The following is a 72,089-nucleotide window of genomic DNA, read 5'->3' as shown; positions in this document are numbered from 1 at the left end:
GAAAGAGTAAACTGTATGAATTGTATTTCAGACTTAATGAAATGGATCCTCACAATTACAAAGCTTTCACACACACACACACACACACACACACATATATATATATAGCTTAAAGCTTCCCTCTTACACTTCTAACAGACTACTAACTTCTTAATTAACAACTTAACAACTTTAGTATGACATGGTAGCTTCACTAACTAACCAATGTTGAGCTATCATTTATTGATACTCAACATCCCCCCTCATTCTCAACTGGATTTCTCAGTTTGAAATTGTATGAGTGCTTGAGAAATGCAGGACTATGAAGTCCTTCTTATCCATATACTCATAGTCTTGCTGCCCTCATCAACTAATCCTCCATGGCTGCAAGCATTGAAAATACTCAAGAACGGTACAATTTCATACTCGTTGATCATCTTTCCAAAGAAGTTCAGCCCCTCAATGACAGCTCGGTATTGGTTAGTTAGTGAGGTTGTCATGTCATTCTAAAGCTGTTAGGTTGTTAAGAAATTAGTTAGTCTATTAGAAGTGTAAGAAGGAAACTTTAAGCTACATATATATGTGTGTATAAAAGCTCTGTAATTGTGAGAATCCGTTTCATTAAGTCTAAAATGCAACTCATACAATTTACTCTCTCTCTCTCTCTCTCTCTCAATTGTTTCTCTCTAGCTAGTTCTTCATTTTCCTCCATTCCTTATTGTTCTTTGATTCTTTCTTAATGTAGTTAATAATCTTCACTTCTTGATCTCGTACGTATTGCAAGTCCTTTCAAATTTGAAACTTTTCTTCTGCATTAGTTTGCTGGTGTGTGTGTGATTTAGTGAACTTGTATCTCATATAAATGCATGTGTCATATATGTGTGATAGGTAAGTTTTATAAGCATTCAAGAAGGTTTCAGTAGTATGTTCATATATTAAACTTTCGAGGCATGCATATATCACTCTAAGCACAACATGATTAATAATCTTGGAATACTATCGAATCTTTGTCTTTTGTAAACAAATCAGAAGTAGTTTGCTCTAACTCAACACCAAATAACATGGTCTCCATTGCCACTAAAATCTTCTTGTGTATGATCTGAGTTAACCGGATGTACTTTTGCTTGTTAATTACTACGTACTTATAATTGCAGAATTGAGATTAGCCAAGTTGGAGTTTAATGGAGATTGGAAGCAGCACTAAATATCTGAATTTCGTGATATTTTTAATTTGTACATTCTGTTTTATTTTGTTTCTTGTTTAGGCTAAATTTAATATTTTTGTAGGATCTTTTATAAATTAGGTATCTTAAATTTGTATTTATTTTAGATTTGGTTGTAATTATATTTCTTTTCAGCCAAGGAGTCTTGGTGCCCAAGTTTTCTCTCGCTACAAATATGGGTTCTTGTAATCGTTTTAAGAGGGTTGATGATTTAATAAAATTAAAAGAGATTTCTTTTATAGAACTTGCGGGTATCAACGAATTTATGGATGCCCTCATTTTGGCATTCTTTTTGTGAGAATCAACAAAATCGAGGAAGGTTGTGCTCGTTTCGATCTAATATTGTTTTGCTTACGCACTGCATCAAATAGAGCATTGTGCTGCCCCCTCAACACTCAAGTTCGAATCTCTTTCTTTGTGGTTTAGTTTAAATTTAGTGTTACTTTTATAAATGAAAATGGCTTACCAGAAACTGGTAGGTTAAGTTCATGTCATGATTATTACAAATGATGCATTGGGATATTTCATCTAGCTATCTGTTCCAAAAAGATCAAAACCTATGATCTTAAGCATAGCATGCTAACTACATAGCAAAGAATAATCAAGTGTCGATTTCTGATTAGACGAACTATTGTACAAAAAATCCATGACAACTATTTAGCTGACTATAAATCTACTTCATCCAATGAAAGTATCTCCCATGGGACAAACTCAGCAGACCATTGTAGTCGTTACCGTATGAGAAGAAATCCAGCCAATTCATCAAAATCAAATGTAGTGGGGACAAGTTTGATTATAGCTATGGGACCCCAATGCATGATAAAGAAAGGTTTTGATAAGGATTGTTGAATAATTACAGCAAGAAAAAAAGGATAATGTGACATGAAAAAGTGGGAGATTAGCCAGAGGGAGTTTAGTCCAACTAGGGTTTAATTACATGGCCGGAAAACATATCGAAGAGGGAATAGGATATTTGCCAACTAGATTAGGCTTTTTCGCTTTTGGGCTGTTGGTGGCTAAAAGTTGTCTCATCGGTATATGGGAGTGAGTTGTCACCCTAAAAAGCTTAACCGTGAAAATTAAGAAAGTTGGAGGTTTTGATTTAGTGTTTAGTAAAGGAGTATCTTTTTATTGGCAAAAGTCTCTTTGTTTTGAATCATAAAGTCCCATCAAATATGGACAATTAGTGCCTTTGAGAGTTTGAGAGAAATTTGTGAGAGAAGCAATTGAGAAGAAACTGAGAACTTGTTCATGATGTATGGAGGGCTTTGGTGGCTTTGCCAATGGGTTTCACGGAGTTTTTAATTTAGTTTCAATTATGTTCGTTTACTAACAAATCTCAATATTAAATAGGGTCTGTTTGATAACGTTTTGTATTTGAACACTAACTATACTAGCTCTTTGTACCATCTTAGTTGACTACTTAATGTACCATCTTTCTAATAGAAGTAAGGTGGTCCACATGTTAAAGAGATGACATACGATATAGTTCGTTGAGAGAGGAACAAATGCAAACCTATGCATGCCGCCGTAACCTACTAATCATCATCCCATATACAAATACTGCCATTCTCCTATGGGCCTGGCTGTGTTCAGTACTTTCTGCTGAGTCCCTAAAATCACCCTGCAGGGGTACTACACTCAAGCCCGACCCATCGTTGTTACCTGGCTTAACGCCAGTATGTATAGTTTAGATTAGCCAATGTTTTGTTGGCCAGAAAACTGAAAAAGAGCGAGAAATCTAGGATGATTTATGAAATGGCTTAACCCGTGACAAGAAGCAACTGATTTTCTGCATAAATAGTTTCAATAGATCCCAAATGGCTACTCGACCAAAATAAAAACCTTACATAAGTACTAGTTGTTAAGATTTTAGACGGGGCGTTGATACTAATAGATCAAGTACTGATATTATCTTCAACTTAACCACTTACTATTCTAGTAGGTGTGAGGTTTCTTCAACTTAACCTTACGAAATGATGTAATCCAAATGGGTACACTATTGCTTAAACTCGAAGCGTTCGAGAGAGGCATAATTAGTATACCGAATAAACGCTACACGGCCAAGACACACAAGATTTCAAGTTAGGTTGGCCAACCTTTTTCATATTAGATATTAATGATATATATGCTTATAGCAACAGCTTCTAAGTAAGAATCCGGCGTTGTTTCTGTAAAAAAGAAGGATACTAGTTATATATTTCATTGTTTTCTTCATTTTCTGTTGCAGAATACGAGGTTTCTATACGATAAATGGTTGGTACCTACCCTAATCTTATACCGTCCCAGTTTTGCTATTTGGAACGGGACCAATTTGCTAAGAAGGGAAGCTATTATATTAATATTATCTCCTTGAAGAAGCCCTAATTCTTTGTCTACGGCGGTGTCTCTTTCAGAGTGTTCATGGTCTTTGGTTCGTGGGGAGCAGAACCCACAATTTCCTCTCCAACCACAAACTCAGCACGTTTAGATCTTTGATTAGGAATTTAGGATAACATAAAATTTGGTTCACTACTGTTCTATTGATTTTGAGGCACTGTGTATGACCAGCTATGAAGGAGACATGTCTTAGGTCAATTTGGTAATGAAAATACTAGGACTTGGGCTTGTACGGATAGACAAGGCAAACAATATTATATAGGGTGATTCTGTATTAAATAATTAAAAAAATATAATATTAATAATATATTAACAACATATCCTTATGATAATCATGAATAGATCAATCATGTTAATATTGTGATATATAAATGCATCTAAAATAAACAAAATTTTTCACTACACTTGACACCCCTTTCTCACACTTTTTATATTTTAGAATAGGTCAATATAAATTCAGATATTACATTGCAACTTTTGTTATGCAAATCTTATATTTTTGTATGGGCCCAAAATAATATTATTGGGCCAAGCGTAGGTTTATGTTCAGCCCAAAGCTTTTCTAAATGTACTATGGGTTGCCTAGTGGTCATAAGCCGCTTAGTTAGGGCGGTCGAGTCCTATTGCAATAAGGAGTGATTTGGATACGAGCGGATGGGTCGAAGCCCTAGTGTGATAAGGAGTTTCAATGGAGTAAAGGTGCTGAGATTTGAGGAGTGAAGGTGGCCGGATAAAGAGTTTGGTTCAAAGTCCTAGTAAGAGTAGGATTGGCCGAGCCCTGGTTGGACTAGGATGAAGAATCCTAATCCAAGTATAGTTCTGATTCGGCCAAAATGAGATTGGCTGCTACAAATAAGAGGGGGTGCGTCATTCGAAAGCCTTCCAATTCAACATAGAAATTACCCTGCATAAACCTTTCAAACATTTTGAGATTTTTTTTATTTTCTTTTTCCGCCGACATACCTTCAGTTTGGATAAACAACACTATGAAGGCAACCGGTAACATCTTCAGTTTGGATAAATAGCACTGTTGCCGTAGAATCAGCCGTTCCCGGAGCACCTTCAGTTTGGATAAACAGCACTGCGTCGAGGCTGATTGGTTATCTATCCAAGTCTCGGTCGAGAAGGATTTTTGAATCTTTATTGGCAGAGGTCATCTCATTAGCCATCTCGGCAAAGTGAGGTGTTACAGGTTACTACATTCGGCACATTGAAAGCTGAATTTGATATTGAACTTCGCAGAACTAGCAGCCTTATCTTCAAGTTCTAGAACCCGAAGGCCAAGACGTGTTCCTTCCTCGGCTGTAGTCGCAAGATCAAGAAGTCAACAACATGCCTAACGCCACATCAACATATTTTACTCCCCGACCGAACTCGGCAGACTAGTTGGCATGCCTCGTACACAATCGAATGACGTAGTTAGCTTATTAATTACTCGGCCTGCGCGCCACGTAGGCTTGGTAGTTTTTAGGGTCAACATTTTGGCACGCCCAGTGGGACCCAGTGCTAAAACTTCGAAGTTCATGACCATTGAGACATGGTCAGTAAAAAAAAAAACAGTTATGGGAAAGTCAATGACCGACCTGCCAGTTCAGGGCCCTGGATAAGATTTGTCACAAGCACAAAATCCCCTTATTACTGTGACACTTGAAGCTGCAAGTGCGAAAATGAAGTTTGTCTCGGCTGCTAGCCTCGCAACACAGAAATTCCTAACAAAACCACAGGCATTTTAATCGAAGGGATAATGGAAGACTGCGATGAAGATGGTAGGGAAGGCTCTTATCCCCCGACTAGGTCGTTTCTTCAAAGACAACTTGATGAGCAATCTCGGCAGGTCGAGCAGTTGGTCAGCCAAAAAATGAACAGGTTGCTCGAGGTAATACGAATTAATGGTGATACACACACTAGATTGCTTGAACTATTAGTCAGTAAAGCCTTCGAAGATGGACAAGCCAATCAACCTCGACAACTTCCATTTAAGAGTAATCCACTACAAGCCGAGACAGAATCTGCTCGGCTCCAACCGATGGACTTGGAAAAAAGAGAAGGATCAAATGGTAGATCAGACAGATCCGACCAGGAACGGAAACAATACCCGTCAATATGATCGAGGTCCAAAAGATGATCGATTCGGCCTTAAAAAGGGGCCGAAGTTCCCAAAATTCATTCATCTATACCAGGCTTATGTGGAGAAGTTTGAATATCCTAAAGGCTTCAAGATCCCAGATTTTAGCCTTTTTGCTGGAGAATCAATCTTGTCTTCGTTAGAACATGTAGCTCGGTTCACTGCGCAATGCGGAGATGTTAATAGCGACTTCCATAAACTGCGACTATTCAACTTCTCGCTAACAGGTTTAGCATTTGCTTGGTACATCAACCTCTGGCCTAATTTCGTCCAAATTTGGGAGAAACTGGTCGAAAAGTTCCATGAACAATTCTATCGCTCGAGGATGGAAATGTCAGTTTCATCACTAGCTAGGATGGCTCAAACATCGGACGAGTCATCAATGGAATACTTAACAAGGTTCAAGTCGGCTAGAAATTGGTGCCGAGTACCTCTCCTTGAAGTTGAATTCATCAGAATCGCTCTAAACAGCCTGGATGTGGAATATAAAAAGAAATTCTTGGGGGCAAACTTCCGAGATATGTAGGAACTGGCCCAGCACGTCGAGCAATATGATTATTTGCTCCGAGAGGAAAAAAATCTCAAAGTCCCTATCCCGGGGAACGATATACAAGAATCCCAAGGTTAGTTATGCATCCGCCGAAGACGACGATTTCCAATACGCTAGTATGGACGCTGTCGAGATAGTAATAGATAAACCATACGTTTGCAAGGCATTAACTTAAATTAATTCCAAGGATGCCAAAACCCGCTTGGCCTTTGAAGAGACGATTAAAACATCGAAAGTATACACTTTTGACATCACCAAGGCTGATGCAATTTTTGACCAGTTGTTGTTGGCAAAGATCATTAAACTTCGGCTAGGACATAACATTCCTAAGGCCGAAGAGTTGAAAGGCAAAACGTATTGCAAGTACCATAACTCGAACAAGCATACCACTAACAATTTCATCGTGTTCCGTGATGCCATTCAAAACTGGATTGATAAAGGCAAGCTAAATTTTCCTGAAAAATAGATGACTATCGACGTTAATCCCTTTCCCTCGACGATAGTTAGCATGGTGTATGCTCATCTGGCCAAGAGCAAAAGGAAATGGAAGGCTGAGTTCATCCTAGTACAACATGTCCTAAAGCAAATCTTTCAGCCGTGACTCAAGATTGATTTGTTTTCAAATGAACCGCCTACGGAGTTTTCGGAACCGGTCATAGTCGAATCTATGTCAGACTCCAGTGCAGAATAAGCTATGGACCAATGGTTTTGTATGGCCGTTGTAAAACACGCGTCATCCTAGCCAAACCTATGGAGAAAACACTTCAGGCTCCAACACCTTGGCAACCGTCCACGCCCGTAGTGGCACCTCCAAAGGAACTCGGTGCTGGCCAACGCCAGAAGGTGTTTGAAAGGTTCGGTCCTCAGGTACGAATGAACGGCCCAATCTCAGCCATACGGCGTCTTGACTTTCTGACAGCCCCCTTGCCGATTCTCAACCGAAGTACAGCTCAGCATAAAAGATGAACTAGTTCAACTTTTAAAAGCCAGGTTTATTCAGACTGCTCAATACATCGAGTGGCTGGCCAATATCGTCCCGGTGCTAAAGAAAAATGGCGCCCTACGCATCTATATTGATTTCTGTAATTTGAATTTGGTAACTCCCAAAGATGAATACCCGATCCCAATCTTAGATTTGTTAATTAATGCTACAACCAATCATGAAATGTTGTTCTTCATGGACAACCTTGCTGTCTTACAACCATATTTTTATTGCCGAAGCCGATGTTCACAAAATCGCTTTTTGTTGCCCTGGGGCACTCGGCATGTACGAATAGGTCATCATGTTGTTCGGCCTCAAGAACGTCGTTGCCACATACCAACGAGCTATAAATACCATATTCCATGATTTGATCGGTATGGTCATAAAAAGTATATATTGACGATGTAGTAGTGAAATTGAAGAGCCACCGAACGCATCTGGATGATCTTCGGCAAACGTTCCTTCATACGCGCCAGCATAATCTCAAAATGAACCCGGCCAAGTGCACATTCGGTGTATTGGTCGGTAACTTCTTAGGTTTTCTTATGCACCATCGTGCATCGAAGTGGACGAAAATAAAGCTCGCGCGATCATTAGCACTCCACCTCTAACGACCAAGAAGCAACTCTAGTCTTTACTCAGGAAGATAAATTTTCTCCGCCGTTTCATAGCTAATTCGGAGGGTAAAATGAAAACGTTTTCTACGCTTTTGAAACTTAAGAACTCAGATAGGTTTGAGTAGCGAGAAGAACATTAGGCGGCTTTCACGTAACTCAAGGTCTCCCTTATAACGCCACCGGTACTCGTACCACCTCGAGGCGGTAGGCCTCTTAAGATATACATTTCGGCGACCGACGAGTCCATCGGTTGCCTCCTCGCACAAGACAAGGATGTTGGACGTGAACAAGCTATCTTTTATCTTAGCCAGAATCTAAATTCGCCTGAGATCAATTATTCACCCGTCAAGAAACTTTGCTTGGCTTTGTTTTTTGCCGCATCAGAACTTCGACATTACATGCTCTAATCAACGACGCAGGTCATCGCCCAGACATATGTTATTCGTTACATGCTTACTCGACCCATAGTAAAAGGCTGAATTGGGAAATGGACAATGGCATTATCAGAGTTCAGTTTGCAATACGTGCCCCAAAAAGCCGTCAAATGACAAGCTCTAACCTATTTTTGGCCTAGCACCCCTCTCCATATGGTTTCGGGGGCAACGAAGTCGACATCGGACTGGTCGAAACACGAGACAACTACTGGACGATGCACTTTGATGGTTCTAGCACCTCGGCCTTGGCTGGTGTTGGCATCATCATTCAATCTCTCGACCACTACCGTTGGTATTTCTCTCTCAAGCTAAACTTCAGTTGTGCGAATAATCAGGCCGAGTATGAAGCTCTTATCATCGGTTTTCACGTCATTCACGACTTAAGAACAGCCTGTGTCCTCATCCTTGGTGATTCCGAACTTGTGATTAACCAACTAAACGACATTTTTGGTTGCATGAGTTGTACTTTGGCGCCTTATCACATGGTTGCCACCTATTTGGCCGAGTCATTTGAGGGAATTACATTTGAGCATATTCCACGTGTTCGAAACACTGATGCAGAAGAACTCGCTCAAATAGCATCTGGAGCACAACTCTTGGGGGGCGAGCTAGGTTGGTCAATACCTATAGGATGACAATTTTACCCAGCCTTGGTTAGTAAGAAAGTTCTCCAGCGTAATCATGTGATACGTACACGAGTGATGTTCTTACCATCGTTGTTAGAACGAGGAGATCCTGTAGAAGTATATGCTGTTTAGACGTTGCCAGACGATTAGAGAAGGTCGATTATACGATATCTCGATAACCCCAGCGACAAACACGATCGGAGGACAATAGTTCATGCCACAAACTACATGTCATACCAGAATGAGTTATATCAAAAGGGTGATGATGGTTTTTTGTTATTATACCTCAGCTTACAGGAGATTGCCCAAGCAATCGCCGAAGTACACGAAGGGATTTGTGGAGCTCACCAATCCGGCCGTAAGTTGCGTTAGATGCTACGTTGACACGGCTATTTCTGGCTGAGTATATTGAAGGATTGCATCGAATACGCATGAAGATGCATACAATGTCAGATTCATGGACCTATACAGATAGTCTCGGCCGAATTACTCCATTCGATTACCAAACCATGGCCGTTCAGAGGATGGGCAATGAATGTAATCGACAAAATCACGCCATCTTCTGGAGCAGCAAAACACACGTGGATACTAAGTGGGTTGAAGCAAAATCATACGTCGAATTAACGACCAAAGAAGTTTGCAATTTTGTAGAAGAAAATATTGTGACCAGATTCGGTGTGCCAAAAACGATCATAACTGACAATGGCACGATCTTTACAGCCGACAGCTTTAAGGAGTATACGGCGAATCTAAATATTCAACTCGAGCAGTCTACACCGTATTACCCACAGGTGAATGGGTAGGCCAAAGCAAGTAATAAGGTTTTGATCGGTATTCTTGAAAACATGGTAAGAGAGAGACCTGGTATGTGGCATTTGAAGCTAAATGAAGTATTATGGGCCTACCGAACTTCACTCAAATCAGCTATTGGAACGACTCCATACGCATTAACCTATGGACACGGCGTTATGTTACCGGTCGAGCTAAGTATAAACTCGTTGCGAGTGATCAAACAAAGTAGTTTGTTCAGAGCCGAATACAGTCAAGCCATGAGACAAGAGTTGGAAGACTTGGAAGAAATTCAACTTGACGCTTATAACTTATTAATGGCACTGAAGAAGATTGCCGAACAAGCTTATAATCAACGAGTTAGAAAAAAAACGTTCAACGAAGCAGAGCTGGTTTGGCAAACCGTGATACCCGTAGGAATTAAAGACCCTAGGTTCGAAAAATGGTCGCCAAATTGGGAAGGACCGTTCGTCATTCACAAAGTTCTCGGCAAGGGGGCATACCACCTTAAAGATCAAACCGGCTTAATTCATAAGCTATCAATCAATGAGAAATTTTTAAAGAAATATTATCCAATCACATGGGAGATGCGGGAATGAAGGTTCATTTCATTAATTCTACAAAAATGGTGTACAAAAGAGCTGATTAACTACCTTACGACTAAAATAATCCTAAGTAAAAGAAGGGAGGAAAGCTTCAAGGGTGGCTTTCAATTCTAACCACCTTACTTTGCATGTTGTAACCTCAGCTTGCCGATTCCTCATGTCTATCTTCAGCTGCTCGACCCGTTTCGCACCAGCCGCGTATTCGATCAAAAGAGTTTTGCTCGACTCGAAACCCTTTACAAGCTCAGAAGCAACTACCGACCTTTGATTTTAGAGTTAGGCAATCTGCTGGTCAAGGTCGGCCAATTCTTCTTTCTTTACCTTTATCACCTCGACTTCTGGATGAAGAGTTTCTTGAGCGGCCATTGCTGCCTTGAGGTCGTCCTCGGCCCGAAGGGCTTTCGCAAAGATATTGAAATAATCTCGAGTACGTTCTAGGAGATAAGATAAATGAACGACATTCTCGTTGCTCAGAAGGCCGCCAGATGCGAGCTCATTTCGACATTCTCCCACATAATCAAGCCCCTTGCATTCCAAGACCTTCAAGGCCGAGAAAGATAGAAGTTCTTACAGCTTAGCGAAAGCATTGGATTTGTGCGCAGAAGTCATAAGCTCGGCCGAGGTGGTCGAAGACCCAGCCGTCCCAGAAGCGTTGTAGAGAAGGGCGTCGAGCTCGACCTCCCATGAAGGCTGCACATAAAGACATGATTCAGAATGAGTTAAGTTATAAGGAAGTGGCCAGGAGAAGGTTATCTATAAAGGTTATCTATGTTTGATGGCCACTGAGGTGGCCAAGAGATATAGATAACGCCCCTCGACGAGTAGAATTTTTGGTGAAAAGAGAAAGTGGGCACCTGACATTTAATATTTTCCCAGTTTAGGATTCTAAGACAGAAGATTGACCAAATGAAAACAATAAGGTTACTTACGAAGGCCGAAGTAGCTTCTTAGGGGAAGAATGCCAATGTCTTGATCCTGCGGGTGAATCGGTGTTTTCGTCGTCGCTTCGGATTCAACATGAAGCATTTTTTCCACTATTAACTGCAGGAAGATCGACCTGGTCAGCTGCCTCGGCCACAGGGGGAGGATTAGTGGAAGGAGGTTTAGTTGGTCGAGGACGACTCGCCAGCGGAATCCCGTCACTTTCGTCATCCTAAAATAAAAAGTTGTTTAGTACTTTTGAATGTAATGAGAGAATAGAGTTACCAACAACATAATCGCTGATTGTTTTGGGTTTTTTGAGAGATTTTTCCCAACCGAATGGGTCACCTCTTCCAAGATAGGTGCAACAATCAGCCCCGGAGCTGCAGGCTATTCTAACAACAGAGCAGCAACTAGTTCAACCACGACTCCAGGGACAGGTCGAATTTGAAGTGTTTGGCCAGCTGGAGTTGGCCATTTTTCCATCAAAGCTTGGATGATGGGAATAGGATGAGAAACATCATGAGTGATCACTCCCGTGGTCTGGCTAAAGATAACATGAATCTTTCATTCTCCCTTCTTCGCCAATTTCTTGACGCGTTTTGGGGGTCAAGGAGCTTTACCTGCCGTCTCGGCTTCCTAGTGAGGCCATTTGCTTGGTGGGGTTTACGCGACAGTTTTAGTCTTCTTAGAAGAGGGGACCGATTTTTTCCTGGCCGCAGCCACGACAATCACGTCTGCCCATTTCAGCACTTGACCGCCTGAGAAAGCTAAATCAAGTCATCAAAGTTAAGTAAGTGTTTGAAGAATGAAGGTAGACAAACATGTACATTAGGTTGTCTCTTTGGATTGTGGGGCTGGAGTTGTTTTGGAACGGTTGCCAAAGATTTTGTTGATGACATCTTCGACCGGAGCGCCAAAGAAGTCCCAAGTGTATTCTTCCCACCAGTCGCTAAAGGTATCAGTGCCGAGAGATACAGGAACAGTTGGTCGAAGGTGGAATTTTTTGCACCTCTCCTGAAATTCTTTCTCGGTATCTCGACATTCCCTCTCCGAATAACCAAAGAGGCATCATCAGCTTAGGAATGAGTGGGAAGTAAGTAGAGGCATTAGGCAACCTTGAAAGTAGCCGAGTTGTCGAGCAGTGAAGTGATGATGATAGACCTCCCAGCTTGCTCATGAGCGTCGCAGCTGAGGGAAAGGTCGCGTGTTAACACGAACGACCCCTAATTTCGACAAAGATCAGCATCTTCAGCTTTATTCCATGCTGATGTTGAAAGCCTGATTGAGGAGGGGTACTCTTGACGACGACATATTAAAAATTCATCGTCAGAAATGACGTCTAAGCTGAATAAGTATTTAAAGACTCATTCGGCCCGGTAAAGAGGCACCGGTCGAGAACCCAACTGAAGGCCGAGTGCTTCAGTGGGTTGGAAGCTGAGGATCTCTGGCCGAAGAGTGGTGAAATAAACCTGAAACCAGAATTGGAAAACCTAGAGAGGTCTATTCTGGTGTGGGTCAATTATGTTGGCGGTCGCTTTGGCTAGGCAACACAGTAGGTTGGCAAGGACAGCTGAACTAAAGGTCAGGATGTGACTATTAGCCAGGGCTTTAGCCACTGACATGTTTTCGACCAAGCATTTATTCGACTTGGTACAACAAATAAACTTGTTGTACCAGTAAAATAGGAAGGTTTCATGCTTTCTGTAGGCTCGATTCCCATCAGCCAGTAAAATGGAGAATGATGGTGTTGTAGTTGAAGAAGTTTTTGTGCAACTTCTGAACTTCTTCTTTTGAAGGCTCTTAACCTTTTTTGCTCAGCGATTCAACGGCCCGTTCGTCGAATATTGCCTTAAGGTCGAGGTTGGACGAGCACCCAAAGAAGACGGCGTCAATTAGGAAGCTTGAAGGAGAAGTCCCAAGGATAACTGAGACGTCAAGTATAGTGGAACCAATAGGGCCAAAAAGAAGAATCATAGTGTTGGTGGCCAAACACCAGAAGCTCAGGGCTACCATAAGGAGTTATCTGTCCATGGTTGAGAGTCTAATGGCATCATAAATGTCGAGAGTCTTCCATTCCTAACCGAAGAATTTTTCCATCCATTCGACCCAAGTCACGTTGGTCAAAGGCCAAGCTCTATAGGGTTTTGTTAGGGCCCATTTCGACCAATCAAATCCTTGCAGCACAAGGGTCAGGCAATGAGCCTTGAAGAGAGCGGTGATGGACGATGGCACTGCGTCCTTGAATAGTGGCCCTAAGATTTGATGAGTAGCGCTCAAATCACCCTCGAAGCGTAGTGTCTTGATGATGCTCCAGTCAATGAAGTCCTTGCATTTGTTGCATTCATCAAAGAGCTTAGAGATAAAGGGAGCCATTGATGAAGACTTGAGTTTTTGGGTTTGAGGGAAGGATTTCTAGGATGAGAGTTTCTGGGTTTTCTGGGATTTTGAAGGCAAAATGGCGAGAGGATTTTAAGAGTTTTGGAAGTGTAAAGTGTGAATGGAAAAGATTCAGGTATTTGTAGGCATCTTGCAATGAAGGTCAAGCGTTTGATTTTCAAACTTTGGGGCATAATCGACTGGGAAAGTCACTAATCATCATGGATATTTAGAGAATCCAGGTGAAAGGATTGAAGTTTTCGTGGTTTGAGGACACGCGATTGTGTGTTGCTGCGGATTTAATGCAGATGAGATGTTTCAGCTGGCATATGTTTTCGAGGGTCATTATTAAGGGCTACTAGGTTAACTAAAGGATTGACACGTGGCGCGGGCAGGAGAATTTAGATCGTGCGATCGTGCTTCATAAATGCACTTGATAGATGAAATATTTGAGGCTTTTCATTATCCTTTAATTACCTTTTAGGGTTTGATTTCACTTTTTCAAGGTTGAAATTCAACTAAGGAGTTCTAGGCCGAAGACCTCAGAAGCAAGGGGGCAATATTTGGGACCAAAATAATACTATTGGGGCGAACGTAGGTTTATGTTTGGCCCAAAGCTTTTCCAAACGTATTATGGGCTATCTAGTGGTCATAAGCCGTTTAGTTAGGGCGGTCAAGTCCTATTGCAATAAGAAGTGATTTGGATAAGAGCGTCGAAGTTCTAGTACGATAAGGAGTCTCAATGGAGTGAGGGCATTGAGATTTGAGGAATGAAGGTGGCCGAATAAAGAGTTTGGTTCAAAGTCCTATTAAGAGTAGGATTGGCCGAGCCTTGGTTGAACTAGGATGAAGAATCCTAATTCGAGTATAGTTCTGATTCGGCCAAGATGATATTGGCTGCTATAAATAGAAGGCGGTGCATCATTCGAAAGCCCTCCAATTCAACACACAAATTGCCCTGCGCAAACCTCTCAAACATCTTGAGATTTTTTTATTTTCTTTTTCCGCCAACACACCTTCAGTTTGGATAAACAGTACTGTGAAAGCAATCGGTGACATCTTCAGTTTGGATAAACAACACTGTTGCCATAGAATCAGCCATTCCTGGAGCACCTTCAGTTTGGATAAACAACACTGTATCGAGGCCAACTAGTTATCTATCCAAGTCTCGGTCGAGAAAGATTTTCAAATCCTTATTGGCAGAGGTCATCTCATTAGCCATCTCGATGAAGTGAGGTGTTACAGGTTACTACATTAGCACATTGAAAGCCGAATTTGATATTGAACTTCGCAGAACTAGCAGCCTTATCTTCAGGCTCTAGAACCCAAAGGCCGAGGCGTGTTCCTTCCTCGGCCGCAGTCGCAAGATCAAGAAGTCAGCAGCGCGTCTAACGCCACATCAACATATTTTACTCCCCAGCCGAACTCGATGGACGAGTTGGCACACCCCACACACAATCAAAGAACGTAGTTAACTTATTAATTACTCGGCCTGCGCGTCACGTAGGCTTGGTAGTTTTTAAGGTCAACAATTTTCTTCTTCATTATAGTCAAATTGGACAACTCTAATATCCGAACGATATATAAAAACAAAAATCCAACATTAGATATGCCTAATCAAACATACACTACAATGCATGATATGAATCGAAACAAAAACAGAACAACAAAACATACAATGTAATGTAATGTCTGAATCGGCATCCAAACCTGCAAGCTAACTTTTGACCCTTATTTTCCATGAACTTATGGTTGCTAGTGTCCAAATGATCCCACTTTCATGAAGAAAATTGGGGTTCCATCATAAAACTAATTGGCAACATAGGGAGTAACACAACATCTTCTAAGCCCATGCAAGGTCCCTCCCCCCCCCCCCTTTAATGTGGGACTCATTCTCAACACGCCTCCTCACATGTGGCGAATTTTCAAGCCTAACATGTGGACAACACAACTAGGTGATGTGGAGCGCGTATGGCCGTTTGGCTTCACATGTGGGACAACCTAGCTCTGATACCATGAAGAAAGTTGGGGTTCCATCATAAAACCAATTGACAACATGGGGAGTAGCCCAACCTCTTATAAGCCCATGCAAGTTCCATTCTTTTATGAATGTGGGATTCATTCTCAACACTTCATTCCTCTAACTCTCTAATGTCCTGTCATCATCTTCTAAAATTTGATTTCAATTTTTTTGTCCTTTTTTGTTCAATTCTACTATGTTTCAATTAGTTTTGTTCACAAGCGGCTTTTGCTATGGTTTTGACGTCGATGGAGCCAAACGGTGAGCCCAAATTTAGTGGTCATCACAACTAGCTCTACTGGCCCCATTTTTTACCAAGACGTATCAACTTTCCTTAATCGACGATGTCATCTCTTGGAATGACAACAAATTTAGTTTTGTCGTTTAGAACCTCACCGTCTTCTAACTCTGACATGAAAGTAACTTGATTATGTTGTTTGGGTAATTTGTTTTGTTAGATGGGAAATACCATTCTCGGATTTCATTGTTCATTGTTGCATTTTTAATTTTGGGTCAAAATCCAAATTTGACTCTTTAAAGCTTGAGTTAACCTTTCTTTTTGAAAGTTTACGTTGGTTTAGTGGGCCAACTATTGTACTTTTGAATAGAGCTTGATTTCACGAGCATTTATGTGAAAATCATTTGCGAATCGGAGTTAAAATGAAGAAGTTAAGAACATTGAAAATGAGGGGCATTTTGGCCCTTTGACCTTACTATAAATAGCAAGTTTAACCTAACAATATTCAAAATTTCAGGTTTCCCAAATGGAAACCCAAGTCGCAGTAGACCCAGATTATATGGGATCAAGTCGCCTAACCCGAGTGTTGACCCAATTTTATTCGACGTCGATTTCTTCCTTTTTTAGACAATGACAATCGTCGCCACCACCACTAAAGTGTAGCCCTTGACCATGGGAACAAAACCCACTTTAGTTCCAATATGAGAAACCACCATGCGGGCCGGTTCAAGGCCACAATTTTCCTAGGGCACCCGCGGGTTTCTCGCCAATTTTCAACGAAGCCATTAAACAAGGATGGTCACCACCACTTGGGTTAGATTTGCCCCTACCCCAGCTTAAAAAACTCAGCCACTGATAGTCTATTGAACATTGAACAACATGGCGTGCGCCTTTCATGGACTTCTGACGATTTTTTTTGGTGATTTCATAGTCTTTTTCCACTACCAGACTTCGTGGCATGTATAGAAGTTGTTCTTCGTGTTGATTTCTACATGCTTGTGAAATTTGGTGAAATCTAGTTGACATCAGATATTCTGGTTTTGTTCGTCTGAAACTATTGTGCATGACGGCATGTGAGAATTCAGATGACATGGATTTTGGGCATAAAGATATTCACGATGCCTTTAGCCCATATCCAATGTCCGTTTTTTAAGATTTGATGTGATTGTTCAATTATCCAATCTTTGAATTAATTATGTCGCCGCTCAATTTTCATAATTAACAACAATCTGATTGTTGGATCATCATGCAATTTTTTCTGCATGTTATTTATTGATTTCTAGACATTTCTGAACTTGTGTAATAGTCTGACGTTTAGATCTTCCCAATTTAAGAATCTAGTGTTATTGATCCCGATGAGGCTACGTTGATTATGATTGACTTCATAGTCAACGTGCTATGAATTATTTTGGTATCTCGTTTAATTATTGGATTCTAAGATAAGACTTGTATATTTTCATAGGTGTTGATCATGTCTGAGTGGTTTGATCTTCGTGCTAGAGTTGCTAGTAGCTTTAAGTCCAGGTGAGTGATTTTAGTATTATAAGATAAACTATTTTGCATATTAAAATTTCGTGTTATATACTTTGTGGATATAAACTGGACTTTTAAATGTGTTTATTGCCAGTCATCAATCTGCTATTTGAAATGATATATCTATGTATATTTAAAATGACTGCGAAATGAGAGGGCTAGTAGATGATTGTTAAGTTGGAATACTTTCTTTCTCGTTTCCTATGTGAATATCAAATCCCTAGAGGACTTCTTTTCTTGCTGATTCCATGAGAGCTTCTAGAATCCTACTTTACTTTCAGTAGATTCCATGAGTGATTATGGAACACTACTTCTGTTCGATTCCATGGAAAGTTCTGGAATCCTAATCAGGTTCCTTGAGAGTTTGAGGAACCCAGTGCATAGTTCCTATCCGACTCCATGAGAGGTTCTAGAACGCATAACTTTATGGCTTCGCTTTACCCCTATTATTTCATTATATATATATATATATATATATATATATATATATATATATATATATCAAAGAAAATCCGTTGAATGCCAATGTAGATTCAATCGAGATTTGTGAGAGGATCATTTTATATATGCAAAGGATTGTGAAATGTTTTATAAATGAGATCAATAGAATGTTTTTTTTTTTAAATCACATATGTCATAAGACTTCACTCACACAAGCTTCGTTGCTCACCTGATTTTTGCTTTGCCTAATGCACCATTCCCACGATGTAGAGGGCAAGTGTGCATGTGGACATGTGTTGATAGATACGAGGTGTCTTGGATAACAGTGTTGGGGGATTGATGCTTGGAGTGATTAGGTTAACCGTACCTTACTGTCTATTTTTTGGTTAGTTCCATTTTTGGGAGCCTACGGACGTTGTGCCTTTAGAGGAGGTTTTGTATATATTTTGCAGACTCTTTTGCATTGTATATAAGTGAGAGAGACCCACCAATATGTTATTTATATTTTAAGTATTTTATTTGTATAAGTTGTTTGATACGTACTAATGTGACAATACTAGTACGCTTGATTTTTATATGTGCATTGGGATCGGGGCGTGACATTAGGTGGCCATTAGTGTTTGCAAAGTTTTTACGGGAGGAGAGGATAAGGAATGGAACAAAGTGAAGAGATAGGGAAGGATAGAAAAGTCATTCTCTAACTATTAGTAAGGGCCTAAAGCTTATGAGGCATTCTTCATTAACTTATGCCTAATTAATAAAAACATCTCATTGATTAAGTTCAAAACAAACATTGGTCATTGATATATGGCTCGTTAGTAAAGTTTTTTATTGATTTTTGTGAAGCGTTCATATCCCAGCATGTCTGCAATTAGAGGTCGAAAAAGGATGTCAAGGTCTTGTTCAGCACCAAACAAAATAATGACGAAAGCCTTAAGAAATATTTGAAAAGAAAGTTTAGATAGAGAATAAGCAATTTGGGCCCATTAAGAATACCAATTTACATAGACTGACTTGAGCTTCGGAGTACCCTTTGCAGGTACATGCCATCACTTAAATGAAGCTTGGGAAGAGACATTCAAAGGCACATCTCGACAAGTATATGGATTATAGTCAACGAACATGTGAAGGTATTTCTTCTTGTAAAAAGTTTCACTCAACAATAACCTTATCATATATGTATTATTTCAGCTTACTTTGGTTCTCGACTGTCTTAGTGGACTACGTACTAAGATTTTGTCTCCCTTCCTCTATATTACCAAGAGAAAATATTTGCTTACAACTGTATACAATTTCTTCTGTTAGAAATTCTTCCCTACTATAACAAAAGATATTATTATTCTAAGGATTATACCCAAAAGATGCGGGTTTAAACCATGTTCTTATTTTTGTGGATCACATAATTAGTAATTTTAAGCGCAATATTACAAACAAAATATTTTAAGCACAGGATACCATTTTTATACGTTTCCACACAAATTCCTACATAAGTTCACGCAGGACTTTCATTTAAATTATATTAAACAGCAAGATTTTGAAAGATGGCTTTTCAATTCTGCCCCTAGTACTTCCCAGAATTAGTAAGGGGAACAACTGTCTGCTCCTTCAGCGGAATAATTGTATTATTTTGCTCGTTGCTTTTTCATTTTGGTATTATATTGAGTTAAACGATATATATAAGTTAAAAGTTGGTTGCCTGCAGCTGCAAGTTGGTAAAAAAGGAACCCTGCTTGGTCAAGAAAACTAATGATTGTATTGCACCAAATGCATGCACTTAAGGCGCTTCTTAGTGCTACAATTAGAGGGAATTGATTCCTATCTGGATTCATTTTGTGGGGATTTTAGCTATCTCTACATATCAGTTATTCATGATGTATCATACAGTCAGAAATCATTTGACTTTTTTTTATTTAAAATTAAACACAAATAGTATTTTGACGAAAACTGGCCGCATAATATATGATGAACGGCTAGGATGTGGGGATCCTAGAGGATCCTTTTCCCAATTAGAGAGGGACTACTAATTAAGTGGGTGTGGCACTGTGTTTAGGCATAAATTTTTCAGTGTTCTAAGAACACGGTCCGATACAGTGTCATAATACAAGTGGTTGAAAGTTTATTTTTCAAGTATACGGCCACTTGTATTATGACATTTAGTGTACCGAACCATTTTTTCTAGCACATTGAAAAATCTCTCGTGTTTAGGGGATGTGTTTCTGACAAGCTTGTAATTTTAGTAAGAGAATATCAAATTTGCGCTTCATAGCGAATATTAATTAATTAGAAAACTCTCTCTTTTATTTTAGTGTAACTAAAAATAGTAATATATATCATTTTAAATCAAAAATGTATAAGAGAAAACATGCATGCAACCATTACATTGGAGTCTTTTGTTTGGTATGTGAATTATATTTTGTTGGTATATATGTGTTGAGACTCTAGAGTGTGTGTTTCCAACTCGGTATGTGAATTATATCTAGCACTACCCGGTTTTAGACTTCCATTAAACTATCTATATCCAATATGAAATCCTATCTTAAATCTTAAACTCAAAATATGTAATCCTTAAAGCCCGAAACGATGTACTTTTTAATTCTTGAACATAAGCCAACATCAACAGCAACGATGTACCTTTCGGTATATATGTATTGAGACTCTAGAGTGCGTTTCTAGTCATCCACTTTTTTTGGACCCGAGGAAGGCAAGTTGGGTATTTCATCTTACCCGTAACCATGATCAAGCAGATTCACACATTTTCTTGTATGGGCATTTATGTATAGAGACGATCCAAAATTGGAAAATCAAAACCTCACATAGTAGTTTAATTGATTTTGGGACTCCCCACTATGTTAGCATTCACTCGGTTAGCTCATCAAGCACATGATGTAGAAATTAAGAGGGATCGAGTTAGTCTTGTTATGGATAAGTTGGAATTCATAAGAGCTCGATACTTGGCAAACCAATCCATCATAGAATTGCTAAGTTATCCTAGTTGCCCAAGTGTTTGAGTTCATGTTCATATATATACTACAAGGAAAACCATATAGCTTCTAGATACTTGGATTAAGCACACAACTTAACTACTAGTAAAATACATATAAAATTCCGAACTCCTATTTGAAGTACCAATTCCATAACAATCTTGAAAGGTTGGGTAAAAATAGAATTAATTTCATAATGCACTTTAAGTGCTTTTTTAAACTCAAAAGCACTTTTTACCTTTTATATCAAACATGATTATAAGGACTTAATAATTTGAAATTAATTTTAATTATTTTAAAAGTACTTTCAAACTGACGCATGTATAGCTCATGATCTTGAGCTTGTGGATTACTAAAAACAATTTCTTGACATTTCAACTCTTTTCTTCTCTCTAGTTCTCTCGTGTGTGTGAAATGCTTTCTAGAGTCTATATTTCTAAAACATTATTAGAGTGTATTTTTAATTGGTTTTAAGTTTAGTGATCACTTTCTAACATAATTAACGACTATGTTTTTATTTTATAATTTGATATATTAGGCAAGTTGTGATATAGGAAACAGAAAGAGTGGGAAGCTCCACTCTCTAGTACACTAATCATCCCGGCCCACGTCTCGTCATCCTCACATTTATACTGTCCATATATTCCCTTGATGGGATTCCACCTTGAAAATATGGATCCCCTCATTATTATAATCAAATCTTTGTTAGATGATCGCATTTAGTACCATAAGAGAGGGAGGCAGATTGTCTGCCCTCCTGTTTGGGTAATATTTTCATCCTTTTTTATTTTGTGCAGTAACGGTTAAATTACGTTAATATTTTATAAAAAACAATAAGAAAATACAATATTGACGTGGCTTAACTATGACTACACAAATAAGAGAGAATGGGAAGAGCACCTAAACAGAGGGCAGACAATCTGCCTCCATAGGAGAGTGGGCTGACATAGAAGATGGAAAAGTGATATATAAAACCACTGTTCTATTGACGTTTGATGCGCAGTCTCCATACAAAAACGCAAAGCCAACCCAGAACTAGTCCATCCAACATAAACTAAGCTGGCTTACACCCCAACTCTCTTCACAGCGCAGTTCAGCAACACCTGGTTTGCACTCTCTCCCTCTCAAACTCTTCACCTAGCTCACAATTCAGATTCATTTCTCAAATCCCGTCCCTCCATAAATGGCTTCCTCCATCAACCTCCAACTGCCAATCAACCTCCAACGGCCACATCTCCACGATGCACGCCACGAATACTACTACAACGTCAAGCAGTACTACCACTTCCATTGTCCCAGGGCGTCACCCAACATACCGTGGTGTACGCCGCAGGAGTAGTGGAAAATGGGTTTCGGAAATCCGAGAGCCCAAAAAACCTAATAGGATTTGGCTAGGCACATTTCCCACACCCGAAATGGCCGCGGTTGCTTATGACGTGGCCGCTATCGCTCTCAAGGGTCAAGATGCTGAGCTCAACTTTCCCAACTCCGCTTCTTCATTGCCCGTGCCAGCCTCCACTTCGTCACGTGACATCCAGGCGGCGGCATCCTCCGCTGCTGCGGCCATGGGAGTTGCAATTGATCGCTGTTCTTATTCAAGGGATGAGGTGCAAGGTGGTCACCATAATGTTCATCAGGCTCATAAGACAGTTGATGAGGATGACAGATTTGTGCTGAATCATGAGTTTGTTGATGAGGATCTGATCTTTAATATGCCTAACGTTCTAGTGAACATGGCTGAGGGAATGCTGCTTAGCCCTCCTCGCTTGGACATAGCTGGTGATGATGCTATAGTTGCTGATCAAGAACAAGGGGACCAGAACCTTTGGAAATTTTACTAAAATCCCATCTTAATATATCACCAATATCAAGAGGAAAAAATGAAAAAATAAGCGAAAAAGAATAAAGAATAAAATGGACCTAACGCTTGATGTACATGTAGGGGGTCTCCATGAAAACTTGTGAAAATATCAAATAATGCTAGTTTTCTTTATTTTGTTTATTAGAGTTAAGTAATTGTGCAGGATTTCCAATATAAGGAATTGCTGTCTTGTTGCACCTTTCTATCTCCATCAACGCATTCTGCGTGAGAAAAAAAATAATGTGCAGTGAAACTTTTGTGTGTGTTTGATAATTCTTTTTCCTAATTATTTAAGTCAGTTGAATCAAACAACACTTTGAGGAGCTAATACAGCCTAATTCTCTATTTGTAAAAAAAGAATGGAAGTGTTATTGACACTCTAAAAATCTCATTCTACACTCATCACAAGTGTATTTTTCTTTCTAAATATAGAAAGTTTAGAATGTAGAATGAAATTTTTGGAGTACCAATAATAATTTCCAAAAAGAATTAGAAAACGAAATTTTACAACAGGAAATATTAAAATGGAACAATGGTAATCATTCTAGAATTGCCTAGAAGCTAGCTAAGCGTTCAATCCATGGTTCAGATTTAGTTCCCTCATGTTTCAAACCAAATGGCCCTATGGCCTATAGTTTGGTCTGGAAATTAAAGCCAACAGGTTAAGAGATTTGGTCAATCGAAAAATCAAGGCGTTCTTTGGATTTTTCAAATAAATGTTTGAGATTTTTATATATATATATTTTTGGCGTATATAAAATAGTGCTTTCTTTTCTAGATTATCAGAATTAATCCAATATTAAGATATCATTCTAGAATTTAGATGGAGCTCCATAAAAATCTATGGCCCACCTCACTCTTTGTTGACGTGTCATTCTCAACTAGTTGATCACCTCTGAAGTGTCTAATAGTGATAGAAGATACCTGCAGGAATGTCAAAGATGGAAGTTGATCCTTCACCTTACCTTCCTGTGGTTGGAACCTACACAGTCATGCAAGGATGGCAGGTATGGACTCTATGCCTATCAAAGAATAACATTTCTTTAGACCAAAAAAAAAAAAAAAAAGGAATAACATTTCTTGCAAGAACGTAGGTAAAACAGACTTCTGTCGGCAAGAATATCTCTGAGATGTTCATCACCAACTTTAAGAAGCTTATTGTGAATCAAAATAGCAAGAAAAAAAAGGCTATAATGTCCTTCCAAAAAAAAAAAAAAAAAGGCTATAATGACTATTTATCCCGATTGTTGTGTTATTGCAAGAATTTTTTGTGTGCATGTTAAGAAAAATGTTTTAAGTAATTTGAAATTTGTTTTACTTTATTTTGAGTCACATAAGTACCTTTTAGAAAAAGTTTAGGGTTAATCTCAATTTACTATCCTGAAGTTTTGTGGTTTTCAACATTTAGTATATGAAATTTTTTTCATACCGGAGTCATACCTCAAGTCTTAATTTTAGGACAATTTCATACATCATTAAGTTTTCTGTTAGAATTTCTGTTAATTAATGACGTGACGCCCACGTGGATAATAACCGAGCGCCATGTGTCAATATAGGCCCACTTAAATATTAAAATATTAAAAAAATACAAAAACACAAAAAAAAAAAAAAAAAACTTACCCATCTTCTACCTCCCCCCAACCCTCTCCCTTCCTTCTTCCTTCTGCAACCCACACCCCTTCCCTCCTTTCTCTCTTCTGCACCTGCAACACCCTCCCTTCTCTCCTCTTCTCTCTTCGACTCATCCTTTCCTCTCCCCCTTTTCTCTCCATAACGACCACCTCCTCCGCCATTCCTCTCCTAACCCCTACCCTCCTCTTCCTCCTCCTTTTCCTGTAACCCAACCTAGACCCAAACCCCCACCATCCTCCTCCTTATCCTTATCCTGCACCCCATCAGAATTAATATTTTTTTTTGTGTGATTAATATTAATTGTATATGTCTTTGGTCGAAAGAAATGCTCGAACAGTCTGAGAGAGACCAAAAGGCTTGCTCAAAAATCGGATCAAGAGAAGACCGGAGAGGAAGAGAACAAACTGGATGAGGTATCGTCGGAGAAGAAAAATATTTTCGTCAAAGTCTTCGTGCGCGACGGCTGATCGTTGGACGAATCGCATACGAGAGATCCGAAACCCGAGGAACACAGAACCAGAGATGCCAATACGGGTAATGTCTTGGAGCTGGATGAACTGGGTGAACCAGCCGGTGAGTAGATCAGGACGACCGCGAAGTCGAGTAATCCAGCGAGTTCGTCGAGAAAAGTAGGTGATGTAAAGCTTGGAGTGAGTGAGAGTGTGGTGGGTGTTGTTGGGCCATGGACTGAGGGAGAAAGTACCGAGAGGCAGCTGGTGGTGGTGTTGTTGCTGAGATGCAGGATTAGGAGGAGGAGGGTGGGGGTTAGGAGATGAATGGTGGAGGAGGTGGTGGTTGTGAAGAAGGGGGGATAAAAAGGGGGGAGAGAAAAGGGGGAGAGAAAAGGGGGAGCCAAAGAGGGTGTTGCAGGTGAAGAAGAGATAAGGGAGGGAAGGGGGTTGGGGGAGGTAGAAAACGGTTGGTTTTTTTTTTTTTCGTATTTTTTAAATTTTTTTAAGTATTGAAGTGGGCCCATATTGACATGTGGCGCTCAGTTATTGTCCACGTGAGCGCCACATCATCAGTTAATAGAAGTTTTAACGGAAAACTTAACGGATGTATGAAACTGTTTCAAAATTAAGACTTGAGGTATAATTCTGAGATGAAAAAAACTTGATGTACCAAATGTTGAAAATCACAAAACTTCAGGGTAGTAAACTGAAATTAACCCAAAAGTTTAAGTTGGAAAGAAAAGAAATAGGATTAATGATGATTTTGTACATTTTTGCAAAACCCATAAAAAAAAACTACACGTTAATCATTTTTATGAAATCAAATAAGTACTACTATTATTTATACTGAATTTTTGCACGGTAACATGACCTATTTTCCATCCATATTCAATAGTTGGTCTTTCTATTTTACCAGCGGACTTACAAATCTTGGTGTAGCCGAGTTAATTAAATTCAATATGCTCTCTTCTCAGTTGCGTTTGTCACTCCCTCCTCGTAGTTTAAGTTAGACTAAAATAAAGTGTCGCGTAGAAAAATTAAAACATATTAAAGCTACATATGAACTTAAGATATTCAAATATGCTACAATGTATGTACAGTATAAAAACAAAATATTTTCTTATATAAATACAAAAAAGTAAAATACGCACAATTGAAAAGGCTCCTTGCACAAGCAGTCTGACGATTACTATAAGAAGTCATGATGATTACTTTAAATTGCTAATAGCAATTCATGTAATACGTTAGTTTAGTTATTGCTTGTCTTCCTCCTTCGCAATCCCTCCGAAATCCAAAGTTCGTATCTTGAAGCGCTCAAGCTTATGTGATAACTCCTGCATTGATCCTTGCAGGCCGTGCGTAGCACCTTTTTGTACAGTGACCGAACTTTTTTTTCCATCCACCTTCAGTAGTTGGTCTGCTAATTTAGCCGGAACTTTCTCACGAAGCTCCGAAATGAATCTACGTAATCCATCAAGAGCTTCCCTATCTTCATCTTCTGTTTGTGCTGCCACATTAACATGTTCATGATCAGCAAATTGTCGTGGAAGTGTGCCTTCTGTTGCATATGACTCGGAATTAGTAGCAGTGTTCATCTCGTAGCTGTTTATTGGCCTCGTGGGTTGAGGAAATTGAATCAGTCCTGAAGTTTGCCCTCCACAGGTTTCTGAACTCATAATTTTGTAAATATGGAAGCAGCTTTGAACATAAACTATGTGTTTTCCGACAATAGAAAAGAGTTGGGGTTTGAAGTTTGAAGCAAATCTGAGAGTAAATGCTGTAAGAATATATGAATGACATATTAAATCATTTGAATGCTCGGGTATATATATAGGGACCGGGACGTGAGGATATGGAGCAGGAGAACTGTCAACTGGCCGAAAAATAAAAATTCAAACGTTGCAGTCAATATTAGGAATGTACATGACGAGCGTGGAGTTGAAAAATCAAAAATTCAACTTTGAGAAACAGTCAAGCCTTCAAGCACAAGACAACAGACTAAATTTTGGGTATTCGTTGATGAATTTAAGGTTTGATTTGTGTCCTAATTAAATATTCGTAATCTAGCTTCTATTTGCACATGTGTATGTATACATTAGTGAGAACTTTTTTGGTTGAATCGGTCATGGTCTTGGTCTTCCATGACATTGGTAAATACGATATAGGCTTGGTAAATAATGCGGGAATTCTAGTAACATTTTTTTGGGAATAATGAACTTATTATATAAAGATAGTATTCAGGTTTAGAAGTGGTTGAAGTTGCCGCTAGCTCTACATTGTAGTGTCATTTGTAAGTAAGAGATCTTAAGTTTGACTCTTATCTTATACATGCAAGTTTGGTAAAAAATTATTACTAACTCATTGTGTTGCTTAATAGGTGCATTATTTCTTATATTTTCATATCATTTATTCCTGGGGTTTGTTAAGGTTTGGTTTTAAAAGAGCTTGTTATTTTTCTTTTCTCAATTTCAACCAAACAACGCACTTATAAGTTTTTTTTTAATGATATATTGACTTTAAGTTTTGACACAAGGACAATTAAAAAAGAAATCTAAGAGGCTGAGGATCACTGTGTTCAAATTTCATAGTTTTTCGTTGATCTTTGTCTCACATAGTTTTTCATTGATCCAAACATTCTAGTTTTGCAAATTAATCCCACATAAATTACATCATCGTCAGACCTAAACATCTATAGAAGAAGGAAGATTTTAAGATCTTCTTGATTTTTCGTAGTGCGGTGCGATATGTCTGAAAAGTTAAGAGATAGAGCTACAAGTTTCTTATATTTCTAGAATTTTCTAGAAGGTTAAACGGCACAAAACATGCATGCAAATCAGATGATGTGTTTCCCAAGTCAAGGAGTTCTTCCCTAATTTGATTTCTTTACTAGTTTAAGTTTTTGTTTTGTTTAAGGAGAGTTTTTACCAAACTTTTTAGATACTTTATATATATAATTAGGACCTTAATGCTCTCTCTAAACCATATTATACATCCAAAGAAGAGAGCTTGGGACATGTCTCACCACGGAGCCATAAAATGAATACCTATGCTCTCTTTCTTTTATTTTTATCTTTGTATCTAAACTATTTTTTTAAGGTTTATTATGAAGATATGAAATGAATATTTGTGAAGTACTTTGTTAATTATTATTTGATTACATGAGGGACTTTGTTTCTAGAAACTTAGATTGATCTAAAAGAATGAGCAATCAACTAGGTTTATTGGAAGATTAAGAAGAGTAGATAAACTAGTTAGGATGACCAATCAAGCTAGTCATACTTGTTTGATATGACTCTTCTACGATTAAATGGTTTCTATGTGTTAATTGTATGCTGAACCAAGGATATAATTTCATTATAGAAATACACGAATTGATGTTTGACCACAAATTAATTTATATCTTACAAATAACAACTTTTAGCTTTGGCATGATAATTGGATAGTAATTGGCTCTAGGAAAAAGAAATACAATTGTTATGGATGAATTTATAACTTTAGGCGGCTCCATTGTTTCTCAAACCCTTGTGTCGTGTGTTTCGTTTTATTTTTCCTTTTAGTTTCTTGTAGTTTTAGTCTTGGTCAATTATTCAATTCAATCAATCGGTTGCTTAAGTAAGTTTAGCTTGATTAATTGGTTTAACTTTTTTTGTCAAATAAAGTGGTTTCATTGGTGTCAAGTGCAACCCTCGTGGGATCGACCTCATATTTGCCCTACTATAGTACTTTTGATCTTATGCACTTGCAAGTATTTAAATTGTGTTTGATTTATCTATTTTTATAGGTGCTCCGAGATCACATCCTCGCTTAGTTTAATCCTGATATAGAATAGATAGCCGAGTGGATTGAACATAAAATGGATCCAATGGATCCAAGGAAGACAAAAGGACGTAGCGGGAATTTACAGAGTTAGTATCCGAGTTTCATTTTGGGCGCATAATACCTTCCCAAAAAGAGCAAGGTGTTTCAGTTCAAACACACTGCCATGTTGTGAAGTATGACAAATTAAAGCCATCCAAGGTTGTTTAGATTTCTAAATCCGTATTTTAAAGTTTGCAACAAAGATCAGACTTTTCGTTTTACATTTGATTTACTTCTTTTATATTCCCTAAGACTTCCCTAAACTCCTTAAGGGTCAAGTCAAGTCTATTTAAGCCTTATGGCTGCTATTGTATTCAACTTTCAAGAATTATTCAAATAAACCTTTCGGTTTTCTCATAAAATTTGGTAGATTTTATAACATTGTTCTTCAAAGGCTTACGTTGGTATCTGCGTCAAATCCCTTTCCCAAATATCGTTGTATTTAAAGAGTAAATTAAGTTAGGGATGACAATTTCTTCCTTATTCTTGTAGGGGCCTACCTTAGGACCAGTTTGGGATTGTTGTGTTTTTTTAATAAATTGCTTTTGTTGTACTTTAAGAATAATCAGTCGCAAAATAAAGCAGTTGAGCGTTGATAAACTCAATTTTTAATAGTGTTATGAGTTTGAAAAGCAATGTAAAAACAGTATCTAGAAGGATAAATAATGTCATTGTTTAAAATTAATGAGCTTATTACATGAATTCAAATATTCTAAAGGCTCAACTCTGCTTTTTATTAAAACAGCTTTTAAAATCAACCTACAAGCTGCTTTTAAAAGCAATTGTTTGGAGGCCATTGCTTTGAAAATAAGCAATATATTTTATTTTTATCAAACACTTTTTTACTTCTTAACTTTAAATTGAAGTAGTTTTTGGTGGGACCCAAAAAAAAAATTCCAATACCAAACTGGACCTTAATGAGGCAAGGACGGGATTTCAACCCTCATGATTATCCTAACATATACGTACGTATGTGTATTATGTTTGTTTTTCTAGTTAGTTCACAATACTAAAATTTTGATTTGTGCCTATATTTTAGTTTAATAGTATATTTGTGTCATATGAAAGATATATATCATTGCATTTTTCATGTACTACATTATGAGTTTTTATTATTTGTTGAAGAAAGAATTAACGAAAAGAGTTAAATAATATAAGATAAAAAAAAACAAAATAAAAAACAAAAAAGATGCCACCATTTCTTGCCCACTACGTTTCTAATCATGCAAATCCTGTGTGTCGAGAGGTTGAATCTGGCGCACAAAACTTGTGAACAACTAAATAAATTAGATGGCCAAACCTGCTTGACAAAAAAACGTGATGTATATTTTATGGGCTAATATTTGACCATTTTATAAACAAAAAAAATAAGTATGTGAAAATTAAAGGCTGCTTTCTTCCCTAAATTTCCCATTTCTCTTCGTATCAAATTAGTTTCCCTATTTTCTTCCTTCTCATTTTCCCCTTTTTCTTTGCCCATATTTTTTTCCCAAACATTCATCAAGGTCATATTTGCTTTGCTGAAAATGCATGCATGATTAGTCTTTAATACTATGGTTTATGCAAAAGAAGATCTAATTATCATTTCACTGCATAAATATACATGCTTAGTATTTATATTTGGAGTCTCATAATCTTTTCACTCCAAGAATTTAGCTCTGTCGTGATCCACAACAACAACAAGTGAGCTCAATCGACAATATCTACAAAATTCAATCATGTTCAAACACTTACATGTAATATTTAATAAGACACTTATCATTGTAAAATCAAAATACAAAAAAGACCTTATTTAGTGACATATTATAATACTAATTGGTAAGCATATGAACACTATAAAAATCAATAAATACATATAAAAAAATTATATTTGTATGGATAATACTTAGGTACTACTCACTAGTGAGTACACTATATATTCACTTTTTAATTTTGGTCCAATAATATTTTAACACATTATTTTTTAAAATAATACACATGTTATTTAATTTTTATTGAGCTTTAAGAAACAAGGAACATGTAGCATATTTTGATTGAGCCAAATAAAAAAGTGCATATATGAGGTACTCACTAGTGAATACCTAAGTATTACCCTATTCATAGTGGAGGATAGTAACTCATAACAGTGTAAAAGGTCTGTGCCAAGGTGAGTATCAACAAAATCAAAGCAGCAAACGCAGATATGAAGGACCATGGAGTATCAAAATAAGTATACTTGAAGCTAGCCCATTGAACATGCCAACCATTCCCATAATAGTGATGCACGTCATTGAACAACTTTGACAAGTAACACCTATCCATATCAAAAGCCACATCCTTCCCCAAATTATTAATAAATCGAGCAACTTCCCCATCGTTCCCAAAGTAATTCTCGACGATGTTACGGTCACACAAATACTCAACATCCTTGTATGTGTTCACAAGGCAATCGAGCAATGTTGCGTAGGTGGTGATGTGCTTAGAAGTTGACTTGTGGCACTGCTCATAGGCCACACAGTTGAGCAAGAAGGAACTCATGAAATCGTCGACTGTTATAGTTGGCATTTCGATGACTCCGCGCTTGAATTTGATCACCAAGAAGCTTTCGCCCTTGCCCCGATTGAGCTTGATTCCTGCACGGCGAAGCTTCGAGACACAATGGATGGTATGTGTTGGTATGGTGTTGCTACTACGTGGCTCCTCATGGCCTGGCGGTATAACACTTGAGCGCAACAAATCGAGCAAATGCATACCTGCAAGCAAGGTATTAAACATCGATGTAAACGTATAGAGAGGACCACAAAGTTCTTAATTAAGATAGGTTAAGGGTTCGATCACTTTCGATGTAACAAAACAGAACAGAGAATTTTCAAAGAAAGTTTTAGAAATATCATTGAAGTTTGAGAGCTTGCCTGTAAGATTGTGGTGCTTTTGAATGACATGATCAGGCCTCTGCATATGGTTGTTGAAGAATTCCAAGGCAAGCAACGACAATGACTTCCCATTTTCTTTATGTTCTTCCGTAGTTGTGAGATCAAACAAAGCCAGGAGAACAAAGTAGGGTATTTGATTTTCAAGCCTAAGAAAATCCCTAACCAAAAATGGGATTATCCAAACCATGTTGACAAGAGGATCGTCACGCTCGAACCGGACCAAAAGGCCGACTTTTCGTAACAATTCGATTATAAAACAACCATCAAGAACCAACATTTCCAAAAATTCTTCCGTGGTAAGATTTATTCTTTCTGAGTAACACTCTCTAGCTTCTTGTTCCAATGGCTCCAAGGCCTTCAAGTAGTCCTTTAAAGACAACCCTTTGGGCTCTGTCCTTGCAAGCAAAGAACCCAAATATTTCCACTTGTGCTCTTCGATCATCTTGACCCGTGGCTCTCCTCTGTGGTATGGACCGATGGAGACGATGTGGGGGTTGTACGACTTGCCGTTTATCTCGAGAAGACTCTGTGGGACTCTGAAGATGCAGCAGGAGGGTTTGCCTGCTGCATTGCTTAGGAGTTTTGGGGGTTCTGAGATCATCTGGTACATGGTGGCCAACCGATCCTTGTTCACTTCCCAGATGCTCATTGAATGGCTGTCCATGTTGGGTTGTTGTTGCTGCAGTGGATTGGTGTCCATCTGAGTTGTGATCTTGGAGGTGGTGGTGATGGTTGCGGCGATGAATTGTAGTTGTGAAATTTTGAAGTTGCTATTTTTCTTTTGTGATGGGGATTAATCAAAGGAAGATTTGTAGAGGGAAGACAAGTTGGTTTGAAGGACAGCTAGACAATGACTAGGAGAATTGAATACAATCAAATGCCACCACCAAGGTCCAAACTTGATTAAACCAACTACCATTTTTTTTTTGTTGTTTAATTTTCTATATCAAAATTTCTCTTGTATTAAGATGAGCACATATATCTAACATTGAGTACTGCAGTATAATGGTAACTTTTTTTTATTTGTAAGTGTGATACCATAGATGTGGTATGCATGAACTATGTAGTTCACTTGCACGTGGCCCTTTGCCACAATGGTGGAAATGTGTTAAGCCACTGCATGATAGCATGGGTTCGAACCCCATTGGTGACTAATCTAACAAAATCTATCGTTTGACAAAAAAAAAAAAAAAAAATTGTGTTGTTCACTCTTATTATAATACGTGAAATGACAATTATGTGCTTTGTGATGTTCTTGATACCGAATTAAAATAGTATATTTGTTATCAAAAAAAAAAAAACAGTATATTTTCCCCATCTGATATATTAAAACTTGTTGCAGTCATATTTACAATAGGAATGTGATTGTATAAATCTTAGGGAATCTGGGAAAATATTATATATTCCTATTATGATTAGATTACGTATTAAATGTTGTAATCCTAATGGGAAAGGTTTTTCCCTTTCTACTGCTATAAATAAAGGCACAATGGGGTAAATCAAACACACCCACAATTATACATCTCTCTCTTCTCTCTACTATTGCCGCACATTTCTCTATCTATGACCTCCATAATTGTTCAGTAAATAGTACCTACAACACGTTATCAACACGCTCTTGCCGCTACGCTAAATAGAGTTTGATCTTCAATCAGGAGAGTATTACGTTTTAATCATTCTGTTTGTGATTGATTTAATTATTTTATTGAATTGATCTACATGTTTTTTATTCAATTTAATTTTTCTATGTTGAACGTGATACAACGCATTGGAGATGCAATTCCGACTTTCTGAGAAGGATCTTCTACAAATTCAAAGGCTTTTGTTGTTTTCTGCCAATCAGCTACGCTTAAAATAAAGTAAGATATTTGAAACAACCATGAAGCATGAAAACATTCCCCATGATGCATGAATTCCCTACATTTATATTTACCTTCCGATATATATATTGTGTATGTTTCATATATTTGTCAATATATAAATTTGTTTCATGCATTACGCAATTATGCTATGTGGAATTTGTGAGTCAAAGAATATAAATAAATTAGAAGCAATTTAGGATTTTCAAACCCTAATTATGTCGGAAAAAAAATATATGGGCACTTGCAGCACCACCACCTCGGACACCTTGGACCCCTCACAGCAGCAGCCCTAGGGCCTTGCTGCGCTGACCTAGACTATTAGGCCTTTCGGCCTACCTCTGTTTATAGGGCCTACAATCCCTAAGTCAAAAAAACCAGCAAATTTTGGCCCATTGTTCTGCGTCCCTTGGCCTGTGAACTCACTAGGCTTCGCCCCAGTCTCGGCTTGCTTGCCAGCAGCTTTGGCTGCTGGGCTTAGGTTGCCTCGGACCCAAAACATAGAAACCCAGCTTCGGCTGGGCTTCTCGGACCCAACCCAGGCCAGCTTTTCGCTGGGCCTGAACCCATGCCCCTCCCTCGGCCCATTTAGTCCAGCAGCTTGTTGCTAGGGCTTTTGTCCCTCTCGGCCAATGGGCTACTCACTACCAACCCGAGCTCTTTTGCTCATGGCACCCAGCCCTTCTTTGGGCTATGCTATATTTTCAATCCAATAATATTATTTTAATATTATTTTGCTTCTACGATCAACCCTAAATAGTCCCGATCTATTGAATTAATTAAAAGTGACCTGCAGTCCATTAATCTGATAGTGAATCCAAAATTATTGACCTGAAGATCACTTTTAGACATTAACGATTCAATAATTTATTTTTATACTTTTAACCGTAACATATTTTCGTAGTAACGAAGCTCTCACACTTAAGTTCCCAAAGAAACTCAAATCCACTATACTTAAATCAGCATATTGCATTCTGTGTTTCTTGCAGGAACCTCTCTTTTATGAACTAAACGTTCATAAACTAAATTGAACCTGTAGTTTCAAATTTAGTGCCTTTGAAACTCGAAGTTTTCATAAAACAATACACCCATGAAAACCCAACGTTTTTTCATGAACACCATGTCTTAGAACTCAAATGTTCTAACTTTGATGCTTATGGATGATTCATTCCCATAGCACCAATCACAATCTTGTTCCCTCCAATTCAGTGGATTGTCAAATCATCACAAGTTCGATTTTCCTGATTTGGACGTTTTCTAATAGAAACCACTTTATGTGGGGTACAAGACGTGAATCTCCACTTGCCTATCAAGAAACTGAGAAACCATTGAAGCCAACAATGGCAAGGAAGAGCTGAATAAGCATCCATCATGATCTTCATTCGAAGACATATGCCTGAAGCATTATCATTGGAAATACCTCCCGAACGAGGATTCCATGGCTCTTTGGCTCACTCCTACAGACCATGTGATCATGCGACATATTGCCCGAAGCACACCATGATTACATCCATGAATGAGTACAATTCTGAAGTTTATAAATCCGATCGAATTTTGACTAGAGAATATTTTTCTCATAATTCCATGTTTCTAACTCGCCCCTGAAGCAGTAGTGTAGAAAGTGAAAGTTTACCAAATTCTCGAATCTGATTATTACAACAAACGTGAGAAAACAGTATAGACTCAGTTCGGCTGGAGTCTACCGAATGGCTCGATCCAGTTCGGTCAAAACCTAACCGAATAGTGATGTATTGCTTCAGTAAGGATACACCATTCAGCATACTCTCTCACAATCCAATTTCGAGTTTGTTTTTACAACATATGGTAGAATCAGGGACTGCCAAGGTGTGGCATCATGCCCGAAGCATGATCCTTGGTACCTAAGACCTAAAACTTCAAGAATAAGGGATAATATTTCCGAACCTTAACCCTGCAAAATCTTCTTCTGTCTTGATGGAATAGATCATTGGTTATGCACCTGTTCGTGCCCCTACCAATGTTGTTAAGGAGTACCATTCTAGTAGTCAATAAGTGAGACTAATTTTTGCTCCACCAAACACCGTTGGAAGAGCCGAATTTTGACATGGATAGCCTTGTTGGCCGAATCCCCTTTGTAAACCATTTACTTTGTGAACATTTTTCCATGTTCTTGGATTCAAGTTTGGTGTATGTTTTACTTATGGATAATCTTATTGATATTGTCCTCGAATATGAGTTAATTGGATCATGTTTTTCTTAATACATGTGACCGATTCAATTAAACACGTGATTAGGTAGGAATGTGGGAAAGTTAGTTGTCTGGATGAATGCGTACTACGCACACTAACTTTACACCTAAATCACATCTCTAACAACGACTTCAGGTCTATCCAACCTGATTAAGAGCATTGGCACACTCCTCGTTGTATGAATGGTATTGCATCACCATTTAAGGGACCTTAAATTCTCCCTGACGTTGAGTTTTTATGGATATTCGAGATGACAATGATCATAAATGAAACCATTGAAGAAAATAGAGTGAAAAATCTTTTCACCACCTCCAAAAATGAGCATGAAGCTTTGATTTGGGACCAATGGGTTGTCTCCCAACTGGGAATACACCACATGTGGCCGGTCTGGAGCCTGGTGATTAAGCAGTTTACTTGCTTTGGCTCGACCTTTTGGGACACTTAAGTCGAACAATGATGCTACAATGCATCTCCTTAACTAAAGTAAGGATATTGTGCCTACGAGCACACTTTGCCAAGCATGCTCATTAGGGAAATTGATTTTCTATATCATTCCTCGCAAAGATACGACACGATTCTCTTTTCACAGTGGATTCAAGGGAATATATATAGACTAATCCAACCAAAACACAGACCATATAAATATTTATGGTTTTGGTTGATGAATCGACAAACTGGTCACATGTTTGTCCACACACATTACTGCTAAACCTCTTGGCCAATTATGGGTTCACCACCCTACTTATCCCTTAAGGTCCGGGAGACTGGATAATGCCAGAGAGTTTATATTGAAGGTTTTCGCTAAAGTATTGCATGTCGTTTTGGGTTTCTAATTGAACATCAAATTCCCATGTTCACCCCAAATACCCTCGCCTAGTGATCATAAAGCGTGATTTAAATGATCGCCCGAATTTTGGTGAACATACCAAGTTTTTGGTTTCTGCCTAGAGCTATGCAATCCTTGTATGCAGTTATGTTGGTCTGCCTTGAGGCCCATTACCACCCAACCTATATGACGTTACAATTGGTTACTGGGTACGAACCTGACGATTTTCGTATTTACGCATTTGGGTGTGCATTCCATGTGCCAAGTTGCACCATCACAACGTACCACAATGGGTCCTCAAAGAAGGATGTGTATCTTTTGTCGATCATGATTCTTCTTCACACTAGCTCTCTTCGAGCCCTTACATGCAATATCTTTACCGCTTATTTGTGGGTTGTCACTTTAATGAGACAGTCTTCCCGCCGTTAGGGGGAGATAAGAACGTCAACGTTCCTAGAGAACGGCGCAAATTTGCATGGACGTTGCCCACTATGTCTCATCTTGATCCTCATACCACACATGTATGATAAGTAAGTGCGATGAATTCTAGCTTTCAAAATGTTGCCCCAGACGTATTCCTCTGCTCTAGCTAAAGTGACGAGATCATATACCAGCTGCAAACATGTCTGCAAGGATAGATGTACTTAACGGACGTCGAGTCAACATCCCTGGAAGGTGTGTCGCCCCCGTTGGACAATTTGGACAGTCCGATACACAGGCAGATAACCAATCAATCTGTCTAGCCTAGAGCACGACATATCACTCGGTTCGTATGATTCACTTCCCTAGAAGAGGAATACACGGCACAATAATGAATCTAAACTCGATCGCTGTCTCAAATCATTTCCATCTCATAAGATTAATTCGAATTTCTCCCGTGACTTAAAGTTCTTGGTCTAGTATACTAGTTTGGATGAGCTAAATGGAATTGAAATGAGATTATCATCGATGATGTTTTCACTTATATGGTAGCTACCGACATAAATGAAAAACGACGATATCGAACCGTGTTCTGTTGATTAAGTGACAAAGTAAAACTAATTGGACAACTAAAGTTATAGTCTAGGTCAAATTCCTTACCAAAGTGTGTATTGGACCTGTCGTTCCTACACAGCCCAAGGTAACCCTGTTGTGTTACAAGTGGGAAATGAAGCGTTATGAGATGAATGAAATAGTGCGATATGATGCACGTCTTACGGCGCAAGGTTTCTTAAACATCATGTGATTAATAATAGCATTATGAAATGTGGTTAGTGTTTTCTCCATAGGGATATAGATACGAAGATTTACATGTAAGTTCTCGAAGAATTACATGGACTGTTTCAAATGATTCCAAAACCACGGAACACCCTCTTAACTTGTTTTGAGGCGTTCACTTATGGATTGAAAAATCCGACGAATGTGGTATACCCGTCTACGTGATTATTTGATCAATCAGGGATATGAATTATTTGATCAATCTGGAAGAGCTTGAGAAAAATGCCTTGCACCTGAAGATAGAATTTGAGATGAAGGATCTTGGGAAAACTCGTTTATGCTTTGACCTAAAGTTCAAGCATTGTTCTGACGGTATGTTGGTCTACCAGTCGAACTACACCCCGAATGTGTTACTTTTGAGTATACCTTTGATCGTCCATATGTTATATGCACATGAGACCTTGAAGAGGTTATGGAATCAGAAATTCCATATCTAAAGTTCAACTTTGTGCTTTATTGTACTTAGTTCATTGCATTTAGACAGGACATCTCTTTCGCTGTTGATCTATTGGTAAAGATACAGCACCACGTTTACACGCAACCACTGATTTGGTATTAAAGATGTACCCTGAAGGTACTACATGGGCAAATCCCAACGCATCTCAACAGATCTAACCCCCCTGATCCTCGGAATGATGCTTGCCTTGTTTGTTATGCTGATGCTGGTTACTTATCAAACCCGCACAAGGTAAAATCCCCGAATGGTTATGTCTTTACCGTTAGGGATATCGCAATATCTTGGAAGTCCACGATATGACCGTAGTTACGAAATCTTCGAATCATTCCAAGACTCACCTCACTTCACTATGCCACAAGTGAGACATGGTTAGGAGTTCTAATTGAGAATTTCAAAGTACTTGCTGTGTTTTCATCCATCGTTGAGTCCCGACGACGATCCATGAAGATTATGTTGCATGTATCAACCTGACCAAGTCATGATACATCAATGAAGTCAACGCCAAGACATATTGCGCCTACATCTACATCAACAAAGCATCAGGAGATTGAAGTCATGCAATTCGTTCCCAAGACAACTTGGCCGATCTATTCACCAAGTCATTGCCCAAGTCTACATTTCAGAAGCTCATCCAAGGAATCGATATGCGTAAATTATCTGAGTTGAATCGCTTGTAGTTCTCTTATTTAGAAGTTATGTCTAACTCATGGGGAAATCTTGAAGCATACTCACATGATCTTAATGTACTCTTTTTCCCTACGATTAGGAGCATTTTTCCCATTGGGTTTTTGCTACCTAACTAGGTTTTAATGAGGCACCCATCCCAAGATGATCATACTCCGTTGAGTTCACTACCTTCGTCCAGTTTGACGAGCGTTTTAGACATTATGCATATTTTTCTTATTTTTCTCCTTAGTCTATGGGTTTTCCCCATTCCTTGGGTTTTACCATAGCAAGGTTTTTGTGAGTTTTTACAAATGCATACTTCAAAGTAAATTTGAGACTCGCGATCACCCGTTGTGCCGATGACTTCATCAACTATTCTACCTTATATGTTGAAGAATCTAATGCAATGGTTTGTTGAGTATTTACACACTCAAGGGGGAGTGTTGCAGTCATATTTAGAATAGGAATGTGATTGTGTAAATCCTAGGGAATCTGGGAAAGTATTATATATTCCTATTAGGATTAGATTACCTATTAAATGTTGTAATCCTAAAGGGAAAGGTTTTACCCTTTCTACTACTATAAATAAAGGCACAATGGGATGAATCAAACACACCCACAATTACAAATCTCTCTCTTCTCTCTACTATTGCCTCACCTTTCTTTCTCTATGACCTTCGTAATTGTTCAGTAAATTATGCCTACAACAAAACTTACATTTTGGATTGAGAAGTTCATGAACAAATCTGTGACAGAACTCATTTGAAGAGGGCTTTTTTAGTACACACAGCCGAATATACAAAAAAAACATTCGTATTGAATCCAAGGGCTGTTGTTCACATGTGAATATATGATGTGCAGATGGGCATGTGCACCAAAGAAAATTGCTCATTTGAAAGCTTCTAATTCAAAGCCCATGAACAAATCTTATTTTTATTTATTTAATTTTAGAAGTTTAAAGCCCATTACTAGTAAACCCAGTTGGAATCAAATTCATGTTAGAGTTGGCCCCTTTTTTCTCCTGCATTATGCATACGGAAAATCATAGTAAAAAGTAAGAACTTATTTGAGACTTGGAAGAAGCAGTATATATAACTGAAAAATATTTGACTACTCAAAGAATGAGTGAGAGTTTCTATTTATAATTATTCGTTGCCAATTTATAGAACTTTTAGTTCATGATTGGAACCGTTCACATTATAAATCGCTCTATAAAAATTGCCTTTATAAAAGATCAATTAAAACTAAGGTTGTTTAGTTATCTAATTGTGTAAAAATAGATGAAAGGAATTGGCAAAGCATTATGGACCGGATCTACGCATTTGCTACAATAGATTGACTAAATGACTTTAGTTTTAATTCTTTTTTTTTTTTTTTGTAGAGATGATCTTTGCAAAGTGATTGATAATATGAAAGATTCTTATTATAAGCACAATGCTCTGTAATTATTTTGGGTAGGAGTTCCTACTCATTGTTGAGTAGCCAAGCAGTGTTCATATATAATTAGAGCAATGCTTGGCTACTCAAAATTCATGTCTGACTCACAGAACTTTGTGCTTATATATTATCGGAACCGTTCATACTATAAATCACTTTGTAAAAATCATCTTTGCAAAAAAATGGATTAAAACTAAGGTCATTAAGTCAATCAATTGTAGAAAATAAATAGACGGTTTGTAATGCTTTTACTATTTTCTTCTATCTATTTTTATACAATTCAAGGACTAAAAATACCCTAGTTTTAATTGATTTTTTGTAGACATGATCTTTATAGAATGATTTATGATAGAAACGGTTATGATTATAAACACGAAAATCTATCAATTAAAAACAAAAAGTTTTGAGTAGGAACTCCTCCTCATCTTTTAATTTGCCAAGTATTATTCATATAACTAGATGACAAGACTTAATTGATAAATACTTCCTCAAATACTGAATCTCTCCTTCCAGTCGTCATGCCTTATTTTTTGTCAATTCCAACTCTCATATATCGATTTTGGCCTAGTGTTACTTATCTTCGTAATAATGAAAATGTTTCAAATCAAATTCAACATACTATTAATGACAAAAATAACACACATAGAAAGGGTGACACATAGTAGATTGATAGAGATATAAAATGTAGTATAAGTAATCATGGATCACAACCCACTAATTAAAAAAGGAATATAAATTAAATTTAAATGTAACTCTATATGTCTCACTCACTTGCATATATTGAATTGAACGAGCAACTACAAGATGATCAAATTCAAATTAAGAATCAATAGAAGTACCCGCCCGCCAGAAAAAATATTGAAAAGAATCAGTCACTCCACAAGGAAATGTCAGTAGTATTATTCCCCCAGTCGTCGTCGTCATATTCGTTCCAATTAAAACCCTTTTGCAGGGATGGTGGAGTGAGGATCAAACCCTCAGCCATGCTATCAATCAACCCCGGCATGTTGAACAACTCCTCCTCATCCAAATACACAACTTTTCTCACCTCTTCTTCCTCTACCTTCTCCAACTTCAAAGAAGAAGATGAAGAGGCTTTACCTTTAACCTCCAAGAATGCCTCGGCAGCCTCTAAGGCAGCACATTGTATGTCCTTTACGGTATAAGCATTCGACTCGAAGCGCGGCATCATAAGCCCTAGCAGCCATGTCAGGGCTAGTGAAAGTTCCGAGCCATATCCGCGATTTCTTGTGATCCGGTTGCCTCAGCTCACACACCCACTTCCCACACCTTTGCCTCACACCTTTGTAAACTGGGTGCCTAGTCTCTGTGAACTTCTTCCTCCCTGCCTTTCTCTTTTTAACCACCCCCATACTAGTTTGCATTAGGGTTGGAACAGAAATAATCGAAGTTGAAGACGATCTATCATCGGTTAAATTTGCCATTGTTAATGAAGAAGTATCTAGCTAGGATTTGCAAATGAGGGATATTGATAGTTATAGAAGAAGAAAGAAAGCTATTGAAGGTGACCAATGTTGCATGCAAGTATTTTAAACGTGTTGAATGTTATTTTGTGGATTGAGTTCCAAGGTGTGTTTGAAAAATATTTAAACGTGGAAGTGCTGGGGGTTCCAGAAATGTAAAACCCCACGTGGGAGAAAAAGGCTCTAAAGTGCTTTATGTTTTATATACTATCTACTTTGATTTGTATTTTGATGGGTGGAGACTGGACAGGGGACCATTTCTCTGATGCGCAAGTCATAGATGGTAGGTTACCATGGCCATTTCATAATGCTTATTTATTTTTAATTAAAGTATATCTTAGCTTTTCGACAAGAGATTTTATGATTTATTCGAGACATTTAATGTCATCAATTATTTATTTTATTAATATATAAAGTTGTGGAAATATCACCAAGTAATTTTCAATACACTTAGGATGCGTTTGTTGCACCGAACTATCTCGAACTGGACTAACTTCAGGGACTAAGCTGGACTGACTTAGACTAGACTAAGCTGGACTAGCTTAGTGAAGCATTTAGTGCAGTGTCGGACTAAGAAGCTAGACTAACAATAAATTATTGTTATTATTATATTTTAATTTATTTTCTATTAAAAATAAAAGAAAATTATGAAAACCTCCAATTGAATTCGTGAAATTCCAAGCTAACAATCAATGCTCATTTCACAAACCCAGATCACACTACTATTCAAGACAACCTAGATTCGCAAATTAATTAAGACTTCAAAAACCCATCTCAAACCTTCATCACTAACCTCTCGATCCACTTCTCGGGTGTACCGTCCAACGACAGTAGGTCGCCACCGACACACTGATTTTGGCCGTATCATCTACCGACAACAACGATTTGGATAGTAACCTCTCGATCCGTATAGCGCACAGAAGAAGAAGGCGGAGTACTGCACCTTTTTCTTTCCTCAATTTTTGTTCTTCTTTCACAAATATTCTATAAAATTCCATGGAAATTGTTTGCTTGCCTTCTAGATGGTTGAATGTTATTGCTGGGTTTCTTTGAAGGTTGGGTTGGGTACTTGGGTGGTGCAGTGACCCACAGCTTGGCCATGGTGACGGCACCATAGAAGAAGAAGTGGAGCACAGAGGGATTGGAGTGAAAGTTGGGGATTGGGGATGTTGGCCTTGTTTCCTTTCTAGTCCGCCTTAACACCAAGGGAAAGCTTGGGATTAGATAGCGAGGGTTAGCGAAGCGCGGAAGGACTCTTAGTCGGGGTGAGTCCCATTTATTTTAGTCTAAGAACCTACCAAACGCAGGATTATGGTCTTATTTAAGCTAGTCCAAGCCAGTCCGTCCTAAAGAGGTGTAACAAATGCCCCCTTAAAATGCAGTCATCTTTATCATTCAACTTTATAATATGTGATTAATTTTTATTAAAATATTTTGAAATATGACATCAATTATGTTATTCATTCTTATTATAACACGTGAAATGGAATACCACGTGACTTTGCGTTTTCATTATGTATAAAAATTTCTCCATATCAACTATGTCCTCACTTGTATTACAACACATGGAATGATTCCCAATGTACGCAAAGTTTTTTTCTTTTTTAATGCAACAATATAGAAATAAATTTATCAAACTTGTGATTCAGGATATTCAACTTTTAACTTCTAATTTTATGTGAAAATAAATGTACTAAATCATAGTAAGTAAAAATATATTCTCCGTTTGTAGACTATTCCATATAGATAAATATTAAGGAGACTCTTTTAAAATGAGACTTTTTATGGATTCTCTACTATCTCACAGTTTAACTTAATTCTCATGCCAACATTATGAAACATTGTGCTAAAAATATGAGATGACATGTCTATAAAAATTTTCACTTTAAAGAGAGATTCCTTAACATTCTTGTTTAATATATTTATATTTTAGGATTTTTGTAGAACAAGATCCCCATTAAACTATGAGAGGTTGAGGACGGTGGTGCGTCCAATTATTCACCAGTACTGAGTTTTATATACATTATTTGTGGAATTTGGCAGTGCGCTACTAGAAGTCAGATTTTGGACCATTTGGAAAACGTAATTAAATGTTGGTCCTGCTAGGTGTGACTTGTCCCACAAAAGATCATGTGCTTAAATTGTATTCCTTTTAAAATAATGGCACGTGCATCAGTACTGAAAAAATTTGATTTCGTTCCCAACTATTTGTTCCACACGTGGGAGAAAGGTGAACAGGTGCTTTATGTTTCAGAGTTATTTGTCGATTTTATCTTCTCAGATTTATAAGGAGTTGACAATTTTTTTCATGAAATTTAATTTTGATCAATTACCCTCCTAACTTTTGTTATTGGCCAATATCCTTCTTGAACACTAATTTAGCTGATTAACCATCTAAACTTTTATCCATAATGTAGACAACATATTGTATTTTTCTTCTTCTTCTCTTCCCCTAATTCACTATGTATTTTTTTTGTTTGAATTTTATCCCTAATGTGAACAACTATGAATCTTCTCCATGGTCTATTAAGGGACCAAGGTGGTCCCAGGACCACCCAAAGGCTCAGAAAAGTGGCTATGAAAACCTCCAAGGAACACCCAAATCTGGGCTGTGGTGGAGGAAAAGAGCAACCATGGCCGCCGAGCACCTTCTGCAAAACAGAAGGAGAAAGAATATGACCTTTTCTTTCACATTACTTGGCCAAAACGATACGTTTTGAGCCAAACCATTAAAAAAAGACAATATTTAGACATTGACTAATCACTGTATTGTTTTACTGACCACCAATAAATAAAAGACACATATCAACCAAAACTCTCTCTAAATCTATAACCAAACAACCAACTCTAACATTGCACCCATAACCAAACAGCCAATCTCTCCTTCTAAGCCTATGTTGTTGTCTGCCACAAATCTCATCTGCAAAAGCCTCTCCCCCGCTAAGCCATCCCCTCCGCCAAAACATCTTCCGTCGAACCCAGCCTTGCCCACTCATAATCCAACCCTCTCTTTGCCATGGAAGGACGTCTGCACCTACCCACTCACAGGTCGCGACTTGCACCACCTTTCTTTCCTTGCTGCCATGGTTGCATGAGGAAAAAAATAGTGGATTTGGTATCATGGTCTGATTCGGGGTTTGAGAAGTTAGGACCACCCTATACTAAAATCCTAGATCCGCCACTGCCCATAGGAGTACTTCATCGCCAGAACATCGAATCAGTTCATGGGTCCCCCCGACGGTGGGTTTTTTCAAATTAAATGTTGATGGTGGAATGGATGTGATGAATGGATGTTGTGGAATTGGAGCGATTGTTCGTGGGTCTAATGGTGATCTTGTATGTGTGTTGTCTATGTCTGCTCCTTCTCTGATTTCAATCCTTACTTTAGAGCTTCATGCGATCAAGAAAGCATTGGAATTGGCCCTGAACTTTGGTTGTGTTCCGTTGATAGTGGAATCAGATTCATTGAGGTCTGTCCAATTAATTAACCAAGATAAGGAGTGCTTGGCTGCTGATGGTGCTTATGTCAATAACATTCGAGCTTTTTTGCATGTGAACCAAGTGTTCATGAACTATGTTTCAAGGGATGCTAATGAGATTGCACATCATCTAGCCTGATTCAGCCTACAATGTCGTGAGTTATCAATGTGGGTGGATACTGGTCCGTGGTGGCTTATGGACCTTTGCCACTCTGAGTCTATGGTGAAGGTCTAAGTTTAATATGCATGTGGGGCCTCTTTTCCTTCGTTGAGTTTTTTTCCCACTAGGTTTTGTTCGTCAAGGCTTTTTAGAGGCCATTGATTTGTTTTTCATATGCGTGTCTTTGTATATCATGAACAATGGAATTCTCTTTTACTCTAAAAAAAAATTCAGAGAGGCAACTAGCTAAATTAAAGTCTAGAGAGAAAATTGGCCAATTATAACAATTCAGATGGAGTAATTGATTTAAATTAAAATTCATAAAAAAAAAAAATTGACAACTATTTACAAATTCGGGTGAAAATCAACGAATACCTCTATATTTTACGTACTTTCTAGTTTTTTGAAGAAGAGTTTGATTTGTGTCTTTAGCCTACCGGTCCAACCGGCCGTTTCGGTCCGTCATTTATCCTACCCATGTTATAAGTGAAAGAAGCAAGAGATCTGGGCCTAGAAATGCTAACAACAAACCGAACCAGGCTAACACCAACCCAGAGGACCCTAAACTATTGCCAAACTTACAAGCCTATGGTGTTTTCAAAAAACAAGCCTATGGGGCATATGAGAAGAGACTTATGAAACGAGGAATTATAACAACGATACTCTACTCTAAACTCATATAAATATTCATAAAAATAAATTCGAACTTAGATGCATAAATGTCTAAGCAAAAATGCGTATGCAAAGAAGGTTGCTATGTAGCTCGCATCTAGTCAATAATTAGTTAAATGGGTGTGAATATCTAGCCATTCGAAATTGATCCACTTCCGTTTCCACTTTTCGTTTTTCTACTTCCACTCCCTTGATGTTCCATATGAAAATGTTTGGCTCTTTAAATGTAAGGAGTCATCTCTTCCAGCAGATCAATTATATTATGACATGTTAAAAAAAAACAAAACAAAACAAAACTTTTTATTTTAATAAGATATTTTCAGACTATATATATTAAATTGTCATCGACAACTAAGGACAAATGACTTTTTACATGTAAGAAGTCAAACAGTGTCCACTTAATAAAATGATTGTTTTGTAGCTATGATCTTGGTCAATAATATAGCCGAGTAGATAGTCCTATCACTACCACAATACTAATTAGTTTTGCGTACTAATAGAGTACACGTGACATGAGTAGAATTGAGAAGATTGAAATTAAAGGATAAGTGAGAACTTTGCAACACTCCCGAGTACTAGTTAGTCACATACTACAATACATTGAACTAATAAAGGGTTCAATAATGTCAATTATTGCAAAAAGACAAGATTAACATATCATTATCCCAACTTAATTTTATCCAATATAAGCAAAAACCAAAAAGAAGAACAACAAGGCTTATCAATTTGTGTTAAGTGTCTCAAGTCCTTAGCTTTATTCGTTTGTCAAGACACTCTTCAACTCAATTGCTTGGCTTCCTTGCCAAAGAATATTGGTTTGGTAAAGTGTAGGTTTCCACTTTATTGGATCCTTGACACTTTTGAATCTTTCTCGTTTTATCATACTTTGATGTACTAAAGTTTTATGCTTTTAAACACTACTCTCGTTGTTTTTGTGCAAAAAAGGTAATGATTTTCACGTACCTTTTCCTTTAGACACTATTCTTGTTGTCTTTGTGCAAAAAGAGTAATGATTTCCACGCATCATTTCTTCTTCTACACTACTCTCGTTGTTTATGTGCATTTATTCTTTAAATGAGTTGTTCAGTTCAAAAGTTATAACAAAGTGAAAGAGTGCCGAGAAAAGAAGAACGGAAATTACAAATGCTAAACTGATAAAATTTAGGAAATAATATGGGTATTTAAAAGGGCCAAGAATTGTACATGCCATGTCTAAATACGTACGGATACGTAGATACACCGGTGCCCCTCAACTACATACATGATCCATATACATGTCACCCACCTAACCCCAAGTCCCTCTAATTACTTCCTCTGGCATGTTACCATCTTATGCCTATTTCCTGCTTCACAGTGCATGTCAGACTATCTCCAAGTGATCATATTTTGATTTGGAAACAAAAATTTAAAACTTTATGCCAAAACTCTTTGGAATAGTCCCCTTAACATCAAGCCTTTCCCGGTTGATTAATTTTTGAGTTAATCAAACTAGTTCAATTGCCATTTCCTCCACCAGCAGGCTAAAGATGGCAAGTTCAATCTCCATTGCAGTCTCTCCCACTTGATCTTGACTTTTCTTCCACTCGTCGAGCTCCTTTCGAAAATCTTGTTCCACCATCATGTCAATGGTGTTCGACTCCACCTCTTTCCAGGACTCGAATCTCTTGCAGACCTGTCTCACCACCTCTTCTCTTCTGTCGGAAGAATCATCTTCTCTCTGCTCCTCGACAATGAGATCCATGGCCAATATCTGCACATCTTCGGGGATTCTTTTGTTACAAGGAAAGTTTAATTTGGAAAGTACTTCTCTGAGAAGCCCATCAAGAGTTTCTTCACTGCTGCTATCTGATGTTTCAGACTCATCTTCTTCGCATTCATCATCATCGTCATCTTCTTCTAGCATTCTTTTCTCGAGTTCAATTGGATCTAACCCCGCCAATTGCTCAAATCTACGAAGCTTCTGCAGAAGGTGATGCTTTGTTCCTGCAAATTCAATGCAGGAAATACCAAATTAGTTACTTGTTTGAAAATTTTAAAAGTACTATTAGGCTTGTCCATACACTCAAAAATAACCTATTACGTTAATTACCACATATGGGAACCAACATTTGTTCCTGTGATGGGTAAAAAAAATAAAGGCACGTACACAAACATATGCATACTTCCAACTTCTATTAATGTGCAGCTCTAATTTCGAAACTTTGAACTGAACCTCTCCTACTCTCATGTCCTATATACGGAACTCTATTTAGTTGTAATGATGCCGAGGAAAAACAGAGCGGGGGAAGGGAACAACTCTCGTGCCTCCAACGGGTTCCACCACAAAACAGGAAGAAAAAAAAATGCAGAAACTAGATTAATGATTGCCATATTTTGAAGCAGGGGAATCAATGAGCCTATAAATAAAAAACAAGGGTCTGATCAAAACCGAAAACCGCCAAAAACTTTCAAAACACAGACACAAATTTGAAATGAACAACTAGGGTTGAACTAACATACGCACATTGACATCAGAAAACAAACAGTGGGTCACATATGCAGTTATAACTGCAAATCCACGTAGGTTGCATCAGTATAGAACGCAATAAAACAAGCGTTCTGACCGATACATCTGAGCCAAAACTCGATAAGAACATGGAGATGCAATCTGGCTATGGATCCCACAAAGATAAACATGGTGTCATGACAAAACAATCTTTGCTAAGCATTTTCATGTAGTACATAACAAACAGTAACAAGCTCAATGAAAAGGACCACACAAACAAACAAGGGTACAAAAGTTTAGTATAGCATGGGAATTATTACATACTCTGTACATTGGCATAGCTGCACTCCAAATCACAACCGTCTTCGTCGTCATCGTCCTCACCGTCACGGTCACGTCCCTCGTCGTCGTCTTGGAACGGAGGGTCCAATACAGAAACAGGACTGCATTGTTCCTTCTCTTCCTCCTCCTCCACTTCTGCTTGGGACTTCTTCAACCCCTCCTCCTATTAACACATCAAAACCCTAATCAAAACACTAATATGTAATTAAGAAATAAAATAACAATTTAGATTAAATCCCAGATCCATAATTGCATGGCCGATTGACTTTTCTTATAAATTTTAGAGAATGTGTCTGACCAACAACAGAAAGTACATAATTTTTCAAATGTCGGGACTCCATGATGGGATCCAACACAGGAAAACAAGGCCAAATTTGTCTTTTCTTATCAAATAATATTACTAGACGGTGTCTTGCAAAAAAGAGATTTACAATGCAGCACTTACATACAAAAAGTATACACTTGTTGATCATACAAATTGACACATATAACCCTCCAATCTGCCTAAATTTGCAACCCCAAATCTATACAAAATTGATCATGTTGCCGACAATTCTGTAAGTTCCCCAGTGAGTTGACTCGGACCGTCCGTTAAGCAGACCGAGTCCCCAGCTCGGTGTCTAAATTATTTAGTCATGGCAATAAAAAACAGAGTTGGTAAAAGCCAAAGAAAAAGACAAACCTCTTGTTTGTGGCGACTAGGGGACGTTACCGGCGACGTGAACTCCGGCGTCCGGCTGCCGGACGGAGGGGGGGTTGGTTGGAGGACGAAACGGAAAGGACTTTCACAAAAAGCAATAAGCTTTTCACAATTACAAGCATAATCTGTATCGGTTGTGTCCTCCTCAGACTGGCTGCAGCTGCTTGAAGTGGCTTCATTGGTTTCGGACCACACCGCACTGCTGGGCCTCCTAGTGCTTATCAGAGAAGCACTTTTGTCCTCAACTTCCAAACAAGACTCAACCTTTTCCTCCACCTGATCGGAAGAAATCTTTCTCCTCCCGACTGACGAATCCCACCGGAGAATGTCATTCACCGAGACCTGAACCCCACCTTCGCCGTGGACTTCCCGCTTTGGGGTCCGATTCCGATTCGTTAACCTCTTCAAAAACGACCCGAATAGCCCGAACCCGTGATTTTTGTTCTGGGTTTTTGGTTTAGAATTCGCCGACTGCTTCTGAATCCTCATCGCGGCTTCCACGAGCAGGGCGGCGGTTCTGTTCGGAATTTGGAGGAAGATGGCGTTGGGGCTTTTACATGGGCTTTTGGCCGCTGGCGACGAGAAGTCAAAGAGCGGGGATTTCCTGAGGTCCGGCGAGTCTTGGAGGGAGAAAAAGCAGGCGTTTTTGCAGAGATTGCCGGGAAAGTTTGAAACTTGGGAGATGGGTCTGCGTTTTTTGACCTGTAAGTTTTGTTGGCTCTTGGTGGAAGCACTTTTCAGCTGGCAGCGTTTATCGGCAATGTAGTTCTTGAGCAGAAACGGCTCCTGGTCTTCTCTTAGCAGCTCGTGTAAGTGCTTCTGTGCCGCCATGTTCATCTAAAAAAGCTTGCCGCTTTCAAATGGGATTTTTGTAAAAAAACGGATTAGTGTAACAAATTAAGCAAAAACAGATTTTGGACGATAATTTTCAGCTGCATCAAATCAAAAAGTTGAAGAGGTTTCAGCTTTCAAAGGAGGGAGGTTTTGAAGGCTCTGAGAAGATGGAAGCTAATATAGGAGGATAGAGAGATAGTGAGAGAGAGAGGAAGGAATGAGGAGACTTCATGATTCAAATCTGAAGGGAGCAGGGGGTAGAAATCGAGGCTGAGATGGTGATATGCGAATTATTATAAAATAATGGGAAGAAATGAATACGGGTCAAATATTGAAAAAGAGTAAACTCTGTAAACTCTCCGCGCTTTATATTTTTACATAATATTTTATATTATTAGCATGTAAACTGTACAAAATCATGAAGTGCCGGAAAGTTTACGGAGAATCCTATTTTTAGCAAAGTCTCCTTAACTTTTCCCATTGAAAAAACATGGTCACAGCAATTACTGGTCAGTGAGATTCTTTTTCATTTATAAAAGAAATATTACATTTTTAACTTTATATAAGTATCGAAACTGTAATACATTTGTTTTTAGTTTGAATGTTCGATATTTAATTAGTGACTGATTCCTTATCTAAACTAGTTAAAGTAATATAAAAAGAGATATAAATATAGTAAAATACGGAACTTTAACGAAAAACTTCTGGTACTATTCATTTTAACGAAAAATTATATTTTTACACTAAAAATTTAATTCTGGTACTATTTATTTTACACTTTATTTTACCATTATTGTTAAAATTTAAAATTTTCAAATTTTTTTTTATTAGTTTTCCAAGTAAAATATCGGTGTGAAAAAAATAAAAAGAAAAAAGAAAAAAATATGGTCGCAAATTGGTGGCAGCAGCAGAGCAGTGAGCGAGTAGGGAATAGGATCCGGTTTGGAGGGTGAGTCTTTCTACGCATCTCACTCACCAGGCCAGCAAATTTATGTGTCTGCGGAAATTACTTAAAAATACCAATTTGTTTACACAGTTTGTCCAAAATCCAAAATATACAAATACAAATTGTACATCGTATGTCTCCTCTTTATTTTGTCACTTACTGGTATTCTACAGGGTTACTTTGGCATTTGTCTCCAAATTTTTAGAGTTTCCATTCTGGTTCTTCAAACCCTTTTCTTTTTTTTTTGTACTAAGTTGGTCCTTAAACTACTGCAAAGTAACGGATAAAAATGGAAAGTAACTTTCATTACAAAAGTTGATATAATGTTACATTACTACTTTTGAAGGGCATTTTAGTAGCAGAACTACTTTGATCAAAATATCCCCCATCGAGGATATGTGACGTTTATGTATAAGGTACTCATTTATCTTTAAAAATAAAAACAGACAAAACCAATTCAGCTCGAAGCTAAATTAGCACTAAAATCTAACGAACCAAAAAAAACTGGTTTCCATTTTTATAACATCAACGATAGTCAACTTGTTCGAACAATATGATTTCACTAAGATATTATACATGTATAATATCTTATTGAAATTAACACAAGAATCGCGAGAGGAAGAGGAGAGGAGGCAGCCTGCCTGTGCAGTGCAGTGCAAGGACCCGGTCAGGTGAAGGTTTCCGCGTACCTCAGTTCTTTCCCGAGATCCATATGCCCTAACAATCTTCTTGCTTTCTCTTTAATTTTTAACCCATGTTTTTTTTAATTGGAGAGAATAATATGGTTTTTTTAGTTGGGTCAAAGTCTAGCTTTCACCTTGTTACAATGTTAGCAGTTTATGAGGGCAAAAATTTTACTATGTTTCACGTTGTATGAGATGAACGAAACAAATGAAGAGCTAAATTTGTTAGCAAGGATCTAACGACTAAAGATTTCGATAAATATAGCAAACACTATTGATTACCTCACTCATCAGATGACCATATTGGTTGTATACAACATATTCTCCACACAAAAATTTTATGGTGCTCTAAAGTATCTTATATTCCATACTTACTATGTAATTTTTATATTGTTCAAAATTATAATTGCTAAAAAATCTAAAATATCTAATATTATAGATGACACACTCCGACCGAAATCAAGGCGTGCTGGCCGTCACGATCCGAGACAATACTCACTAGAACATCATGGTACCATTTTCCACTTCGATCTGTGATGTTTGCAAAGGTTTTGGACCCCGTCCGTACACGTGAGAAGGAGGGAAAGGGAGAGAGAGAGAGAGTGTGAGTGTTCGAGACAGAGGATGGTACATGGGAGAGGATGATGAGGATGAGGGTGTGTGTGTGGTCTAGATGCAACCAGCCAAAAAATAAAATAACCACCCCAAAATGACAATTAACCACCAAGGGCAAAATCGTCATTTCACACGAGAACTTCCTAGTGGGTCACCTATCATAAGAGTGCTCTCGCGCGCTACCCGCTTAACTTCGGAGTTCCTATGGAACCTGAAGCCAGTGAGCTCCCAAAAAGCCTCGTGCTAGGTAGAGATATGAATATACATATAAGGATCATTCCTCCGGGCGATATGAGATGCCACAATAGAACACCGTAAAAAATCTCATTATCCGCATAGGAGATACTAGAGGCACTTCCAATCTTGTGATCCAAGTTTATTACATAAAATAACATTTATGCGTTTGAGTTCAGTGTGAACTCAACGAGTTTCACAACTATATATTAAACTCAAAATATTGTATAAAGAGGGTCTTTAGAATCAAACCCAACCAATATATAGGAATCAAAATCACGAAATTCAATTTAGTGAGTCTTAACCACTTACTTTTTTTATGGGTTTTGAAATTGATCTTTACATACGTACCTACTATTGGCACATACAATGCAAGGAAAACAGCTTGCAATTGAGGCAGACATTTGGAGATAGGCTTTGGAGGTGGCGGTGATAGGCTGTGAGTTTACGACAACAAAACGGAAAGGCCCTGCCTTTGGCCACAGTTGTTTACTTTTAGCAGCGCACAGGAGTTTGTACTCTACTACCCATAAATGCAGTCCCATTACTCCATCCTCACTTTACAGCTGGACACGTAGTAATCACATAATAATATAACACACCATCCATTGACGGTTCATCTTTAGAATTCTCCAAATCTCTGCGTCCGTTGCCAACAGATTCAAAGATCAGAACTGTTCATTTTAAATCATATGGTCCATATTGGTCTATTCTTTTAATCTATCTCATACAAATTAAGAATTCGAATCTCCATCTCTCTCTTAATTAGTTTGAATTTTTTGATCGTTTAACTTTGAAGAGCAAGATCCGAAGAGAATTTGAATTCCTTTTCTTATGGTCCCAAGTTATGATATGTGACGATGAAATGGACTAATCAACCACCTTAAATCAATCAGTCTTCTCTTTTCATTGTCTTTTAACGAACTAATCATCAATCACGTCATTTGTAAAGGGAAATCGACAACAAATCTTCTGTAAAAACAATGAGTTACAACTTAGCAAAACTGTGATAAATTTGTAACCACTCGTAAGGTATTTTAGAACATTTCTAATTGGAATAGCTAAATATAATTCTGTCTAAAATTATAGTTTTGTAAAAAAATATTTTTAAATGAACAAGTGCATGTCATACTCATATATCATATCTAATCGAATAGGCTAAATATAGTCCTCTCAATAATTTATTAGTTTTAAGTTTGTACTTTAAATTTATTGTTATTTTAATTAAACTACTGTTGGGTGTTCTCAAATATAGCCATTGAATTTAAATCAATTATTGCAACTAAAGAGGTGTGCCCAAAAAAAGGCTAAGAAAGAGGCTACATTTGACCAGTATGATGCCCCTTTGGCCAAATAATAGTATGGTGAGCTCCATAAAATTACAGTCCAGTTATCGGTTCGAGATGAATTTTTAAACAAATCAAGTCATTTTTTTACTTTTGTATCTTTAACCCTCTTCATTGAAGATGGTCTTACATACGCGGTTAAAGACTTGATGGTACAACTATACAAAAAGTTGAGCCCACAACTTTTTGCTAATTATAATTAAGGTTTTTATGACCGAAAGAACTATGCATGTTAACTATGATCATGACACCGTCACTTAGTGCTACCGTTTGTAACTATTTATCTACCCTTGTAAGTGAAAAATAAGAATGAATTTCGTAAATTACGAGTTAATAACTTATTTATACCCTCGTTTCTTAGTATAAATATATCGGTATAACAAAAAAATATAATCCTGACACCATATAAATTAAATTGTAATTTGGGGAGCAGTTTCAATTTGAATACAAGGGGTAGAATCTAGAAAGGAAAAAAAAATAGTACAGAGGATCAATTTCGATCACAACTCTTACAATCATACAGTAAAGAGTATATTTGTTGATTGACAGAACAAAGAAAAAGAAGTATAATTGTTCTTGGTAATTAACTCACCCTTGTGTCAATGCACCATAACGTAAGAGCATGGCAGCCGTCGATTTCGATTACTTCACATTTTGACCTTCAAAAAGGGGGAGAAATTTACATGTCACCATCATGACATTTTGTGCCAATGATCCATGCCTTATATATAAAAAAGAGAAGATAAATGCTAAAGAGATTATTTCAAAGTGGAACACTCCACCACTTCATATTTTTTACACAAAATTTTATAGTGTTGGTACGGAGAATTGTACCAAAAACATGAGATGTCAGAGAGTCCCGTGTTTCTCTATAAAAAAAATTTACGTACTTTTGTATGCGCAAAACTTCGTGCTTATAATCGACATTATTTATATTATAAATTATTTTGTAAAAAATTATCTTTATAAAAAATTATTTAAAATTAAAGTTATTTAGTTAGCAAATAGATAGTCGGTTCATAACTTTTTTACCAAATTTCTTCATCTATTTTCATATAATTCGATGATTAAACGATCTCATATTTAATTGATTTTTTTAAGAAATAATTTTTACAGGTGATTTATAATATAAACAGTTTCAATCGTAAGCATAAAGTTCTTAAATTGGTCACATAGATAATTAAAGATGAACTTGGAGCGAAGTTAAATTTTTTTTTGTATTCCTGATTTGTGGAACCTCATATTAATAGTATACTCATACCATACAGATTTTCTCCGAGAGTAATATGACAATTCAGAAGGAAAAAATAGAGAACAACAAAAGAAAATAAAATAAAATAATAATAAAATGGCAATAAACATTGTACAGAAATAGAGATGCGGAAATGTGTGTGGGTGGGTTAGAGCGTACACTGTCGCTTTTGGCTCAGTGGCTGACTCGGTCCCTGGCTATGAGTCGTACCTTTTTTTTTGCCTTTGTCCAGCCAGAGGCTCCTCCTCGGCTACTTTTGTGAGGATTGGAGAAATTTTTTAATTACATTTGTTTATCGTATATCGTGTGATAAATTTTTTTATTTAAAATTAAATATAAATAATATCTAATAAAAACTGATCACATAATATACAATAAACAGATATAATTAAAAGATTTTCATAATCTTTATAAAGAGAACCTTTCGAGGATCCTCTCTCTTTGTCCAGTTCACTTCACATAAATTCAACTTTAATTTAAAACTTTAAAATATTTTATTTTTTGGACTTTAATATATATTACTTTTTATCTTCTTTTTCTGGGTTGCTCTGTTGCAGTCATTTCGAATGCAGTGACGCGTGACCGACTTGATTTAACAGTTTTGGAGTTTGCTTTTTTTAACCTGAAATTATAACTCAACATTGACGTGAGAATGTTTGTTTAATTAATTATTTACTTTTTGGTATTGCTAGAGCATTACATGCTGACCTTTTTATAGAAATAGAATCAATATCTTCATTTTTCTATTAAAAGATAGATTAATTGGTGACTTTATCATGATAGTTTATATTTTTAAAGGTTGAGAATCTTAGATATTTTATTTTCATTCTGAGCATTATCGTGTGATTTATTGGCGTCAGGAATTAAAATTGAAATGTGCCGTGTAGAATATTGATCTTGAATTTGTACCCAACTACTAGACCACCTCATGATGGTTAATAGAATCAATATCTTGGAATAGTTTTTTTGTGTGATCGTACAAGAATTTTTGTTCTTTAAAGATTAAGGTTAAACATTTCGAAACTAATTTTTAACCGTGTGCAGCGATTCAAAATCATTCATTTGTAGCATTCAACAAATAAGATCGCTTTTAAAAAATAATTCTAAAATAAAATAAAATTGAACGTACGGAATGATACCATAACATTTCATTTTCGAGACGATTAGCCAACCCTAATAGAATAAACTTTCTAACGAAAATATATATGCCATTAAGGATTTGTGATTTGTTTAAATTTCAAATTCATCTGCACCAATGAAACTTGCTGAATTTTCCTTTCAATTTGGGTTTGAAATTCCTTCAAATAAAAAAAAATAAAAATAAACGCGTGCAAAATCATTTCTCTTTATTCCAATAGAAGAAAAGGCAAAACATATAATATTGCATGCATGACACAATATATGAAAGTGTATTTACTTTCGTCCTTCATAAACCACCCAAACTCTTATGAAAAAGGCGGGGATTGATCTGCCTGTACTTTTTGAAATCATTTTAATTTTACCTTAGGTGTTAAATTACATGGTTTCTACGTTCAATTTAAGTTTTGCAAATCAAGTTTGCTTTAGTCTATAAAGAACGTGTAGCTTAAATGATTAAAAACATTTACTATTGTATCAAGATTTTGATTCAAACCTCTTCCTCTTTATATCACATAAATATGATTACAAAATAAAAATAAAAATTCGCTTCTATTTCCTTATTGATCGGTATAAAGCTCTCGCTTGCTTCTTGTACGATATTTGATTTGTTTAGATTAGAAGTAAAACTCATTATACGCTTTCTCGAATTACATAATTTTCCTTAAACTATTTAGCCGAGTACTAGCACGCGCGCATACAACACTCAAAATATTTAAAACATACAAACAAACAAATAATTCAAAAGACAACGTAGCCAAAAAATAACACCGTACATGCTGATATTAGGGTGAAAACAAGAAATGTGCACGCTGAAATTTTACCTTTCTGACCAAGACCCACTAAAACCAGCAAAACCCAGGTACCAATGGTAAAAGCTGTTCATCCTTTATTTTTTGGAAAAAAAACTAATAAAAATAGCTTTAAAACTTTGAATTTTAACGATAAGAACAAAATAAAGGGTAAAATAAATAATACTATGATTGACTTTTTAGTGTAAAAATATAATTTTTCGTTAAAATAAACAGTATCAGAAGTTTTTTGTTAAAGTTCCCTATTTTTGGACTAAAACTGTTCGGCCTTTTCCATACCATTTACAAAACTTCATCTCTCTCGTCTTTATATCCTAAATATTTAAATTCATATTACACTTCAATTCATTGGGAGTAGAGGAACTGGTCAATCTTAATAAGCCAATACTCCATGTACATATAGCATAATTAATTACAATTTACAACGCAGTTATCTTTAAGTTTAATTTATTAATTTACCAAAAGTATTTGTCCCACGACTCCCACCTTCGTATTTTATATCTTTACTTTATGTAGCAAGAATCTTCTGCTACATGAACATGTTTCATATAATATTCTCCTTAATTATTTGATTCATTGATAATTTAATCATTGCACTAATTCTTGTACAAGTGGGTCAAGATTAATTAGATTGACATAGCCAAAAGGTGTGAAAGATAATTGTGTTCTGGTGAAGAACCTAATCTGGATTCCGGACTTGCATGCGAGGAAATGATTGCAGTTTTTATCCTTTTGCCGAAAGCTCTCACTTATCAGTCATCACTATATATATATATAGATTCCTCTCTAGCTGTCTGTCTGATGAAAAAGCTCGAGTGTATAATTAGCAATCCAGTTTGATTATCCTCAGTGCTGTCCAGTTAGATCATCGATAATAATTACATATTTCCTTACATATGTGAAGATGCAGCTCAAATAGCGCTTTCTTTTTTCGGGATATGGTGACTAGCCATTTGCTGGCAGCTAGATAAACAATACCAGTCAATTAAATTCACTGTTGGACTTGCGGATTGACGTTTTATCGCCAAGCAGTTTAAATTAGTGAAAAATCGTGGAACTTATTCGCCTAAATTCTTATTCACAATTTTGAACAACTATTGGATTTGTTTGCACCTAAAATATAGTTTAAATTTGTGAATACTGTTGAATTTATTTGTACGTATGAGATATGGTGCAAATCGTCATAGTGTTTTTTTGAAATTATTTTACTATTCTATACCACAAGAACATCTTGCGATGCAGTTTCTTCGCAAGTCTGATTAATTTGAACTAATTAATTAGATAAACAGTTGGATCATCACATGATTTTGCAGTGTAAAACAAGCATTGTAGAACGTATATATTTTAAATATTTTCAAAAAGTTACGTTAGGGAAGATGCATGGGTTTCCTTCCCAATAAAATCCCTGCAAGTGCCCTAGTGTCGTGGATTGTCCTCTCGCTGCCACTCACGCAACTCACAACCCATAAATTAACTAGCAACTTCCATTATTGGTTGAAGGTAGCTAAAGTTAAAATATACGTGGGATTCATATTACTTTATACACATTGTCGAATTTATAGGGGACATGTAGGTATTTAAAAATGATTTGGACTCGAGAAATTTGAATTAAGTGAACGAGTAGTTTGATATTATGACAGCATACCATCAAGCAAGAGAACATTTAACCTAAAAATAAAAAAATAGAGAATATTTAAATTTTTGTTAAGTATTGTCTTTGTAGTAAGTCCAGAAATTTACATTGCATTATTTGCATGCCGTCTCAATTTATGCAAGTTTTGTGATGAGTTTTGTGTTCTTATTATAGCGAGTTTAAGTTGTCAAGTATACTTTCGTTAGATATGTCATGTTGTGCCGATTATGTCCATTGTCATATTGGTGGTTGAAATCCAGAGTTTTGTCCATGGTTGATTGTGTGTTCTTCTTTCAAGACCATATTAGCTCTTTTTAAAAATAAAAATAAAAAAAATTGATCAAATGGAGAATGTATACATATTTAGTGTTATTCTGAATCTTATAGTCTTTTGTACCAACCAAATTTGAACCGAAAGTCTCGATAAGAATTGGGTTGAACAATGCTCAACCCATCGATAAACAGGGTATGGGCGAGCTAAAACGGAAACAAAAACGTGGGTTTAAATATTTATATTTTTCAAGGTTGGTGGGAGTGATAGCGTAGTGGTGCATATATGTTATATGTCAACCAAATCCTTGTTTTTACTTGATAAATAGAAAAGGCATGTGGATGCTTAATCTTTTTGCTCACAAATTATTTATCAAAACAATGCGTCATGATTTCGACCAAAAAAAATTTCATGGCACCATTCTGTCGAGCATCTGTTGGGCATCTATCAAAATATACCAACATTCGCCAAAAGGTTGTGATGACATCCATTGATAACTGCTGTGTTTTTCTAGCATTTGCATCTATAAAGATGTGCCCAAGCTAACAGATTGTCAAGGACTGCCAATACTTTTTGAGTAAAGCATTATGTTGAGAATGTGGTGAGCACCATTGTGTTGCACAGATGAAAAAGGAAAAGACATGAGAAAGAAAGAAAATTGGAGAAAGAAGGTTGTAATTCAACGTTGTTCAGTCTCTCCTTAATTGGGGTCAAAGATAAATCTACCAATAAACATACATGGGGTTATGAAGCTGTTGGGGTCATGAGCAGCCATTGGCCCCAAAGTGACTTCGCTATTGTGTCAGATTAGATGGGAATTAATCATGAAAATATTACTTATTAGCATAACCGTTTATTTGCTCGACACATATAAATGGCTAGACGATAGCTAAATTAAATAAATAAATAAATTTCTAAAAATGATCTTTAAATGATGATAAAAAAAGAGAATAAATCGTTTGAATTATGATATCGTACGATAAGTAATACTACTTCATCATATATAAAAAAAAAAAATTAGAAGAATGACTACTCACATGTAATAGCCAAATATTATCCAATTTTCTACACTCAATTTGATGAAACTGTCGTTCACGCATGCATAACATGACACATTGAATCTCATGAGGTAAATTTCCTGCCCTTCTTATGGGACTTCTTTAGTCATTTGGATTATCCATTTTAATATATTTTAAACTCTATTTTTAACTTTTGATAGCATAGTCCTTCATCCATATTCGGAATCGAATCTCCTCCGGATCCAATAAAATTAAGTATGCTGAGTAGGTAATTTAGACCGTTGAAATTTGATTCAACGGCTACAAACAGAAGACTTTTTAAAAATTATAATAATTGCAACCGTTTGATTAAATTTCAACGGTCTAAATCCTCAGCAGTCTCAATATATATGGATAAAAGGGGATCCGGTTTCCCATCTTGGTACCAAGTTGCAACGTGGGTTACTATTGGTCCTTAAAATTAGAGGTCATTGACCTTCAAAATTTTGTCAGAAGTCTCAACATTATGTCTTGAGTCATCGACATTAACATATTTTCTATATCCACATGGGGCCCCCATAATTCCACAACCTAGTGCCTCCACGTAATACAGCCAAACACCGGGACGTCCATTTCGCACGTGTGGTCGCGGTGGAGGAACTCCGTCCACGTGTCAGATACGGTCGGATTTCTGTCTCCGTCCCTTGATGTGGACTGTATGAGGAGCTTCTCCTATTAGGTCAAACGACATTTGGTTTGCCCTCCTCGACGTGGCACTCTTTACATAGGATTCCCATGATTGCATTATTATTAATTATATCTCAATTTTCTTGAACCAACAAACCTCTATATTTCCTATTTCTATACCCAATTTGCATTCTCAAGATTTGTTTTTACCAGTGTCATGCAAGTTGATCATATTAACCATATATCATTTGATTACTAACTTTTTTCGTATATAGTAAGTGATTCAACTTTTAATTGAACCAAAGTAATTAGCAATAAAAATTCATATCTCTCGAGCTAGAACGTGGTTAACTTGGTAACAATACTAATATTGTGCTCATTAATAATGAGTCGTTAGACTATCTTTAAAAGAGATGTCAAATATGCCAAATAGGATTAAAAGACATTTTAGTGTTCTTCAATGGATATGTCATATATGGTGTGGCATGTGAATCATTTGACTTCTTACTTTCTAGTTGCCTTTTTTGACAGCAAACAAAGAAGAAGTCAAATATATTTAATTTAAATTTTAATGCATGGGTCCCATTAACAACCAATAGAATAAAATCTAAAACTAATTTTGATTATTTTTTAATAGTTAATATAACTCCAGATCCAATAAAATAATAAAATAAGTATTTGACACATCCATAGGGAAAAAAAATAAAAAATTTAGCACTTATATTCAATTTGTTACATCAGTCATCAAATAAAATTTTGACATACTATATTTGACATCTCCTTTGAATATACTTTTAGTGCTCTTTACTAGTATTAGAGTAGGACCCTGACACTATTTGATTACAACCATTCCAATTGTGAACAAAGACGTTGAGGGTCAATCTAATCACATATGCGAAACAATGTCTTACGTTTTTACAAAAGATTTCAATGCAACTAGTAGTAGAATATATTTTTTTATTCGGGCAAAGTGCAACCATTGTATAAAGGGGGCATTTAATTTCATTAAGCTTCTAATATGGAATATGTTTCAACTCGCCTCCTTACGTGTCACTTATCTTTAATGGACAACATGTTAAAGCAACTCTACTGGGGACTTCAAGGTTCTTAATTGGTGGTCCCAATAAGGTTCAATCGGGCTAGAGGATTAGTTCACTGTGATACCATGCAAATTTAGAGTCTATTGGCTCACTACTAATTAAGCAACATCATAGTGTTTTTAACTTAATCACTTGCAAAAACCAACAGATGTGAGGTTCTATACAAAAGATTTTGATGCTATTAGTAGTTGAACCATTGTAAAAGAGATTTAATTTCATTAATTTTTAAATGTGAGAAATGCTTTAACATGCTCCCTCATGTATGACCCCTCTCTAATGGGCCACATGTGAAGGCGCAACTCCACATTGCTAACCCTTTTTATTTGGAATTTGAGGATTTGATTTGGGTGTCCAAACTCGGGGGCTCCAAGGTTTGCAATTTGTGGTTCCAATACGGGTTCAGTCGGACCTAGAGGATTAGTCTTCTTTAGTACCATGTAAATTTTGAAAGACTGTCTTGGTCCACTACTAGTCAACACTGATAGTATTCTCAACTTAGTTACAAAAGACATTGATGCAATTAGTAGTAAAACCATTCAAACATAAATAATAAAAAAAAAAATAATTTCATCAAAAATTTTATGCGGGAAATGTTTCAACAGACCCATTGGTATATATAATGACCTTGCCTCTAAAATATTGACATAAACCCGCTAGTAATGCGTGCAAACATACTGAAGAATTGCTTTAATTATGTATGTTAAAGGTATATTTCATGGTATACAGTGTAACAACGTAATATCTTACCCACCTCGAGCTAAAAATCAAGATCTTGTTTCTCGATGTCAAATCACATTTTTCTCAGTCGATGAACATGGTGGTTTTGGAGTCGAGCCAAGCCCAAAAACGTATACGAACTTGCATGCATGCAAACCCTCATTTTTGGTCGCTCTAACGGGAGACATCGTATCTTCGTAGCAAGAAAAAGAAAGATCTATCTCTCTCTCTCTCTCTCTCTCTCTCTCTCTCTCTCTCTAAAGTTACGGGTTAAATTTGGATTGTTGGTTCTCTTCATCTAGTCATGAGGTGTTTCACGAATATGGATAATTTAATGTGTTTAAAACATTATGTACATAGGATTCTCCTTATGTCTGTACATACAGATTTATGATTCTCATTATATCGGTACATATTTATTCATGTGTGTGTGTGTGTATTGATCGATTGACCGTTCAATTGTCATGCGACAAAAATGAACATGTCGCGGCTGCATATTTGCCTGCATGGATCAAATATGCGACCAAAACATTTCATTAAATGATTAATTAAACTTAACTTTTGGATGTACTCCATATATATATATATATATATATAATAAATCCATTCTAATCCATATCTCTTGTGCTAATTATGCTCTTGTTATTGTATCATAAATAATATTGCTTACAAGAAACATCGTGGAGGCTTCATTTTAGGTCATGCTTGATCAAATTTCCACACTAGACAAAGGAATAATTGATATATATCCTCTTTAGACTAGAATATTATGGACGTCAATTATTAGACATTTGTCCATGTGTAGGTATGTTTGGATTCTAGACTTAGCTCTTATTTACTTGAGTGACTTATATTTCTCCATAAAGAGATTTGATGGATGGAAATGAATATGAAATTTATGAAATCGATGAGATCGATAATTAAACGAATATAGTGCTTCTTTGAATGTATAAATGGAGATGTTAAGTTATTATCGGTGGCTAACTGATTATGTTTTTACCAGCTTGGATGAGACCTTGGAGGCATCTTGAACAAATATAAAGTATCCTTATAAAAAATAAAATTAAAAACAAAAAGACATTTGGAGGAAGAATACTACAGAAAATAAAATAATTGTTAGCAACGAAGAAAATCGAGAAAAGTACTCGTAAAATATTCATATCTCAAGTCCTTCAAGTATCGCATTCTACTGTTGACCGAGCCATTTGCTTCATATTGTTCCTGTGAGAGAGTAATTTGCTTATCAACTGTGACAATAATACCTAACTTCTTGCGTCTTGAGAGAACCATGCTGATAGTAATTTTTACCACCAGTAAAAGTATGAATAAAAATACTTAAAAATACTTGTAAGAGAACAAAGTAGTTGTAGTATAAACAGCTCAAGCAATGTATTTAAAACAATTTATACAAAACCAAAGTCTTAGCTAATTATTTAAAAACAAAGATTGGAAAAAGTTGATTTTGAATTTAAAAATAATAAAAACGAATTTAATTAAAATGATTCAAGATATTAACAAAGTAAAGAAAACAAAAGAAAGCGTTTTGAAAACCAAATTGTAAAAGCCTAGAGTTCTGCCATCCTCTTAACAATCCTATGTAAATTTACCAATTACTTATGAATTACCCATGCAACTTTGAAGGTTAGGTCTTCCTAATGCATATTCTACTCGTGGTATTCAAGCTAGAACATATATCAAACATGCAATTCATCTGTGGTATTCAGATTAAATATAAACATGCATGACTCATTATATTTTGTGAAAACCCTTTGAAAAACCATGCAACCCCTAAGATATGGTATTCATCCTAGGTGAAATTACAACTATTAATCACAAGAAGCAATACTCAATCCCCTGGTGGTATTCCAACCGAATTGCATCTGATTACTTATTTAAACATCCTAATGGTAGCTAAGCATTAAGATATAGAAACAATTTAAAGCACAGTGATTAATAATTCAAAGTATGCATGCATAATATCATTAGCAATTAAATAAAAACTACATATTCATTCTAAGGTTCAAGGCATCGCCCTAGCAAACAAAGATTAGTTACGAACAACCATAAAACAAAATATTATTAAAAACATGGATAGAAAACACCTTGAAAATAAACTTGAATTGTCAAAAGCATTTCTCGAATTGGAATCACTCCAAAATTCATCCGTTTGATTACTTTTTGCTCCAAAGTAAGTCGAATGTCCTACATTGAAAATATATAACAAAGTATCAAAATTCTACCAAAATAACTAAGATTTGGGTAAAATATATTGTATAATATCGCCTCATCACATGCCATTCAGAAAATCCCATATTTTATGAAACATATCAACTGGGCCTACTACTAGTGTTGATCTTACTCCGTCCGCGGCGCCTAAAGAGTTCTATCCAGTGCATCCGATCACCGGGGATGGATGGGAATAATGTTTTCTCATATATGATGCGATAAAAGAACCCGCTGCCTAAAGTTTTGGTAATGAGTAATCTAATTCTGATGGTATGCAAGTACCATCATGTATGTGCAGTTCATCGAGTTCTTCGATTGGCAATCTTTTGTTGAGGTCGGTACATGAATAGTAGTTTCTCTTGACATTCCAAGTAATTGAGACCTCCAGATTGTTGGATTTTTAGATCGCCGGGCTTGTCCCCACTCTAACGACACCGATACTATCCCCAACTTTACCACATGCCTAATCTGTCAAGTGTAAGGTTTTACCACAAAAGACCTTGGTATTAGTTAGAGTATGATAATTCTATTTAAACCCATTGGCTTTCTTTGAACCCACCAATGTGGGACATTTAACACTCTCCCTCACGTGTAACCTCATTTAGTGGTTCACATATGGAAATCCACACATCGGTAATTGAAACTCAGAGGTTAGCTCCAATAGAGTCTAAACTTGTTTTCAATTTTTTTTTCGGAAGTGTCTTTTTAGGAACTCAGAGGCCAACTCTATGTTAAGAGTCCAAGCTTGTTTCTAAGCCCTTCCTGGTGACAAGCCTTTAGCTTGCACGTGCCCGAACCTGGCTCTGATATCATGTTGGATTTTTAGATCGTCGGGCCTGCCCTACTCTTACGACACTGATACTACTTTGAACCCACCGATGTGGAACATTTAACACTTGGAAAGCGATTGATCGTCTTGATGGACACCTTTTGATGTATCTTCTACCATCACACAAAGTATATAGGCGTCGTCGGTATAACTAGGTTCCAAGACTGGCGACATCTCCAACTGGATGATCAGAAAAAGCTTGTATTGTATGTACGAGACGGAGAGAGATGTGAAAAGCTTTTGCTTAATTGTGAGATATATATATTGCTGTCAAGTACTTTTCCTTTATATATATAGTTATGATCATGATATATCCATGTACTATTCCAACTAAAATTAGTTTTACACAAGAATTGTGGTTTCTTTTTGCACAAGTAATCATAGTATTAGTAGGAGTATTATGATCCTCCTGGTTAAAATACTCGACCATCTTTCTGAAATATAATGGAAAATAAAACTTAAATAATTTTGAATTTAAAATTGTGAAAAGAAATACCACAACGATGTTGGAGTGTGGGAACTTGGTTAAGTCACACAATGAATCATGTATCGAACTTGCTATTTATAAAAATCAAATTTAAGATCTCTCACCAAGACGTAAACCTAAATACCCACTTGTAACCCAATGGACTCAATCCACCTGAATACTTGAATGTTTCCTTCATTTCGTTTTGCCCTTATGTTTTTTAATTAGGCCCATTCAATTTCCTTATTAGCCCACCTATAGCCCCATTTACTTAGGGTACAATGCTTGTCAATCCAGTCCGAAGCCCAAACAATACCAAACAAGCCCTCATCAAGAAAAGTCCAATGGGGGGAGAAAAAGGATGTGTACATCTTTGCAGACAAGGAATAATCTGGAAATTCTACATTGGGAGAGATTTTTTAGTGTGATTAAAACACGGTACAATACAATATAAGGTATTATACAATTATAAATGATATGTGGCATACCATTCTGTGTTATGGTGACAATGAAACAACAATGTTGTCCCCTCTCATGAAAACACGTTACGTAACTTATGCTTTTGGTACTTATTTTACATACGCCATAATCATGTGGTCAACTAACTAGTTTTTGGTTTTATCTTTTTCGAGTTAGGTGAACCATCTATTTTGGTGTATAGCGACGGCTAACTTAGCGTGCTCCATCTGCTTGAACTATATAAATAACTAACACCCTCTTGCTTATACAATAAGGAGAATGCTGTGGACCATATCAAGTTGTCAAACCCTACCTACATGTTGTGTATTAATGGTGGATTGATAGTTTGATACAAAAGGATTGAGACCCTTCATACAAATAATTATGCATACAACGTGTGCTTGTGGATAACGATTGCTTAACGAAAAATTATTGTATTCGCTATATAATCGGCACACGCAAATACTCACCAATTAGGCGGACTCATTCAAAGGCAAGGTTGCGCACTGACCACTCAAACTCCTAAAATTTTCATACTGGATCAATTTTTACCCTTCGGTAGTTAGGAAAGGCAGAATGGTGCGCGGCTATAAATCGCCTTATCTGCTAAAAAGCACCAATCATTTTTGTCTTTTCACCTCCTTTTCAAACTCATTTCACCCACATTCACACACATCACTCAATTTTTTTTTCAACCCAACTTCCTTAATCCCGCGGGTACTATCATCAATAAGACCCACCTGCCAAGATACTTAGCAAGAACACCATGTTAAGCTTTTATGTACGCCCAAAAAAAAATTTAGAATCCGCCGCAGCTTACTTCTAATACGACATTATTGTTAGTATTAACTAGAATCTTATCTTGTATCATATAACCAGACAGTTGTAATCTATCTTTGTTATCCAATTATTTAGTTTTCTTGCCGAAAATTTTGGTTGACTTATGAAATAAAGTTCGTATTATTGCGTGACAATTAAGATTTGGCATTATCGGATGATTATTTTTGTGCATAGCTTATGAAAATAATTGTATTAATTTAATGTATTTCCTAATCCGACAAACCAACATTTCAAAAGTACACTTATACCTAATATCTAAGATGATCAAAGTTGCTAGCTGGTCTCCTAAAGCGTTTACAAACTTGTGAAACTTTGATGAGCAGAATCCTAGAAAACTTGCACGAACATACATGGGTGTATACACTTATATGTTCGTCTCTCTTTTTACATGGTGCATTACATGAAAAAGTGACAGATTACATTTGTAACATGTAAATATTTATGTGCAAAAAATGAACATAAAGTCGTGTAAAAACACAATTAGTCTTATAAATACTAGGGCTCGTTTGAAAATAATATAAAATGACTAAAAGTGTTTTTGATGAAAATGTTTTTGGAACTAATCATTAGTAAAAGTGTAAGTGAATCCTGAAAAATGAACTTCAAGTGCTTTCTTGAAAAACACAACTGATTTTAAAATGTGTTTAGTAAAAATATTTTTGGAATCAATTCTTAGTAAAAGTGTAACCCAATTAACTGATACTTTTTACAGAAAGTACTTTAATATTTTGAAACCGAAAAACATTATCTTTAAAACAAATTTTAATAATTTTAAAAACACTTTTAAACGAGTCATTTCATTTAAAAAAATATGTTTTGAGTCCCTTGTTTTCTGCTAAATTTAACCCAATTAACAATTAGCAAGTGCTAAAGCAGATGAAAATTTTCTTTTTCTTGAACCAGCTTTTGACCTTAAAAGCAAAAACAAAACCGGATACGTGTAAGTAGGACCTGCTCGTTCCAGAAATTGCAGCCATCTTCATGATTACAGCGATGACAAAAGTTGAAAAAGTGATGTCATTTCCACTCCTCAGATGCTTCAACCTATGCTTGTATTTCTGGGACGAGGTCCATGCAGGTTGACATGAATCTAACCGTTAGGTTATTTGCGAGAAGCTTCCATTTGAGAATTTCTACATCGGTGTATGAGATGCATTGATATTTTGACGGTAAAAAATATCAAAATACAACAATGTATATCAAGTTATGTGATACATCAGTGCATTATAGAGTTGTCTTCAAGCCCTAGTTTTTCCGCGCAATGTGGTTTTTTACACACATTACCATAACGTAAATTGTTGCCTGATGAATGTGATATGATATGTACGCCAGTTAAATCTCAAAACGTAAACTCATCAAACTATAATTAATGTAGTGGCAATGCTTGAAAGATCGTGAGCTAAATGCACTCTTTCAACCAACTAGTAACAAAATAAAAAACACAACCAAAGACTAATCATCTATAAAATAGCATCACCAATACATGCGTTATAATATGAGTAGACGAATACAATATTCATCATAATTCCACGTATTATAACATGAGGATCAGTATACCACATCCCTACGTTCTGTATCCGACGATAATCCCTCGTTTCTTTGGAAGACTTTGCGAGCGAAATGTACTGTATTTTGATCCCAAAATCACTCAATAAACTTTACATTATTACAGAAATAGTATGGCCCTTGAAAACCATTCAAAACTAAAACAATGAATGAGAAAAAAATTCAAAGAAAATTAAAGAACCCCACATTACACTAGGAAGTAGTCTAGAAGAGACGTTACGCAGTGTTTGGATACATGGAAAAATGGCAAGGAAAATGCAAGGCCGGATGCTTTTAGTTACAAACCTGTTTAAATTTAAGAGGGTATTTCCTGCCTAAATCAGCTAAAAATGTTATTACCAAACACTAATTAATGAAACAAACCAACTTAGAAATTACACCGAAAGCCAATCACCACCCATATATGTAAACATTGAAAAAAGTCACCTTAAATACATCATCACACAAGCCTAATCAGGATCATCAGTTACCCGCATAGGCCACAGTTTCTTCACTGTAACAAATCTACGTTCTTGCTCAGCTCCTCCAGCTTCTTCATCCTCAACTTCTCACTTTCGGTAACCAGCTGCATCAAATGTAACGCAACAACAAAACAATCTCAAAACGTTGAAATTTTACAAACAACACTTGGTATGCTTTTAGTAAATCGAAGTATAAGAACATTATAACTAGTATCGGTTGCAAGAGTATGGACGGGCTGAGCTCCTAACCCAAATTTTAAGACTGGTGATCTGTCAAAGCAGGCTCAGCTCAGCTGTGCTCACTCTAACTCCGAACTGGTCAGACGGGGTTCAAGTTCAACCCGTCCAAGAGCTACAACCGTAGCTACGACAAGTAAAAACAGTTCATCAAACTAACCTCCATTAGCTTTGTGATAAGCTGCACTTTTTCCCTGTTCTTTTCATTGAAAGCCTCGAGTGCATCTCTGTATTCCTTTTCCTGTGACAAGTTACGAACCCAAAATTCATCACGAACACGCACCAATCGACGCACAATTGCATATACATAGCTGTAAACATTAACACCAAAATGTGGTTATTATAAAATCCAAGATGTGTTACCTTCTTCTGGCAGGTATGCCCTAGTGGCTTTAACTCTTTGTTAATCGAATCGATCTTCTTACGAACTTGTGAAACTTCCTTTCTCATCGGATCTGCAAGCCCTTCAAGCTCCTGGAAGTTCCGTAATTTAAGACAAAAGGGGAAATTAAAGAGTTAAAACAAACTTGCAAAAACTTTTTACTACGACTTCTCCATTAAACATCTACTAATTACTAGCAACCGATTCAACGGCTATATTTCCAGTTTAACCAACAGAATACGAAGCACATGGGATACAGATATTTTCAACAAGGCGTCCTTGGACTTATATTGTTGTCGCTGACATAAACAAATGACTAAATAAAACCTGACTATTTGACAAATTTGAGGGTTTTGAGAGACAACAGAATCTGTTTTTGCCATTTCAAAAATTTTAACCTTCGTTGTTGAAAATTCTCAGATAAATTTCAGATTTTGTTGCGGAGAGAACCCCAGATTCACTCTGTTAGATGAGACAAATAAATAATTTGATACACTTTGTGGAAATTGGTAAAAAAAAATGGAATTACTTCCATCAAAGTGTTCATAGCCACATTAAATTCACACCCTTGTAAACCCATAAACCCAAAATCCAAAAAAAAAATTTTGCTGAAAAAACCCCAATTTAATGTAATTTCCTGTTCTGGAGATCTAGTTTTTTCCACCAACTTTTGTCACCCAGAATTTTCAGAAAGTTAAATTCCCTTAAAACCCCACAAATTTCTTTTGCATAAAATCATTTTTAACCCTTTAATTTAGCCTAAAAATACCCAAAAAAAAAAAGTAAAAAAAAAAATCATGGTTTAATTAGCAAAAACCTTGTTTTTTGGGTTTTAAAGAGCACAAACCTCACGAATAGTGGCCAAACGCTTGGTCTCCTCTTCAACCCGACCCAACTGAGCCTGAACCTTCTCTCTGACCTCCATCTTCTTCCTCTCGATCTCCTCCTCTTTGGCTCTGAAAGTGGAAAGCGCCGACCTTGACATCTCCTCGTCCTCCTTCGACATGTTGCTGTTGAAGCTGAGGCTTCCGGCGGAGTTCTGCACCACCAGCTGCTGCTGCTGCGGCTGAGCCGCCGACTGAGACTGTTCCGTCTGCATCATCTTCTCTTCAACCGCCTCTACTTCCTCTTCACAAAATCAAAAACCAGCCCTTTTTGTGAAATTCTCTATATTTTCTTATCTCTTTCTCTTTTGCTTTTGCTTTTGGAATGATGGGTTTTGAAATTTGTGGTGGAAGTGCTCTGTTTCTATTTTTTTTTCTGCTCTGTTTTTTTTTTTTTGCAGAGGTTATGAATGGCTGAGGCTGGGAGCTGAGAGGCTGGCGTTAAAGGGTTTTAAAGCGTCAAGCCAACAGCTAATTGTGTTCTTTACATAAACCAACAAAAAATAAGAATAAAAGATTAAAGAAAAATAGTAATTAAAATAATAATCTAAACTATTTAATACAAAACTCTTTTTGTCAACAAAAAATAATAATAATATCAAATTAATCTTGTCAACATAACTAAAAAATAATCAAAATAAAAATTATGAAAAATATAGTAAGGATGATGTTGTTCACACATCTTTTTACTTCTTATGCATCATTTCTAATTTTCATCCATCCAATAAAATGAATAGAAAAAAATCAATGATAAAAAAATTAATAAGAGCGTATAAAAAGTAAAAATTAGTGTGTGAATGACACTAATCTATAATAAATTAAACACAAAATTATTATTATTATTTTAAAAGCCTCACTAGCTACCTAATTGTATCATTTCTTTTC

General features: G+C 36.8%; 4 protein-coding genes and 1 pseudogene across 5 annotated transcripts; 1 reads left to right on the top strand and 4 right to left on the bottom strand.

The window, feature by feature from the left end:
* The first annotated feature begins 22,063 nt into the window (after positions 1-22,063).
* On the top strand, positions 22,064-22,822 carry LOC137713318 (ethylene-responsive transcription factor ERF024-like). The gene has a single exon (XM_068452601.2). It carries the CDS (start codon positions 22,064-22,066, stop codon positions 22,661-22,663), a length of 600 nt encoding a protein of 199 aa, XP_068308702.2. The 3' UTR covers positions 22,664-22,822.
* A 7,759-nt stretch (positions 22,823-30,581) lies between these two features.
* On the bottom strand, positions 30,582-32,347 carry LOC137711850 (UPF0481 protein At3g47200-like). Its single transcript, XM_068451010.2, has 2 exons — positions 31,517-32,347; positions 30,582-31,357 (listed from the first exon to the last, which is right to left on the bottom strand). The coding sequence occupies exons 1-2, from the start codon at positions 32,235-32,237 to the stop codon at positions 30,723-30,725; spliced, it is 1,356 nt and encodes a 451-aa protein (XP_068307111.2). The 5' UTR covers positions 32,238-32,347; the 3' UTR covers positions 30,582-30,722.
* Positions 32,348-40,988: 8,641 nt separating this feature from the next.
* Positions 40,989-42,177, bottom strand: LOC137712023 (dehydration-responsive element-binding protein 1D pseudogene; annotated as a pseudogene).
* A 5,022-nt stretch (positions 42,178-47,199) lies between these two features.
* LOC137713836 (uncharacterized) lies at positions 47,200-50,675 on the bottom strand. Its single transcript, XM_068453192.2, has 3 exons — positions 49,572-50,675; positions 48,872-49,052; positions 47,200-48,045 (listed from the first exon to the last, which is right to left on the bottom strand). The coding sequence occupies exons 1-3, from the start codon at positions 50,424-50,426 to the stop codon at positions 47,546-47,548; spliced, it is 1,536 nt and encodes a 511-aa protein (XP_068309293.1). The 5' UTR covers positions 50,427-50,675; the 3' UTR covers positions 47,200-47,545.
* Positions 50,676-69,401: 18,726 nt separating this feature from the next.
* LOC137712699 (uncharacterized) lies at positions 69,402-71,660 on the bottom strand. Of its 2 annotated transcripts, none has more exons than XM_068451833.2 (4): positions 71,168-71,660; positions 70,302-70,412; positions 70,099-70,179; positions 69,402-69,805 (listed from the first exon to the last, which is right to left on the bottom strand). In XM_068451833.2, the coding sequence occupies exons 1-4, from the start codon at positions 71,420-71,422 to the stop codon at positions 69,731-69,733; spliced, it is 522 nt and encodes a 173-aa protein (XP_068307934.1). In that variant the 5' UTR covers positions 71,423-71,660; the 3' UTR covers positions 69,402-69,730. The 2 variants fall into 2 exon arrangements, with proteins under 2 accessions (XP_068307934.1, XP_088540795.1); XM_088684669.1 differs by having other exon boundaries at positions 69,402-69,814; positions 71,168-71,649.
* Between the last annotated feature and the right edge of the window lie 429 nt (positions 71,661-72,089).

This window comes from Pyrus communis, chromosome 14 (assembly GCF_041283825.1).
Source record: "Pyrus communis isolate YQ-2024b chromosome 14, ASM4128382v1, whole genome shotgun sequence".
NCBI lineage: Eukaryota > Viridiplantae > Streptophyta > Magnoliopsida > Rosales > Rosaceae > Pyrus > Pyrus communis.
Note: the sequence above shows the minus strand (reverse complement) of the source record. Positions and strands in the feature narration are given on the sequence as shown.

What these genes read in the sequence shown, in the direction of transcription:
- LOC137713318 (XM_068452601.2), top strand. Translation starts at nt 22,064, where the DNA reads ATGCACGCCACGAATACTACTACAACGTCAAGCAGTACTACCACTTCC.
- LOC137712699 (XM_088684669.1), bottom strand. Translation starts at nt 71,422, where the DNA reads ATGATGCAGACGGAACAGTCTCAGTCGGCGGCTCAGCCGCAGCAGCAG. An exon ending in GGCATACCTGCCAGAAGAAG is followed by an intron (nt 70,180 to 70,301) that starts GTAACACATCTT and finishes AACTTGTCACAG; the next exon opens with GAAAAGGAATACAGAGATGC. An exon ending in TTATCACAAAGCTAATGGAG is followed by an intron (nt 69,815 to 70,098) that starts GTTAGTTTGATG and finishes GTTGCGTTACAT; the next exon opens with TTGATGCAGCTGGTTACCGA.
- LOC137713836 (XM_068453192.2), bottom strand. Translation starts at nt 50,426, where the DNA reads ATGAACATGGCGGCACAGAAGCACTTACACGAGCTGCTAAGAGAAGAC. An exon ending in CTAGTCGCCACAAACAAGAG is followed by an intron (nt 49,053 to 49,571) that starts GTTTGTCTTTTT and finishes ATGTGTTAATAG; the next exon opens with GAGGAGGGGTTGAAGAAGTC. An exon ending in CAGCTATGCCAATGTACAGA is followed by an intron (nt 48,046 to 48,871) that starts GTATGTAATAAT and finishes TTGAATTTGCAG; the next exon opens with GAACAAAGCATCACCTTCTG.
- LOC137711850 (XM_068451010.2), bottom strand. Translation starts at nt 32,237, where the DNA reads ATGGACACCAATCCACTGCAGCAACAACAACCCAACATGGACAGCCAT. An exon ending in AAAGCACCACAATCTTACAG is followed by an intron (nt 31,358 to 31,516) that starts GCAAGCTCTCAA and finishes CCTTGCTTGCAG; the next exon opens with GTATGCATTTGCTCGATTTG.